The sequence below is a fragment of the Lucilia cuprina genome, chromosome 2 (assembly GCF_022045245.1).
Source record: "Lucilia cuprina isolate Lc7/37 chromosome 2, ASM2204524v1, whole genome shotgun sequence".
Taxonomy (NCBI): Eukaryota; Metazoa; Arthropoda; class Insecta; order Diptera; family Calliphoridae; genus Lucilia; species Lucilia cuprina.
The window spans coordinates 70,084,018-70,156,106 of NC_060950.1; positions in this window are offsets into that span (position 1 = coordinate 70,084,018).

The window sequence follows — 72,089 nt, forward strand, 5'->3', positions numbered from 1 at the left end:
GGTGTAATTGAAATCACGGGGAAAAGAAGTGATATCAGTAGCTATAGTCTCGCGGAACTATAAACTAGTAATGTTGATCATCACCAGTTTATAGTCCCGAGTTTTTTTAGAATGATTTGATATGGAGTCGAACCAGAGAACATCATGATCTAGCAGCAAGGGAACAGAAGCCCATAGAGCAGGATTTCAGACAATGTCTTGGGTCAGTTAATGGATAGGTGGCTTAAACCAAAATTATGTTGATAATGTTGGGTAAAGGATAAGTTCGGTGCTGTCCCAATATTTGTATTTTTGCGAATTTTTCCTTCAAATAAATATATTAATTTATAGCAAAATGTACATTTGTGATTGTTTCTTTAAGGAAATACGAAATTATTTATTAGAGCAATGTCAAATGGATGTTAAAATATAAGCCAACAAAACAACAACAAATCAGGAAAGCTCAAAAAATTTAAGCCTTTTATCTGTTTTTAGAATATATGTATATGTGTGAGTAAAAATACCCTGCAGTTTTATAGAAAAAAAAACGTACAAAACAAGACATAATACTTTTCATTGTTTACCAGTGACTTTTTAACTCTTTCGTTGAAAGTATTTGATATTTCATTCAACACTTCAGGGATGAAAATATGTATTTTGTTTATTTGTTTGTGTTAGTTTAGCCGAAGATTTTTGTCCTTAGGGTTTATTTTTATTTCATTTAGTTGTGGTCCTGTTTGCGTGTGACACTTAAGTCATTTTTATTAAGAGCAACACTTGTACAAATTGATTTCTAGATTAAATCTTTATATTAGTACTAAAACTTTTGTAGGATTCTTTGGGATTTTTTTGGGGGTAGATTTTCAGGTTTCATACATTTAAGATTGTTTTGTTTAGAAATCCTTTTTACTGGTACTTTTTTATAAAGATTTAAAATGAATTTTTTCGTATATTAAGCATTTTATTGATTTCTCACTGAATTTTTCATATGTTCACTGTCCATTCAATTAAACTTTTTAACCAAAAGATTAAAAAGCGTTTTACAACCTCTTCAATATTTTAAATCCATTTGTTGTAATATTTTTAGTTAAAAATTGTGGCGATTGTTTAAATTTAGACACATATGCGTCGTACTTCTTAACAGCAATAACTTGTTATATAGTCTAGACACCTCTATGTCTATACACCCACTTGTGTTCCTTTTTTTGTCTCCAGGGTATGTAGGTTAAATATGTATGTATTGCGAAATACTACTACATATGTATTCTATTCAGACATAGAAAAAAAATAAAATATAATATTCATATCTAATACTGTCTTTAACATTTCTAGTGAAGTACAAAATTTTAAGGTCATCTGATATCGACGAAATTTGAATTCAATACTAGTTTGGTACTAGTTTAAAATACTGCTCATTAAGTTTTCAGATTCAAGCGATTTAAAATAAGTGTTAATTCCTTAGATTTAAGTTAATTTAAGACCACTTTAAGTCAATTATGATTATTCGTTTTCTTTTCAATTTTTAATCGGCCCTTTTACAACACAATTATTTAATTCGTTGTCCTGACTATGTCCCCATCTTTATGACATACATATGTTTGTTTATTTGTGCCAATATAAGTTAACGAATGTGTGTGTTCGCTATAGAATTTTAGTTATTTAGCCTGTGTCTTCCTTTGGCACGTCAACATGTATGACACACAGTATTGTTGAAGTGTAAGTAATACTGACACGCTTGTTCGCGTCCATTGGGGAAAATAACAATTTTCCAGGCATAACGTGTATGGCATAACAATAAGATAACTTACAGAAAGACACAATGTAATGCAGAGTATGATGAAAACACATCCCTGCAGTATAAAAGATCACTTTCAACTATCTAAGTTGTAATTGACTTAAGTTTTAATTGACTCCCAAATAGCTTACCTGTGATATGTTTAATCTAAAATAAAACTAAAAGTACTACAATCTATAATACTTGGAGAAACTTAACTCCTTGTTACATTACTTGTGATATGTTAAATCCATATCATTAAAATGCTTAAAAGGGAAGATCAACTCCTACAACTACAGGGACTTATGTTTAAGTGTATGACTCCCTCTATGTAACAACAATGCAATATGACAGCATGTAAGAATGTGTGTATAGTTTCCATCTATTATTAGGTGCCAAAATGTTGTAAGTCTGTGGTTAAGGTTTGTTATTGTAAGAAATTAACAAAAAATACTTAAATAAATGTTAGTCTTAAGAGAAGGCCAAGTATAAAGTAAAGAAAAGAGGAAACGGAAGTAGATGTATGTAGCTGTTTTTAATAATTTTAAATGATGTTTATTTGCCTTTAATGAAAAATTAAAAATCTGTAAGTGTAAATACATAACGACGTATGAGTGATATTTAATTATAGCAAAACAAGTATACGTTTCAATTTACAATGTAATATAAAAGCATAAATTACAAATTTAAAAGTGTTTTTTCTTTTACATTTACTATAATGATAGAGTGCCAAAGACAACCTTATGTTTTTAATCATTACTAAATATTAGAAATTCGTTTCATGTTCACAAAAGATATGATATCTTTGCCCACTTTTTTCTTTGTGAATATTTATCCAACAAACACAATATTTATTTAGCAATTGAGTGGAAGTTGTCTTCATATGATGAATATTTGTTTGTTGGCAGGATGTTTGGTTGAATAATTCATTGCTATGATTGTATATAGGCAGACACATTATACAAACTACTTCAAAAGATGAAAGAAAGAAAAAAAGAAAGACAAAAAAACTTAAGAGAAAAACATGTGGAAATAATTTTCTTCCCAATTACACAAAACCTACATATGTTGAGTATTTAAAAATAGATTACGATTTTTGTGTTGGCATAATATGATTTAAACATTTCTTACTGTATTCCAAATCGATTGAAAATATCCCTTCTTTACTTTTTTTCCCTTATAAATAATGTTTATTAAATTGATTTTAATTTCAAAAACATGAAGCAAATGTTTAACTCAATCCTTTTTGTTTATAAAATATTATTTTAATAAAACCATTTCAATACAAATATGTATATAACCTTGAAGAAATCAATAGTTTATTTAAATGTCATCAATATCAAAACAAAAACAAACTTGGTAACTTATAAATAAAAGAAAAGTAGTTTGTAGAGTTATTTATTGCTTCTTAATACTTTACGGTGAGTATTTAAATAAAAAATAAAACAATTTAAACTATTACGTTTTATTTCCTACAACAGCATACGCAACTTGACACGCAACATACTTCAGTTAATATGAAAAAAAATATAAATAAAAATACAGACGGGCAAGTTTGCACCTGATGACAAACTACATTTGTGATAAAATAAAGTTCATTCTAATATATATTTCGTAGTCGACACCGATTATTAAAAAGAAAACAAAAATAAATAAAATATAAACCAAAAAGACAAATTTCGCTTAAGCTGCACAAGGAGTGATTATGCGTTATGTAAATAAGTCCAATGTATCCATGTGTTACAAACCTTAAGACAAACTTATTACACCCTCTTTTATAGCAGTAATGTACATTAGACGAAACAACTAATATTGAAAAGTTGAAGGTAATAAATTATAACAATTTATAAGTATTGTTACATCAATGATTGACAACGAATGAATACATACACCAAATTTTAAATCTACTAACACATATACATGCATATTATTACTAGGTAGAGTAGTGAAGTGTATCCTTTGAATTAACAATTCTATAAAAAGATAGAATATACACAAAATGTTTATACATTTTGTGTATATTCTCATAAATAATAAATTCTTTAGCGTAACAATAAACGTCATCAAGTTTCTTTTTTTTTTTGGTATAGAAAATAGTATTATATAATTGTATGGATACAATAAAATATGTGTGTATATGCTATTTATATATATGGGTTTTAACACATTCTTATAAATAAACTTTTACAGGAACTCTTCTTTCTTATAAAATTATATAGAAAAACATTTAAAACAACTAAAATAATAAAATTATTCGGATGACTGTAAGTACCAGTTTTTGGGTTAAACTCCATGACAATAGCTGGATTATTTTTGACGAATTTTATCGCTTGTTTATGAGTGAATTATAAATATCCAAGTAATTTTTTAAGCAAACTGGTGGGGGTCGTATGGTCAACTAAGCCCTGATCTTTAGATGATAGACAGTAAATAGAACGAAATATAGAGGAACTTAACTAACTTTTAAAATGATGTAGAATTCTTTAATAGTCTAGATTATACAGATGGACAAAATTTGACCAATTTCAGTAGGTTTATAGAAAACACGTGACCTTTGCTAAGATTGTTTACACACTGACGTTTAGATCGAAGACATTCCGATTCGAGGGGGCTATGACACCCCAATATTGTTGTGTAATGCATACAACAACACAATAACATACACTTCTAATGATTAAGTAATTGTTTTCATTATATTTTCATTTGATTGACAGTCGAGTAATTTCAATAATTTAAAACAATTTATTTGTAATCAACTGTCATTATCTAGTGGTAGACAATTTTTATAATAAAGGTAAATATTGATTACTTAATAATTAGGAAATTAAGTGAAAAAAATGTAACCTTCAATTCTATGTTTTTATTCTTATTGTGTTATTTGTAGAAGTTGGTCAGGGTAATTATACCCTACACCACTTTGGTGGGGAGGGTTTGTGCTGATGTTTGCTACTTACAATAATATTTGTCTTGTTACCACTTTAAAGTATACTAATCGGTTAAGAATAATTTTCTGAGTCGATTTAGCTATGTCCGTCCGTCCATATAAACCTTTTTAATCAATTTACAGGTCGCAATTATGAAGATAATTCAATGAAATTTGGTACATGATATGCTATTGTCCCAGGAACGAAGCCTATTGAAAATAATTAAGATCAGACCATATTTCACCTAGGCCCCATATAACTAAACCGCGTGAATAGGGCTTGTAAACCTTGTAATCAAACTACAGGTCGCAATTATGAGGATAATTTGGCACATGTACTTCTAAAGTACGGGAGACGAAGCCTAATGAAAATGGTTAAGGTCGGTTCATTATTTTACCTAGCCCTATACAACCGAACTCGTCGAAAAGTGCTTTTCTGTATATTATTTTGTTTTATATACTCGTATCTTGACAAAAAGCTGCAAAACCAAGTTCTATAAAGCTTTATTATGAAAACTAGATTTTATTTTTGTAACAGGTGTAGGGTATTATATGGACGGTCTCGCCCGACATTAATTTCTTATTTGTTTTTGTTTCAGTTAATTAATTAATAGTGTTTTATAAACAACTTATGAGAGAATAATTGTGTTTGTTATAATTAAGTTAAACTAATTAAAAATGTTGTATAAAGGTGAAGGAAAAAGCAAATTGATAAAATCTCTCTAAACACTAACGTATTATAAACCGAGGGAAGGATACAATAAGACAGTCTTAACACTTTATGTATACAAAATTCTACAGACAATATTTTGATATGTCAAGACCCAAAGCTAAAGTTTAATTTTTAATTTTGATATTTGAGCTTTAGGAATTCAAAATTTGATTGTCAAGAAATAAATTCACAAATCCATAAGATAATTAATTTCAGCAAAAGACATCATTAAGCAAAAATTATTCTAAAATGACAAACTGCTTATCAACCATACTAAAAAATATAAAAAACTCTCTAGGGTAGCAAGATTATTTATTAAATATACCAGCTGCTAAATTAAGTCTTTATAGCTATATTAAAAGCCTGTATTTTCCACAAAAATATTTTAAGTCAAACCCACTTGTTATTAAAACATTGCCATTTAAAATTTAAATTGTAAATACTTTTTATTTTGCAAAAAAATACTATTACTTAATGTTTCTAAAAATTGCTAAATAAACATGTGGCACAAATAAATTCCTCCTAATAAATGTATGAGATAATATTAAACAAGTCTGCAGCTATTATATAAATATATAACATACATCTAATAAAATTCTTTAAAAAATATATATATTTAAAACACATGTGCTTGAGTGTTCCTTTTTTCACTCTAACCTAACGTAAAGAATTCTTGAGCAAAAACAAATTAAATTCATGCATTTATATAACAATAAAGGATACAATGAACTTGATAAATAATAAAACGTAAAAAAGTACACAGCCTGTAAAATTGTTCACATCCGAAAAAAATGGTAGACAAAGATTTAAATAAAGCCTACCTAGAGGTATTAATGTAAATATACATACATATTTGTAAAAAAAATACCAGGGTATAAAGAAATCAAGAGGCAAATACTGGTTGTTAGAAGAAAATAAATATTTTTGTAAAAAATTTATTTAACTACATATACAAAGAATGTTATAGCCCTGCAATTCATGGTGAATATCCCCTATATGATAGCAGAAATTTCATTGTCAATTTAGAGTCAACCACAGCTTAACCTGATTAAGCTGCTTCTGTTGAATTACCGTAAAGTATTAATAGAATATCTAGATAACATAGGGACACTAATTTCCACTGTGAACTAAAGAAAATGCCTTGAAATAAATAACAACCAAATAATTTGATATTTATGGCAAATATTACACGCTGACTCCTTGTAACACACATTGTTTTGTTTCACAAAAGAACCAGAGTTTAAACAAGAATCCAGCAGTTCAGTCAGACACTCCTGAACTTTTTAACATCAAATCAAAGTCAATCGTCATCCAGTAGATTACGAAAAGGCAAGCAAAAAGTTTAAGTTTGGTTTTTAAGTGTCTACGCTTTCTCTTACAAAAGGGAACATTAAATGACGATTATCTTCGCCCTCGATTAGAGCTAACCAGGTGATTAGACGTTAGTGGAAATCACTGTCCTTTTCGGATATATAGGCTCTTTGTCGAACTGCTGGGAAGTATCTCCCATACAAGTACATATGTAACAATGTCAGTGAATATGTAAATTTTTGCATGTAAGTTAATGTTTAAAGTTGTGCCTACCTTTGTGTAAACATTAATTTGCCAAAGGCTGCATTAATTATACAAAAAGGTACCATTAATGACTGTATTACAAACAACAAAAGATAACTTTATATATTTATATATCAATCAATGCAGGGTGTCTATAGCCAATAGGTAAATCAATAGCATAACCAACAAAAGTGATCATAATCTTGCCTTTAAGCTTTATTAGAAAACCTTTTTCTCTTCTTGGCAATCAACGTTTTCAAATACTTATAAATGTACATATTATTTTCTTGCAGTGGTAACATGTGTAAGAATTTATTTACATTAATTTGAAAAAATATATTTTATTTTAAATATAAAAGACTATTAAAGAAATAGGTGCTCCTATAATCTGGTATACTTAAGCATTCTGGTTGGCATGACATATCCATAAAAACATACTCAGACAGATTGAAATCAAATAAAAATTATGACGAAAATTCTGAACAAAATAAGATAAACTTAGGCAAATAGATATAAAATAATACTTTTTTATGTTATATCCAAAAATCAATCATTCAATTTAAAACTTTAAAATTTTTTTATTATGTATAACTATTTATCAAAAGTTTATGGAACAGTTATTTTCTGAATATCTGACTTTGATAAATTGTTATGAATAAGGTTCTTTGTATTTTATGAATTTTCATAGAATTTAAAAACAATCCTCCTATTTATTCTTTAATATTCTAAACGCTTTCAACATTTCATAACAATCTTTTGTAAAATTATTTTAAAATCTCCTATTTTAATGCATAACTACTATTACAGCTACAAATAGTAAACTGAATACAACTAATCTAACAGCTACAAATCGTACACTGAAATCTTTGTTAACAAAATATGAATTGTCCCCGAGATTATTTTTACTTCATCTTATGCCTTTGCAAAAGTAATTTTTATTATTAAATTCAGTTATTTACCCTAAAAGCGAACGAAAATGAATTGAACAAAAGCTGCCAACATAAATTTGACATAAATATTTACCTTTTACTAAACATAAGTTAAGCTTACTTTGTCGTTTACAAGGAATAACAAAAGAATTTAAAATAGAAGAAAATTTTTTATATAAAACCACTTAAGCCACTATAACTGCGTGACACCTTGAGGGAAGCTTTAAAATGTTAGTAACATTTTAAATTCTTTCTCTTGTCTAACTTCCTGATATTATAGAGATATAAAAGAATAATACAAATTTTATTTTTTTAGCTAAATTATCTTTTTGGGTTTTAAAGAAATTGCAAAATTTTATTTTTTTTCAATTTCTTTTAATATGCTGGAGTTGTATGTTAAAGATGTTAAATATGCATTTTAGTAACATTTTCATTATTCCCTTTTGGTATTTAAAGTTACAAGATGTTTGGCATTGCTTGTCGTTCTTCACTGCTTACTGCTATGTTCATAGGTAATCGTCTGGAGCCATCTGTGTAGCTGCATACCTTACTTTAAGACATACAAAAACTTTAAAACTTCTGCTGGCATTAAAGCCTTAAAGTCGTGCAAGGAAAAGAGTAGTATTTAATAGACAAGATCTAGAAAAATCAAAGGTATTGTTTGTTTGTGATGGTGTTTGCATGTTAAAAATGTGCAGCTGCGGCAGTTGAAACTAGAATTTTTCAATGAGAATTCATTGGAAAAATTAAATATTTCCAGTATACCAACCAACCAATCAACTAACTAACTAAGTAACTATCTAAGTAACTAACTAAGTAACTAACTAAGTAACTAACTAAGTAACTAACTAACTAAGTAACTAACTAAGTAACTAACTAAGTAACTAACTAAGTAACTAACTAAGTAACTAACTAAGTAACTAACTAACTAACTATCTATCTAACTAACTAACTAACTAACTAACTAACTAACTAACTAACTAACTAACTAACTAACTAACTTACTAACTTACTAACTAACTAACTAACTAACTAACTAACTAACTAACTAACTATCTATCTATCTATCTATCTATCTATCTATCTATCTATCTATCTATCTATCTATCTATCTATCTATCTATCTATCTATCTATCTATCTATCTATCTAACTAACTAACTAAGTAACAACCTCACCAACCAACTACCTAACTTAATAACTAACTAACCTTTTCATCACGAGGCATTATAGGCTTAATTAGCTTTATAACCACTCACATTCTAATTAAAATCAGTGTCAAAATTAAGGAATTTATCACGAAAATGCAGTAAACTTAATTTCTTTCCAAACTTTCCGTTAATTTTAATTTTTTTCCTCTATTTGCCTTGACTATTGGTCAATTAGTAAAGGAAGTAATTTTATGTATAATTTGCCTTGTTTTTCATTATTTCACATTTCCTTTCCTCTTTGTCTCTTTTTTTAGTTTTTCTTTACTCCACAATTTTTTTAGTAAGTATAAGAAATACAAAGACTTTATAAGGCTAATAAAAAGCAATAAAAACAATAAAAGGTATTCGTATAATGGTAAAACAAAGCAACAACAAAAAACTAATAAAAAGAAAAAACAAATACAATTAATGGATAAATTGAAAATGTCGACAAACAAAAACATAGGCAGTCAAACTGAAAAAATCAGTTGTCAGCATTTTTCATTAAAAGGTAGCGTAGGCTTACGATTTTCAATACGAAAATACTCTCTGTGCTGAACATTGCTCTAAACGCTTCGTGTGTGTGAGAGCAGGGGTGCGTATACTTAATTTATATCCACTTCATTAATATTTATACATTAACATTGTTTTTGTTTAGCTGACAGGCACTTGTGTGGTAATTTTAATTATACTCTTTTAAACATTTTCAATAGAGAATTTTATAATTTATAGCAGTTTCAGTTTGTACCACACAAATTCCAATACAAGTTTTTATACCAATTGGGTGGTGGGCAAATTTAGCTTTGCAGCTACATAAATTATTTTTTTAGTATTTGGTTTAAGTTTATTTTTGTTCTTTGTGTGCTTTTGTTTTATAGGACTCTGTTTTGGCCAGTTAGCATCAATGGCAATATATATGTTATTTGTCATGGTCATGGTGAAAGTGAATGTGTGACTTGATTTCATTGGTAATTGTTCATTCGGACTGAAAGACAGCCAAAAATAAGATTTTGATAAAATTTTGTTTCTTTTTCAATTTTTTCTTGGGCAATTTTTCTTTAGTTTGTTTTTGACTTAGCAATATTTTAATTGTTTAACTTTAATGGTGAGAAAGTAGTTGTAGCAAATAAAAATTGTGTTGATTTCTTAACGCTTTAAAAAGATTTTACATTAAGAGTTAATTATAATGTTAAAATGTTCATTATTGTTAAAAGCTGAAGAGATTTTTAAATAAAAAGAATTTCAGAACTACAAAAACTACTTATCTAACATTATTTTTTAATTTAAAATAAATAATTGAATATTAACTTTTATAAGAAGTTTATTTTACCCAAAAATAAGTGCCCCACTTTTGGGTAAAAAAAAACTGGAAAAATAAGAAAATGATTTATAAAAGATGTGATGTTTTTTAAATTATTATTATGAAAAGTTATATATTTACTACAAGATTAGCATAGATATTTATATGCTTATTCATGTTCCACATTTTGTAAATCAAGGAAAAAATAAGATAAACCTGAAACTACTTAAATTACTGTATACAATGACATTTTTTTGTAATTTTAATACAAGAATAGATCTTTGTAGCATGAAGTCAATATAACAAAACATACTTTTACTCTACTTATTACAAACTATGTAATGTAATTTTAAATCTAGTTATGTATATAACATTATATAATAAGATGATAAACAAAATTTTCCTTTTAAATACAAAATAAACTTAATAAAAGAGGAAAATATGAGTTTATGTACTAAAATGCATATGTAAGGTATTTGAAAAGTTCTTGCAAGTAAATTTGTTTTTGAGATAAATTTTTCTAAGAGGTTATTCAGAATTTCTTACTTTCGATAAAGCGGCAAGTATTCCACCGAATTAAGTTAAAAATGTCATGAAACGACTTTTGTGGTTAGTGGTTAATGTTCTATTCTTACCGGAGATTTGATTTCCAACCGAGGCTTTGGTAAGGGGGAATACAACAAGCCCGATAAAGGACTACATGTATTTCTAACTAACTAACTAACTAACTAACTAACTAACTAACTAACTAACAAATACTTTTCTATCCGACTTGTTATAAACTAGTCCATTCCATTTAAAATTTTGCTGAATCATTTTTATAAAAATTCTGAGAAGTGACCTTTTATTTTCTTATTTAATTCCCACAATTCTTTTGATTTGATTTAATTTTCTCCACATTGACCTTTATATTGTTAAATATACATATGTTAGTTTTTAATTTAACTTTTATGTTCTTGTACTACTTTGGTTTTTATACAAAAATACTATAGAATATTTTTTGTACTATTTTAGTATTTATTATTCATATACCTGAGTATTTACGATGAAGATATTTTATTTACTTATACCAACACTCAAGAAAAATATTCTCGAAAAAGTTAACAAAAGGTTTAAACGAATTTTTTATACCCTTCTTTAGTTCTGTTACACACACTAAACGTTTTTAAAAAATATGAGTTTTCTCCAAAGTCTTCAAAAGACATTAAGGCATAAAGTGTTTTAATATTTGGATCATGAAAGTATCTAAGGATTTCAGGAACTTATTTTCAATAAACGGGCATAATTAATTTCTATGAGGGCTTTGATTCGTCCTTAAATTAAATTGTTTAATTTACAAACGGAATGACAGCTTTATATATTCTCTTTTCACGAAATCGAAGCTTATAAAAATAAATATTCTTTCTCATCATACAACCTATGAACGTATATATGTAAGATTTTCAAAACTTTGTTGAGATTTATTTATGTAAAAAACAAAAAAATTCACATAACAGTGAGGGTCAGTTAGTTACATTTATAAAAAAAATTTTAAGTTAGTAAATATATTATATTAAGTATTGCCCCTCACTGTTTGCTATGGCTGGAACAACATCGTTCTTTCATAAACTGCTTCGAAAAAAAACAACAATTATTTTCATTTTACCTCCCTAAATGAATAAACAAGTCGTGAATAACTAAATTGGTTAAATGTATAAAAAAACTCAAATGTTGTTAGAATATATATGTAAGTGTATGTGACCACTTTATAACCAATGAAGCAATGATTTAACAGACAACTAAACAACATCACTTGACCACATTTATTTTAGTTCGGTACACAGACAACATATCCATATACATATATCTTCTGCAGGCATATCCTTTCAATGTTTAGTTATAAATGCTAGAGCAATCATGCACAAATGAATTTAGTCTGCGCTCTCTGTGCTGTGTTATAAACAAAGTTTTCTATATATGAGATTTTATCATCACTTGAAGTTTTTTTCCTTCTGGGTTTTTTTCTCAATTACATGTTGTATTGTTGTTTATTTTTGTTATTTTTTATTCGTACATATCATTGCATTTATATTCGCATTTTTTCTTCATAGCAACATACACAAACCACACATTGCAGATATTGCAAATAGTAGAAAACTGCCAAAGAAGACAGAATACAAATATCGTACAATGCGAGATGTTATGCAACAGCATGCAGTCTCTCGAATTGTGGGCGATGAGGTAAGTCCGTTATATATTATATAGATATTGGAATGTTGGATAGCAATGCGAAAGTATGTACTATGTATTATCAGATAACTTTGTAAAGGATAAAATCTTTATTTGATGTCTTTGAATACACATAAATAAAGATAGAAACCAGTAAATACATTTTTTTATTGTTATACCCTACACTTTTCTAAATTTAGAGTTATGTGAAATAATGAAGATGTTAGCAAATTGCATAAAGGGTTATTCATTGAAAATAATATAAAGCCTAATTACCTAAGTCATTATTGCATCTATTCTATAGACTCTGGTTTGAATCGAACCTACGACCCGAAAGAAAACTCTGAAAGTATCAAAGCTATTATTATATATTCAAGCCTGGCTATGTACATGTATGGCCATATTATACGATGATAATGTTTATGGTACTGTCATAGACCAGGATTTTTTATATATATTTGAAATTTGTTCATTGTATATGAATAAAGTTCTATATTGTTTATTTAGCAAACAATTTTAGTTTTCAAGAATTGTCATCCTCTTAATACATAAGTATGAGTTATACAATATATTCAAGAATTTAGTAAAGAATATTTTGTTAAATAAACTTAACTTTTCGACCACCAAGTACCTCAAACATTTATCCATAATAGGTTAGTATTTCAAAAAAATATTTCATTCATTCTTTTTAGTTTATTCTCATGTAATGCTCATATTATGCACATAATGTACAGACAAATGTTGTTTTATCCTGTTTAAGAAATAATATAATTTTGTTTGTCTCAATTGGGCTTAATATTCAAAAACAAATTATTACCTATGAGAATGAGTTGAAAACTAGAAAGAATGACCTATTTCTAAGGATTTTTTAACGTTCATGTTATTATTTACTTATAATGTCATAATTTTAATCTTTGCAAACAAAAATCGTTATAATTTTAACGAAAAAAATTCTCTTTGAAAAGTTAGCAAAAAAATAACAAAAACATTACAACGTACCTTACTGTAAAAAGTTTGTGAAAGTAAATACTATGTTCGTACTTTGTTTAGTTTTAAATTACAAAAAAACATAGCTAAAAGTTAACCACAACTGTGTGTCAACTTTCTTAACAAAACTGTAAACATGAACTGTAAATGACACCTGATGGTTAAAGATATTAAAACATCATTATAAGGACATCATTACCTCTGTGATAATGAACTCAATTCTGTTTCATCGTGGCGTATACGTAATATTAAATATTATAATGGATAAACATATTACTCATACGTAGATATTTGGGGTTCAAATTTTTAAGATTTCTTATTTCTAGTTTCTCATGTACATTAGCATAGAGACAAGTAGAATAAATTAATCGATTTTTATTAGTTTCAGACAATAAATTTGTTTTACATCTGTTCTTTCTTGATATAGCTTAGGTAGACGGACGGACATTGTTTAAACAACTCAAATGTGATTTTGATCTTTTGTTCCTATAACTTGCATATATGAATTCCATTGATTTAAAAATTTTATGTATAAAAAATGTAGTTTATAGTTCTATGAGTTAGTTTAACTTGTATGATTAAATTTATCATGTTTGAGATCCGTTTCCGCTTTAGAACAAAGGAAATAATTCGCTATAAAAGTGAAAGTGTAATGTAATTTTTATCACATAGTTTGTTAATTAAAAATGCATATTTAATGTAATTACTACAAAATTCTTTTTAGAATTTCATTTTATTTAGATTTCTTTTTAAATTGCACAGTTGTACTTTGTTTATTATATAAAGAGAAACTTTTTTTACCTAATTAGTTATTCTATGCATTTTTGTAATAAGTTTCCTGGAAGTGAATACCAAATGTATTTGTTTTTTTTTTTAATTTTACAATTTAATTAATTAATAAAAAGTCAAACATAAAATGTTGCAGCTTTTACTGACATTTCATTTATTATTATTATTTTTTTTTTTTTTTTGTAATATAAAAACAAATATTTGTAAAGTCATTTCATATATTGATTTTAGTTGTTTGCCATTGGAATTTTCTAACATGTTGCTAGCATTTTAAAATTAATTTTAAATTTATAAAATAAAATCAGATCGGAATTAAAATTATTAAAAATATTGGATATTAAGCAATTTTAGGTGGAAATGGAAGCGATTACCAATAAGTGTCCTTTTCGGCCAAGGGCTCCCTATATTCTCAAGTGCTTTACATGACTACTGGATCAGCTTTTGTGACAAACATCGGCCCATTGTGTATCTTACACGCCGGTGGCAATTTGCGAATATGGAGTTTCCAGACCGGTTAACTTTGTAAAAGTACTTGAGCTATCTAAGCTCTAATAGATGCGCAACCGATAGACTCTGTTCAGCCAGGACAAGGCCTACGGCAATTGGGTAAACGTAGTTCCCTGTGGTTCTCTGGTCCGACTCTTTGTTCAGTCATTCCAAGGAATGACCGAGGAGTAAATTGATATCACCATTTTATAGTCCCGACAGACTAGAAGTACTAGTTTGTTAGAAATACGATTGATCACATCCTTTGAAGTAGATGATATTGTCACATCTAAAACAAATATTAACCTAATAGGCACCTATGATGTTTATAGAATATGTCATATCACTTTGATATTTCATCATGTTAGATTTCCTTTAATCAACCTAAATCATTATTTGCTTAAAGCTTATTAACAAACTCTTACAAATCTACTAGATATTTACATTTTATTGCCACATTTTAATTAACCTACTGCAATTGCCACATTTTGTGTGCTGTTGAACGAATATCAACAATTAGCCATAAACAAAATTTAGTTGTAACCCATCACTAAGCCGAGCACCAATGTCATATTCATGCTTTTATTTCATTATTAGTATTATTGGACTATTAGGCAGATGATGATGATGAGTACACTATAACAATATATATTTGAAATGCATACAAATTGAAAATATACATTTTACAGCAAATTTATACAAAAAAATGCTTTAATTTAATAGTTACGCATTGCTCATATGTACCCTAACATTTTAATATGAAACATTATGGATGTGATAATCTAATATGAATTTTAGCCTTTATGTAAGTTAACATATTGGTATTCATTTGTTCATAAACTTTATATTAAAGGTCTGATTTGCTAAGTATGAAAATTTAAAAATTTTAAAGAAATATGAGATAGGTCCTTTTAATATTAACGTGTGAATTTTGTATGATTTGTGCTATTTACTGCTGCATTGAATTTGTCCTCACCGTTACCGTGAACTTCCGTTTCCGTATATTTTTGCTGTTAGAATAGAATAACAACAACTAAATTATAAACATCATTTACAGCAGATGATGCTTTAAATGTAAAAAATAACAAATAGCTACAGCTGCAGTTTTATATTGCTACTATTAGTACAATGTAATTTCAGAACTATAACTTAATTAAACATTCTCTGTAAGATATCGTCAATTCAGTGTCCCTGAGTATTACAAGGAGGAAGTCAGTAGTAATTCTTACATCTCGAGTTTTCATTTCGATGTATTAGAGAGTAGTTATTTAACACTCCAGCGGTCTATAAAGGGTTCATTGTCTTTCTTAGCGGTACTGATTGACAGTTAAATCTGTAGATTGTTACAGTTATTCCGCAACTGCAGGGCTGTATGTGGTTGCTGCTAATGATGTGGCATTGTTGTTAGTTTTTAGCGTATTAAAGCTTAACTTTTAGATAATCCCAAATCGTATTTATTATGTATTCATATATGCAAGTATATATTTACAATAAATTTGCATTCACACATACATATAAAAATGAGTTTGAGTATGCACAAATACAAGCAAATTATAAAGGGTAGTCCAAAATCTACGCCAAACCGTATGATATTAAGAAATTATTCAGAATTAAACATAGAACCCAGAAAAGATCTTGTAAACATAATAACGTAAAATAGTGTTGACAAGTTACATTTTTGAATTTTGAACTCATGAGCTTTATGGGACACGGACACCAAGATCGTTTTTTCAGTTGTTTGTACAATCTCCTTTTATTTCATGTTATTTTTTGGAAACCTACAAAAATAAACACCTTATTTAGTTTTATTTACAAATATTTTATTTAGTTTAGACTTCAATAATTTCAAATCTGAAAAAAACTAATACATTTCATTAAATCAACGTTGTAACTGAATTATTTATGTTGATAAATACTAAAAATCTCTTCATAATTAAGTTTAAATCAACAAAAAAATCTATAAATTTTTGATGATTTATTTAAAAACTATTACAACATCAATTTGAATTTCTATGTTATTTACCACGAACGTTAGAAATTTATACAATTTTCTACGTTTATCATAGAAATACTATATATATATTAATAAATATTTGGTATTTAAAATATGAAATACACTCAAATTAAACACACAAAAGCTTTAATAATAAATAAATTTAAAATTTAATGAAAAATTGTTTAAAAGTTAAAGTTTTTATAGTTTCGTTACCATGCAAATTGTGCACATTTAACCCTTGCAATACCAAACATCATTTAATAAGTAGACAAACACAGCCAAACGTTTACAGGTCCTTCTATTTTGAGCATATTTTAATTATATTCATATTTAAAAAAATATAGAACGAAGGTTAAAATTCTCAGTTTTACAGAATCTTAAAAAAAAAATTTTTCCAAAATTTTTTAAAATCTAAATTTTTTCTATGTAAAGTATTTAACTTTTCGATATACTGTGGAGCTTTCTAAGAACCCATTTATTTTCTAAAAATATACACCCACTGTGCTATTGTCTTATTTGTATTGTTTAAAAATTTATAGAAAGGTAAAAAGTTACACCAGACTAAGCAATTTACATCAATTGTTGTATTTAAAAGAAAATAAAATAAAGTAAACTTTTTTATGTTTTGTTTCTAAATATGTGGCATTTCTCCACAACAGAAATGACAATAATGATATAAGTAGTTTCTATTTGTTCTTCGTAAAGGGAAAAAGTAAACAAAAGCACTTTCACAGACTTGTAGACTTGCCCAATTAATCGGGGTTTAAAATAAGGCAGAACTGGAAAAACAAAATCCCAGAAGCTTTTTGGTTGTCACCACCATATTATATTACATTTAACAATTAAATTATTAAAAATTCTTTCTAGACAAAACTATTTTTAACAGCCTGCCTAATGTGCATACACCCCATTCATTACTGCAGACAAAAATTTACACACATACATATGTACTTATATCAAAATTCAAACAATACATTTACAACTTTTACTCTTGCAGCAACAGACAACTTCAAACAAAAACCCCTGAAAACTATTAACTCGTTACTGTTTATATGATTTTCTTTCAACATGAAAACAAATTGACCACAATTTGTGTAAAATTTATGATTAATTAAGGAGCACTTTTAAAGTCTGGCTTCCTTTTTTTTTTTTTTTTTTGTTATAAAAACTCATACAAATTTTATGATCCATAGTTTATTTGCAACAATAATGATGCAATTGCCTGGGATTGTTTAATGTTGTAAAAAAATTGAATTTTATGACTCCTTTTAATAACATACAATTCGTTTGCAGAATAACACAAATAGAAAAAATATATACAATTTTAAATGGACGGTAGTATATTCAACATTAATTTATTAAACTTCTTTCAAAGACTTAAGAATTTAAGAGCACCAATTAATAACAAATTATGCAACACATGGTTGTCTCTTGTTGCAGCATTAAAGGCATTGTGAGTCCATCCAAAATGATTTTAAAGTCCTTTTTAGAAAGGCAACTATATAAGGATAAATCGCATTGTATGAAAGATTGTGCTGTAACCTACATACTTATGGCAAAACTTGTAGAATAAAGCAAAATGGCAGCATATGAGTAAGTTGTTGATGATCTAGCCACAGATTTCAATCAATAAATACTAAATGTCATTGAAATTTGCATATTTCAATGGAAATACTAGCGATATTTATATACACAAACACTTCAACGAAAACCTGTGAAAAGGTGTCCAAAATCCATGATAATTTTTCTGCCACAAAGTCAAAATTTTGATGCTAGTTAAACTGTTTTGGTATCCATATCTACATACATATCTACATACATATCTACATACATATCTACATACATATCTACATACATATCTACACCTATTTTCCAGCAATTCTCACTTATTTTTCAGCAGTTCAATGTACTGATGCTGAAGATTGCAAGTTGCATATTGTTTGTATGAGCAAAACAAAACTGTTGCTGTGAAAAGTGTTTCGAAAATTTTAAAACTTTTCGTTATTTAGAAGTGAGATTAATCACTTGAGCAACAATGGCCAAAAGGTGTTCCATTAACCCTTAGTCACTCAAGGTGGCAAAAAACTTCCTCGGAAAAAAAGAAAAAGAATTTAAATGTTTAAAAAAAAACTTAAAGACTACTAAAGTTATATAAGATTTTCAGTACTAAAATTCCTTAATGCATCTTTAGAATACTCTTTAAAAAAGAAGAGATTTGTCCGGAAGTTAATGTGGGAAATCCCTGTTTTAAAGCTTATTCTGCATAAAACTAAAACGACAACATTAAAAAAAATAATAATTAAAAGTATACCAGTTTCGTTGCCAAAGGCATTTATTGCATTATTTACATTTAGGAATTACCACATGCCACAAAAAAATCTATTTCAAAACACGTACACACATTACAGACGGACAGACAGTCAATGTACGGACAGATGGACTTTTATTATTAGATATCATTTCAAATTTATTAATTCTTTATTTTGCTTATATTTTTATCTTTTTCAGTAATACGTATTTTTGTTATTAATGATTTTCACACAAAAAAACATTGATTACAATTGTTCTCATCAAGGATAATTGAGCATCATCATTCGCTGCCAAAGGATAAAGACTCCAAGTTTTTTGTTAGAAAAAAAAAAATCATGACATCATACTGGACAATAGCATGATGCTAACGGATACTTATGATGAGGTTTAAAATCTAAATGCAGAAATGTTTGAAATTTTGATAGAAATGCACGCGATGGAGTGAAATCAACATTTACTTAATCATTTTTATTCCAAATGACCAAACAACCGATAGACTATAAATTGACAATTGCTTGAGATTACCACCACATCAACGTATTCATATACATACATATGTATATGTAAAGCTGTTCTTTATCCGAATGCTGTAAACAATTATTGAATCAACATTTAAGTTAAGTTCTAATTATCTTTGCAAAAGTTTATATTGTTTTGAAATATATTTACAAAGAAATTATATAAACTCTATTAGAGATTGTCCCATATTTTTCAAAAAAATCTTGTTTTATTTAAAATTTAAAAAAATTGGTAAGTACAACAAGTTTATTAAAAAATTCTAAATCAAAGACAAAAAATATAAACCATTTAAAATCCCATTTTATTTTTATTTTTTTAAATAATCTCTTTTCAAAATACAAACCTTAACCCGCCGCCACTGTCTATAACATAGCTTTTATAACAGATTTAACATTTTTACAATCAATCTTCTCTGTTTAAAACCTGAAACTGACACTGATTGTATTAAATCTTTTCAACTTTTAAAGCAGTGTTCATATACCACCCCTCGTCAAGACAATGTAAATTTTTTTGATTTTTTATTAAATCTAGTATGACAGGCTGATAGCGATGGGGAAGGTGTTTGATATCAATCTATTGCTACACCCACTAACCATAAACCCCACCAAAAAATAACTAGTTAATGCATTTGATTAAAGTTAAACTACCGAACAAAAGCAGCCCTCAGCAATTTCTGCTGGATAATGTGATGACATTGATGAAAACCAGGTTTATACAGAAGAAAAAAAAAAAGATTTTTCTTTTGGCATTTTGCTAGATAACAAAAGGACGGAATATATTAATAAAGGTTACATTTTTTGTTTACAATTTTCTTGTTAACCTACAAAATGAAATAATTATCATAAATATGAAGAAAAATAAGACTAAAAGTTAATAATAATCTTTGTTATATGGATGAATCTAGACATCGTAAAAAAGGTTAGATTTATCAGTATTTTAAATAAAAAAATTAAAATATTTAAAATTAAATTAATTTAATTTTGCAAATTAATAAATACTAGGAAGACATTTTTTAAATCTAGAATTAATAACGAAATAACAACTAAAGTTTGAAATTTTAATTTTCTGTCCTTATAGATACAAGTATATAAGCTTAAAAAAGCTCTATTATATTGTGTTGGTAAGTAAGATTAACGTTAATAATAGCTAATGAAAATAAATATAAATACATCGTAAAATGTAGCGTAAATATCGTAGGCAACGGTAGTCTGTAGTCTAGTCTATAGACAAGTCTTTATAGTCTACTCTATAGTCTGGGCTATAGTCTACTCTATAGTCTAGTGTATAGTATAGTCTATAGTAGTCTAGTCTATAGTCTATAGTCTAGTCTAGTCTATAGTCTATAGTCTATAGTCTATAGTCTATAGTCTATAGTCTATAGTCTATAGTCTATAGTCTATAGTCTATAGTCTATAGTCTATAGTCTATAGTCTATAGTCTATAGTCTATAGTCTATAGTCTAGTCTATAGTCTAGTCTAGTCTATAGTCTATAGTCTATAGTCTATAGTCTATAGTCTATAGTCTATAGTCTATAGTCTATAGTCTATAGTCTATAGTCTATAGTCTATAGTCTATAGTCTATAGTCTATAGTCTATAGTCTATAGTCTATAGTCTATAGTCTAGTCTAGTCTAGTCTATAGTCTAGTCTATAGTCTAGTCTAGTCTAGTCTATAGTCTAGTCTAGTCTATAGTCTAGTCTAGTATATAGTCTAGTCTATAGTCTAGTCTTTAGTCTAGTCTATAGTCTATAGTCTAGTCTATAGTCTAGTCTATAGTCTAGTCTATAGTCTAGTCTATAGTCTAGTCTATAGTCTAGTCTATAGACTAGTCTATAGTCTAGTCTATAGTCTAGTCTATAGTCTAGTCTATAGTCTAGTCTATAGTCTAGTCTATAGTCTAGTCTATAGTCTAGTCTATAGACAAGTCTTTATAGTCTAATCTATAGTCTGGGCTATAGTCTGGGCTATAGTCTAGTGTGTAGTATAGTCTATAGTATAGTCTATAGTATAGTCTATAGTCTAGTCTATAGTCTAGTCTATAGTCTATAGTTTAGTCTATAGTCTAGTCTATAGTCTAGCCTATGGTCTAGTCTATAGTCTAGTATATAGTCTAGTCTATAGTCTAGTCTATAGTCTAGTCTATAGTCTAGTCTATAGTCTAGTCTAGTCTATAGTCTAGTCTATAGTCTAGTCTATAGTCTAGTCTATAGTCTAGTCTATAGTCTAGTCTATAGTCTAGTCTATAGTCTGGTCTATAGTCTAGTCTATAGTCTAGTCTATAGTCTGGTCTATAGTCTAGTCTATAGTCTAGTCTATAGTCTGGTCTATAGTCTAGTCTATAGTCTAGTCTATAGTCTAGTCTATAGTCTAGTCTATAGTCTAGTCTATAGTCTAGTCTATAGTCTAGTCTATAGTCTAGTCTATAGTCTAGTCTATAGTCTAGTCTATAGTCTAGTCTATAGTCTAGTCTATAGTCTAGTCTATAGTCTAGTCTATAGTCTCTAGTCTTTAGTCTAGTCTATAGTCTAGTCTATAGTCTAGTCTATAGTCTAGTCTATAGTCTAGTCTATAGTCTAGTCTATAGTCTAAGTCTATAGTCTAGTCTATAGTCTAGTCTATAGTCTAGTCTATAGTCTAGTCTATAGTCTAGTCTATAGTCTAGTCTATAGTCTAGTCTATAGTCTAGTCTATAGTCTAGTCTATAGTCTAGTCTATATTCTAGTCTATAGTCTAGTCTATAGTCTAGTCTATAGTCTAGTCTATAGTCTAGTCTATAGTCTAGTCTATAGTCTAGTCTATGGTCTAGTCTATAGTCTAGTCTATAGTTTAGTCTATAGTCTAGTCTAGTCTATAGTCTATAGTTTAGTCTATGGTATAGTCTATAGTCTAGTCTATAGTCTAGTCTATAGTCTAGTCTATAGTCTAGTCTATAGTCTAGTCTATAGTCTAGTCTATAGTCTAGTCTATAGTCTAGTCTATAGTCTAGTCTATAGTCTAGTCTATAGTCTAGTCTATAGTCTAGTCTATAGTCTAGTCTGTAGTCTAGTCTATAGTCTAGTCTATAGTCTAGTCTATAGTCTAATCTATAGTCTAGTCTATAGTCTAGTCTATAGTCTAGTCTATAGTCTAGTCTATAGTATAGTCTATAGTATAGTCTATAGTCTAGTCTATAGTCTAGTCTATAGTCTAGTCTAGAGTCTAGTCTATAGTCTAGTCTATAGTCTAGTCTATAGTCTAGTCTATAGTCTAGTCTATAGTCTAGTCTATAGTCTAGTCTATAGTCTAGTCTATAGTCTAGTCTATAGTCTAGTCTATAGTCTAGTCTATAGTCTAGTCTATAGTCTAGTCTATAGTCTAGTCTATATTCTAGTATATAGTCTAGTCTATAGTCTAGTCTATAGTCTAGTCTATAGTCTAGTCTATAGTCTAGTCTATAGTCTAGTCTATAGTCTAGTCTATAGTCTAGTCTATAGTCTAGTCTATAGTCTAGTCTATAGTCTAGTCTATAGTCTAGTCTATAGTCTATTTTATAGTCTAGTCTATAATCTAGGCTATTCTAGAGTTTATTTAATAATCTAGTCTAGCCTACAGTCTAGTCTATTGTCGACATGTTTAGTATTGTAATAAAAATCTGTCTTGTTTTACAAATTTCTTCATCAGATATTCCTGCTCACATAAAGTATATTAGTTTTTTTCTTCCAGGCTATAAATATTTACATTAATGCAAATTGCAATGTTTAAATAATATAGAACATAAACAGCAACAACTTCAGAGACTGGTAAAGGTTATAACTGAAAAGCCTCCAGCATATTACACTGATGACGAAGTCATATCCATAAACTGGCACGCAATATAAACAAATGGTAAATGTATTTGTGAAATTACAGAGGTAAAGAAAGCAGTAAGAATTTTCGAAAATTTAGTATAGACTATAAAAATATGTAAGAGTATAATAATATGTATGAAAAGGAAACTACATACAATTTCTGTTTCCATGCATTGTAATTGCTACATTTCCTAATGGTCTAGTGATAAAATCAAGTTAACAGTGCGGTTGTGTTTAGGTAAATGTGGGCTGGTAATTTTGCTGTACGTACTTACATAAATAATGCAGAATATAGAGAGCCTTTTTTTAGTAATTTCTTAAGCCTAAAGCGAAAATAGTACAAAATTTAACACTTATTCGACAATGCTTTAAAATACTTAGAAAATTTTGTTCATACTTTTTAAAGACAAATATGTAATCTTTTATATTCATTTGATTAAATGGTATAGATCTGAGCAATGATCTGTGGTCGAAAGATTGATAAAACCATCTTGATTTTCTTAGTAAAATTTGCTTAAAGAATTTACTCTAAATTTTAAAGTATTTGACATATTCATAAACATGTATTATAGAACAAATTGTGTATGAAAATTTGATTTATAAACTTTTATTAAAAGTTTTCATTTCAATTATCTCTTTTACTTAGTCTTAAAATGCCTAATATTATATTAAAGCTCTTTGCATTAACTTTAATAAACTACTTAATTTAAGTTTAATCCAATCGATTTTGCTTAGAAGCTTTTTACTCTCTTTACTAATTCGCCGCACTTGCAATTTAACCATTTCATTCATTTCCTTTTATTCACACAGTCAGTTTCGTTTTTTTCTTCGCCGTGTGTGGTCGTTCTTAGAAAGTGAGAAATTATAATTCGTTTAAATTTATTAAAAATGCTTAAAAAGCGGTTAAAACAACTTAAAATTGTGTACAAAAGTTTAGTCGTTAATAAAAGTTAATAAATTAAACAAAAAATTGTTTAAATTGTTTGAAATATATCAATTAATTGTAAATGCATTTTAAGCCTTATGCGGCGAACTTGTTTTGTGTGTATACTAGTGAAAAAATTTGCTAATAGCTTTGGCCTAACGATGACGTCATTGCATAGCAGAGTAGTATGGATGCTGCTGTTAGTTGGCTGCAGTCAAGACACACACCACTCTGCTCTGCCTTCAGTGGCTGCGAATATTTGTTTGCTGTGTTGGCATGTATGTGTGAGTGTGTGCTGTTTATTTTGTGTGTTTGCTTTAGTGTTGTTGTTTCTGTTAAATTCAAATGCAGTAGTAATGTTAAGTAAGCATTTTTATGTTTTGTTTATTTTTATGTTAAGCTAAAATTTTAAAAGAGAAAATTAAAAAGAAGAGAATTTAACAGAAATCTGTTATTTAAGAGAAAAGTTAAAATAAAATCGTGTATTTGATAACATATTTTAAAGGAAATTAATATTTAAATGAAAAATATTGTAAATGAAAATTATTATAGTTTGCCGGTTAAAATTGTGAGCAGCATCGTTTCAAGGTAAGCCAATGAATTACTTTAAATTAAAGATTGGTTTACTTTATATTTTACAAATATTTAAAAACTAGTAAAATCTTTAAATAGCAATTGTTTAATATTTAGTCAGAACTTTTACAAAAAAGGTCTTTGAAGTAATTTTAGATTTTTAGCCCGATCGTTTACCTTTTTATTTACCAAGAACTTGACAATTTTTAATTAATTAGTCTACGTACTATTCTATTTACAAGTTTTTTTACTAATTAAAAGCCAATAGACTAGTAATTTAACTAATCTGTTGGCTATTCTATTGACTATTCTTTTGAAAAAGGACTGATCTAACGTGAGTAAAGTCCTTGTTTATCAACATTCTTGTTATTTATATTTAAAAGTTGTCATAATAAAATAAAAAAATATTTTTATACCATTTTTTCTCAAATCCCTATTTGGTCAAACTTTTGAAAAATAATATCGCTTGTCGATGCTTCCTATCTATAATCTAAATTTCAAGAAATCAATCCAGCTCTTTAGGCTTTTGAGACCAACATCTTACGATCGGATAGGACTACTTACTAATGTTCGATGGGTTAGTAGTTCAGACACAATTTTTCAACAAGCTCAGCTAAGAACTCTCTGAGTTACATTGAGCAAAATATTGACATTTTTACAACAGGCATGTGCAATTTTATTTAAATCTTTTTTTTTTCCCCCAATGTTGATCTTATAAATTTCAGGAATAGTTCTATAAACAAATTGTTTTATATTTAAGTTCCTATAATATTGATTATTTAAAGAAACCATTTTTAAAAGGCTTTTTAAATTTTAATGTTATAAAATTCTTAATATTTTCGTTAATATTTTTAAACCTCCTCTGGTTGTGATAAATAAAATGAGTGGTCTGATGAAGTTAAAAACTAATGATGGTTTTGTGAATACATTAAACTACATACAATAAAGTTCATGTTCTTGCATAATTTTATTAAGTTTGACAGACATAAACTTTTAAGCGTACAATAAAGTTTTGTTAAATATTTGTTTTAAAGCAAGAGAGTATATGTGTATATGTATATATTACTAGGGTATTCGAGAAAAAAGGATTATAAGTTTTAATCAGTTAAATTGATAATTTTTTCAAATAAATTTTTGATATATTTATTGTTTTATGGAAATTTTATCATTTTCATCTACATACTTATGTGAATAATTAATTTAAACTATAACTAATCGATTAATCCGAAACCCCTTAATCGATTGAAAACTCTACTGTAGAATATTTCGCAACAAAATTGTTTAGTGACAGAAACGTGCAGTATTTGCAAAATTATATGCTTTAACGGAAATCCGTTGAAATTTGTACATTAATTTGTTTTCTCTGCTACGCGCTATCTTTTGGTCTAAAGTCAGTGTAGAACAAATAAGGATACAACGACAAAAACCGCAGCTCAAAGTAGCATTAATTTTATAAGGAATTTCTGGGGGAACAACAACAACAACAAACATGTTGTAGTTTGTAACAGGAAACCAATAACAACAAAACTAAAATATTATCCTGTTACGGTGGTTCGAGAAAAACGCATTAGTTGGACAGAAAATGTTTTCAATTGCATTACAACGCAATGTGGTATTTGGCTATAAAGGTTTTTGTTATGTTATTTTGTAAGGATAACAATTTTCAAAATATTCCAAAAGCACGCATTTTTTGTATTAGATACAGTCAGATGACATGGATTTATAAAGCGAATGCAACAAATCCTTGCTTTTATTAAAATTCCAATTGTGTATTGGATCGTAACATATTAAGCTTAAAATATTGTTGTTATCAAAAAATTATGGATATATTAGCAATAAATACATATATAACTTTAAGAAAAGAATGTACTAAAAGTTAAATTAAGTTTTTTTACTTAAATTAAAAACAAACTTTTTCTCTTTAGTGAAAACATATTAACGTGTCAGGCCTTAAAGTCTACTTCAGTTCATAGACCTTTAATTAATTTTATTGCCAAAAATTTTCATTGCTGACATGTTTTTTGTTATATTGTATAGAAATTAGCACTAATCTTATGTAATAAATAATGTCATGTGCAAAAAAAAAAAAAAAAATACAAAACCTTAATAAAAAACATCTATAGAAATTATATCTTCTAAGACGACTAAATGTCTGTGATAAAGATTTTTATGTCATTGTATTTATTGTTGTATATTTTACCACATACTCTACAATTTTTGTAGTTTTCTCTTTTGAGCCAATATTTTTGCAAATGCTTTTTTTTTTGCAAAATTCATTTGCTTTTCTCTATGTTAACTCAGCCAAAATGGAGTCTTTTATAGTTTAACTTGTAAATTACAAATGTTCTTAAGCATGTGTAAATACTATATAGATTTGTATTCATATTTTTCATATGAAAAGATATTTAGAATAAATGAAATATAACTGTAAATATAACTATAAATACATATATGTATAAACTCAATGATCTCAGACTGCTGCTTACCAACTGCATTACCCATGAATGATTTCTTAATTACTTACAACATCCATAGCTTTGTAAGTATTAAAACCATGTAATTCATTTTTAATTACAAATATTTTAATTTTATTCAAAGATTAAGATTTGCTATAGTCTTCTGCATTACTTCCATCATATATGAACCATTCTAATGTACTGTATTTTTGAATTGATTCAATAAACGATTCATTTGAGATTTACGCTACATATACAACACTGCAGTTTTAGTGATTATTTCTTTTATATGCTTCATTCACTCACTATGGCGACAATGACTACGACAAACTTGTCTTATTTTTTGGCAACTATACAAAAGTCATACAATTCTAATATAATTCTATAGAAATTGTTAGGATTTCTGCCGCCAATGTGGTTGTTTAAGCTTTTACATATACATATATTTGTTCCAAAGAAAAATTACATAAACTTATTATAAAGTTATAGGATGAGTTCGTATAAATTTTTTATATTTATTTTAATGGAAATGTTTTAAATTAATTATGGATTTTTTATAAGATTTTGAATAGGCTAGACTATAGTCTAATATACACTAGAGTAAAGACTTGACTATAGACTAGAGTCTAGACTAGACTATAGACTAGACTATAGACTAGACTATAGACTAGACTATAGACTAGACTATAGACTAGACTATAGACTAGACTATAGACTAGACTATAGACTAGACTATAGACTAGACTATAGACTAGACTATAGACTAGACTATAGACTAGGCTATAGACTAGACTAGATGGAAACCGAGATTTAAGAAAAAGTCAGAGTTATCATAGATGGTGATCACAGTAATAAGTAGCCAATCAATGATCTAACTAAATACTGTATGACCAAAATTTCTAGAATAGACCACCTCAAACAAAATTTCTCTTCTGATAATAGTATATCCTGGCTTTTGTTCTTTTCAAAATAATAAAGACAAATTTATAACTAAGCAATAAATACTTCTCTTTAGAAATGTTAGTTGTTCTTTAATTGTTGAATATTTTAACAAATAATATTAATATTTGCATATTGCACAACATCATCATTATATTCATATTCATCATTGCCTTTGTCACTATAAACTTCCTTCTTAACTTTTCTAACTTTGTTTTCTTCCCCTTTTGTCATTGATGTTCGTTTACAGACACTTGTTCCTCAAATGCATTGTCTTCAGAAAAAATATTAAAATATATTTTGTTTTGCTTAATAACTGTATGAGAAAGTCTTTGCCTGTATTGTCATATCGTTAGAATACAATTAAGTTTTGTGTGCTTGTTTATTATTATTATTCTTTATTTAATTTTTGTATTTTTTTTTTTCTGGAGAAAATAAATTCAATTCAAAATTGTCTTGTTCGTAATTGAAAGGGAAGTTTTCAATTGTCTAGTTAAGATAGTTTCCTCTAGACTAAAATTTAAATTAATCTATACAAACTGAGTTTGAAATAAATTTTTTATGAAAACTTTCAAAACAAGAAAGTTATTGTAGAAATTTAAAAAAAAAATGGAAAAATCTACTTTTTTGAATTTAGAATTTTTTAATATGTACTTATGTACTTTGAAAAAGTAATTTGTTTTACAATTTTTTTAAACACCAACAATGTATAAATACATTTCAACGTTTTTTTTATAAATTACATATGTTTTTATTATGGTATTTATTGTATTTTTTGATTAATAATTCATAATTAAATTGGCAGCTATTAAACAATTTATAATATTTAGTAAATAGCAAAAAATAAAACACATTTAAATATTAAACATAAATATTGTTGGTGTAGATATTTTTTTAAATTAATTGTTATGAATAGCAAAAAATATACTTTTAAACGAACATATGTAACTAAAATATAAACAAAACAAAGCTATTTGTCAGTAGAAAAAAAAACTAAAGGAATGACTATACAATATATATAAATAGTTTTTATTAGATGATATTATTAAGAAATATTCGTACTATTCTGCTTAAATGTTTATGCTTTTCTTAAAAGGATTCGATTAATTCCTGCTGACAGAGTGTAAAAATTGTGTTCTAAAGCAGATATAAGCAAAGAGTTCTTCAATTCTTAATTTACTCATTTCATTGTCGATGTCTGCTTTAATGCTTAATTTATTAAAAATTTTAATAATTTTTAACCTTTGACCCTATCAACATTAACAACAGTGCTGGCAGTAGGGTCATATTTTTTAATTTTTTATATTTAAATTGTTTTCTTTGCAACTTTTTTTGCAATTGCAGACAAATATTTTATTTGTATCAAAAATATGAGCTTTATTTTTCAATTTCTTTGTACGAATAGTTATTTTCTTCATCATAATTCTATTAAATAAAGTTTTTTAGTTTCTTTTTTGTTTCCCCTGACCATTACAAGTACAATGTTTAAAAAATACAAGTAGCAAGTATGTAAGAAAATGATAAGAAAACTTTTTAAGAAAGATTGAAAAAGTAAATAAGCAACTTATCAATAAAACAAGTTTACTAACCCTGTTAACAAAAGAAATCCCGCAGTTCAATCGAATTTCCTGAATCAATTTGTTTGCAAATCATTTTATGGTTTTGTAAAAAAAAAATACAAATATACTTGGGGAAAGCTAAGCAAGTTAAGAAGAAAGACCTTTAAAGTGAACATTATATACAGTTGATGGGAAAAGTAAAAAGTATAGTAAATTTTACATTAAAGTATTTTTTGGTTGTGACAAAATTGATGTAGTTCTATAGTGTTTAATAGTTTTTTACACATTTATCTAGAATTGTCTGAAAATTTTTTAGTCGCACTGTGCTTAGCTTTGTTTTGAAGAAACTAAACACAAAAACTTAAATAGTTAACACTAAGAGAAGAGAACTTCACCTCTAAGATAACCCTTTAAATTGAGATATATTTTTTACATACCACTTCAACAAAAGGTCAGGAAATATGTACATACATAGGTATTTTGTATAGTGTGACCAACTAAGCCGAAATCACAACATCTTTAAAATGGCCAATGGCTTCTTTTAAAGTCATTCAGAAGTAATGAAAATTCATCCATCGTAAGCCAATCGTATCGAATCATAGTGTGTCATTTTGATTCTAAATAATTTCCTAAAATGTATCAGAAAAGTAACAAAGAGTTTTTCATCTTATGTCTGTTTAAATAAAGTTTTTTTTTTTCTAAATTTTGTGTTTTTTTTTTTTTTTTGCTTTATAAACAATTTACATATATTACTTGTTCTATGTTATTATTAGAGAAGGGTAAAGAAAACACACAAAAAAAACTTATTTATTTTAAACATATCTTGCAAAAATGATAAGTAGCTTTAGAGCAAACATCATTATAAATAACAAAATTTACACAGCACAACCCCACCGTTCCCTAGAGATTATTGACGATTTATCAGTTTTTGTTTGTTGCAAGTAATAACTATATTATGACTACTTTTTTCAACCCAAAAACAAATATTTATAAAACTTATAAATTTAACACATAATTTATATTTGCAAAAAATATTTTAATAAATAGCAAAAAGGGAAAGGACTTAAAAAAAAAAAATTGATTTAACCGAAAATGTTAAATTTTGTTTTTTATATATTTTTTATATATTTATCAATGTTTATGACTTTGTTACAACAACTATTATTTATTTATCTTTAATAAATAAAAATAACATGATGTTAAAACACACATTAAGTTGCAAAAACACGAAACTAATGCCTTATAATAAAGTATTTTCGAAAATTTAATACTCTACTAGCTTTAGTTTGTTATTTATTTGTTAGACTTTACTAAATAAATATTAGTATGTGTAACTAAATATTCGTTGCTTCTTTAAGCACTTAATTTTTTTGTTATAGCTGAGGTTTGAAGCTATAAAGGCTTAAGTTGATTTATGTTGCAACATGTTCATAATACAATCAGATCTCTTAAATTGTCTTCAAAAATATTAATTAAAAAATTAAGCTATTTTTCCCATATGTATATTTTTTGTATGATAACATAGGCTGACAAAATTTTAAAATAACGTTGTTTTACCGCTGTTTAAACGTCTCAAAATGGTCCAAATATATCTCAAATCGGAGATGTGAAGACAACATTGATACCATTAACATATTCAGCGCATCTCAATCCTGAGCAATTTGCGTAAATTATAATTTTCGACTTAGCCTATTATGGCTTATAATCAAAGATTTTTTTGGTAAAAACGAAAAGTAAACATTCTTTTTTTATTTGCTGTCCAACAAAATACAAATATAATACAAAAAAATAAATAAATAAAAAAACTATGAAATGGACCATGAAGTTTTTTAGATTTTGAAATTGTTTATTGTATTTTATTTTATCTTTCTGCCTTAAACATATCATATAAAATATTTACACAAAAAAGTCAAGTGTAGCAATATTAAAACTATGAAATTAAATTGATTTTATGAAAAAAATGTCCACCAATTTAAGTCTTTATTCTATTGCATTTTAGAAAACATTTAAAAAAAATGCCTTAACGCAGAACTAGATATTGTAAAGGTTTTAAAACCTAGTTCAGATTTCAGAAACGTTTATTGAAAATACACCTAAGCGAAACTAGGGATACAGCTTAATTATCACTCTCTGCTGAAGCCTGTTCTAGCACCAACTCAAGATCATAGTGGTAACTTTAAAACAGTGTTGCTCAAACACATACTACCATAGACTATCATAGTTTTATTTGTGTTAGTAAAGCAGCAGAGAAGAGAATTCTATTCAAATTAAAAGTATACTAATAAAATGACTACAAACTATAAAGTATATGCTAATTGTCAAATATTATGGATTTTGACAGGCAGCGTATATCAAAGTCTATATATAAAAAACTATCAACTATTCTCTCATGTTCTCTTACATTAATTCGGCTTTCTGAAAATTTTGTTGTTGTATTTTTGTGTGTATTATAAAACGCCGCGCACAGACCTTACTTCGACAAGTACTGATCAGCAACTGAATTGATTTTATTTTTCAGGTTGAGAGCAAACCAAGTGATATTACTCATTTTAAAAAGAAGAATTAAACCTATAGTGTATGTGTATAAATTTAGCGTTAGCAGAATTTTCTTAAACTGTATTGCTTTAAAACTGTATTGCTTTAAAACTGTATTGTTTAATCCGCACAAAATCATGTATTTGTCCAACTACAAGAAGTAATACATAGTCTTTCCTGAATTGTTGTTTCAACTTACTTCTCCGCTGCTGTTAGGTTTTCCAATTCTCTCTTAATAAAATTCACCATCAATCCACTTATTCAACTAAAATACCAATTTACCTTATCTATATCTAACACTTATCCAAAAACCACATGACAAACATGTACGAATGTTAAATAGGACTAGACCGATCGTATTATAGTCTACACAAGTGTATATATTAAAAATTTGAATTGTTTAAGTTGTTTTTTTACATTAATTTCGAAATATTTACAAAATTTGGAAAGGGTAAATATGACATTTTGGGGTAGGGGGATTTAAGTTATTTATGCAAAATTTCATTGTACTAGTAAGCGAATTATTGTTCTTCAAGTCATATTCTGAAGGGAAATTTGTTAGATCAATAAACCCTTTTCCAGAAGTACAATTTTACAGAGTTTAACAATTTTCAATAGATTCAAATGTCATCCAAAAATATTCAAAATTGTAACATGAAAATTGATTTTTTTATTTTCTGTGAAAGTGATGTTTATTCAAGCGAAGAAAATCCAATTTTTTTGTACTGAAATTTTTTGAATTAAACCCATTTTATTTTGGAGTTGATTGATAAATGCGTGTAATTTATTTATGTTAATATTATTTAAGTCAAATTAAAAAAACAAAAAAAAAAAACATAAATATTACTTCCTAAGAATGACTTCAGATGTAGTGAATTTGGAATCAAATAAAAGAACATCATTCAGGCCTAGTACATGGCGTAAATTCTGCTTCTTTTTAACTTCTTTCGAAGTTCTGGGGGAGCAACGGAGTTAGGTTAATACATTTAGGAAGTGATTCTGGTACCGATTGGTTATAAGGTGTAGGACCATTATTTTTTAGTGTTGCAAACATAATCACACACACACCTAATAAGCTCTCCACTATAGAAGTGTATGGTTTTTTTACCCAACACCTCTAAGGAATAAAATAAAATACCAATAAGAAAAAATCCAAGTGGATTAGATGCACATCTTGTTCAAAGTCTTTAGATAAGTAACATATTTCAATTCCAATAAATACTTTTCTTTTCGTATATTTAAACATTAAGTAGACCATTATTATGTTGACACCTTTAATGGATTAAAAAAAGTGGATACCCTGTAAAAGTTGGCGGCATTAAGCCTCAATAAGTAATCAATGTGTCGCGACTAATGCGAGTTTTATTGGATTTATTGTTTATTTACTAAAGCAATTTTATTTTGTTTTACTCTTACTCACCCTCAAATTGGTTTTTTAACTTTGTGGGTAAAAGTAATTGGATCTGTACATCTTTATCTAAGGAGTGAGATCGAAAAATTCTTAACACACGTTTTTCATTACATTTTTCAACCAAAGTATTATTTGATTTTTTTTTTGATCAAGTTACCTTTGAAAAACATGTCAGTTATTATGTGTAATGTCAATTATATTAATTTTTTTGTTAATCTGATTAAAATGAGTGACCAGAAAAAAGTGCATACTGAAATTATTAAATATTTTCAATTAAACCCAACTTGGTCTTACAAAAAGTTGGCCAAGCATACAAAGGTCTGCCGTCAAACTGTTTCCAATGTTATTAAACAGTACCGGGAGAACTTGTCAGTTGATAGAAAACCTGGTTCAGGTAGAAGGAATGGTCCACATGATGTTTCTAAAGCCAAAAATAGAACGCATTTTTAAAAGAGCTCCCAACACATCAGGTAGGAAAGCAGCTCGGTTAGCTCAGTGCTCGGACTATTTGGTACGAAAAGTTAAAGCTAATGCAGGTTTAAAAACATACAAGGCTCAAAAAGTTCCTGACAGGAACGCTGCTAAAAATTTAGAGGCCAAAAACAGAGCACGGAAATTAAAGTCAAGTTTTATAAAAAAATATTCTTGCTGCATAATGGATGACGAAACGTATGTTCTGGCAGATTTTTCGCAACTTCCAGGTCAAAAGTTTTATGTTGCTGATGCTCGAGGGAATGTTAAAGAAAAGTTTAGGACTCAAAAGCAGACAAAATTTCCCAGAAAGTTCTTGGTATGGCAAGCAATATGCAGTTGCGGCAAAAGAAGCCAATCATATGTTACAACGGGCTCTATAAATACCGAAATTTACATCAAGGAATGTTTACAAAAAAGGCTGCTTCCATTCATAAGACTTCATAATGTGTCCACTTATTTTTGGCCTGACTTGGCATCCTGTCACTATGGTAAACAAGCCCTTGAGTGGTACAAGAACAATAATGTGGTATTTGTACCAAGAGAGGCAAATCCTCCAAACTGCCTGGAGCTAAGGCCAGTGGAGAGATATTGGGCTCTTGTTAAAAGAGAATTGAAGAGTACAAAAAAGGTGTCCAAAAGTGTGGTAGATTTTAAACGGAGATGGACTACATGTTCGAGCAATGTGACAGGAAGCACTATAAAAACGTTAATGGAAGGGTTTCCGAAAAGGGTTCAAAATTTCATCACTAGTGATTAAAACTATAAAAATATTTTTTTTTTTGTAAATTGTAATAATAATTTGAATCAAATAAAAAAAAAAAATAAAGCTGTAAGTTTAGTGGTTTCTTTTTTATAAACATATATGTATGTTAAGAATTTTTCGATCTCACTCCTTATAACAGCAAAGTGTTTGTCCAAATGTTATTAAAAGCCTAAATAATAAAGTGTTAAATACTTATTTGGCTGAAACAAAAACCTTGTTTATGGCCACACATTTTTATTTATCTTACTAATACTTCCTTTTCTTTTAAATTAAATGTATTTATATGTTAATATCAAATATCCTTTGTTATTAAATGGTTTATTTTTTGTTACAATAAACTTTCTTTTTAACAAAAATATTTCAAATATTTTGTTTTTTTTTTAATAAGAAATTTAAGATAAATCCAATAAGGTTAAGCAACATGACATAGACTATAGCTACTTAACAGACTGCAAGGCAAAAAAAAAAAAAAAAAACAGACATGGCTGGCTACTGCAATGACATATAAGAATACGATATAGTGTTTATGTCAAAAATGACCTGAATTAATACTAATTGACACCTGGTTGACACTTAAATGGAACGAGAAATGTACAATAAATGATTTTGTTAAGCCTAGCAATCTCGTTGAGAGAAACCAAGAAATTTTCGTTCTTTTTCTTTTATTTTTCTGTATTAAAAGTCATCTCTGTTGTAAGCTAAGGCAAAAGTAACTGACATATTGAAATATATATTTAAATATTCAACGAGTACAATATGAAAATTTGTTAGTATTTTTATTGTTAGCTTACACTATATAGAAATGCATGTCTAACTATTTACATTGCAATGCAAAAAAATCTCTTAACTATAGTAAAAACATTTTTATTCTATTTCTATTTTATATAGTTTATACATTGTTTTTGTTTGCAGAGTTGATACTTGAAAATTATTTAACAAAAGTGTTAAGTAAACAAACCTACATAAATGCAGGCAGGCTTTACAAACAACACTGTCAATGACTGTTTAACTACATACATAGATAGATATATACATGTATGTATATACATATATTTGTACTTACTCTAAACAAGTCTAGTGCATTTAAAGTTTAAGAATTTAGGTTATTTCCGAGTAATGCTTAATTGAAAACAAAAACTATAGTAAGCTTAAAACATTCTTTAACATTTAACACGTGCCACAGTCACACTTTTAGGTTAGACCTTCTTACCCAGTAAACATTTCGTAAAGTCATTCAATTAAGAGCAGAAAATTATAAATTCTAACTTAAGACTTCACTAATACCAGGCTTGGGTGGTAATTATAACATAAAGTAATTCATTAATAGCTCAAATAAAAATGTATAAATGATCACTAACAAATAACAATTATTTGTTATTCTTATTGAAGTTTTTAAATTACAATTTCTTTTAATATGTAATTGAACAATAAACAATTATTTGCAATTAAATATTTTCCAATTACAATTACTTTCAATGTAGAACAATTAAAAGTAATTGTAATTGGCAAAACTACAATTAATGCTAAAAGTATAGTTCATACTTTAACCACTATATACATTATCTGAACATTGGGTATAACTTTGCTTATTTGCTCACACTTATACAAGCACCACCTTAATTGCTTCTATTCCCCATTTACATAGTTCCCTTACTACTACATTTACCCCGCAGTGCAGAGAATAACTTACACTTAGAAAGTTGTTTATAGGCAAAGAGCTCTCTCCTTAGCTTCCTTATTCTATTGTTAACGCAAATGCGGATGATTTCAAATATATATTATAAAAACACAATTAGAGAGTCCATCATAAATTCTCTACAAAAGCTGTTTTTATACACTGAAATTGAGTGATTTTAGACCATTTAAAACTGTCGGGTCCAAATAAATTTTAAGCAATTTGAATACAAATATATATATTTCTATGAGTAGTTGAAGTTAGAATGGATATAATGATGCTTTAGTTGTTTATATATAGAAAAACTAAACATTGCACTCGTTTTGCTCTCTAAAACAGAATGTTCGTTCCTTTACTCGTTCGTATTTTACAAACATTACAAGCTCTAACATACTATAAAATGCATATTTACTGTGCATGTAATGTAAGCGCCACTGTAAAAGGCCAGTTAAGATGCAAAATGTTCAAACATTTGTTGCACAATTCCCAAAGTTAATTTTACTGGCAATTGCTAAATTGTGCTCTTGTAGGTTTCTTTTTGCAACATTTCCTAGATGGTAGCAATCTTTTACAAATAGGCAGTCTAGAGCCATTTTTACATTTAACCAGTAGTTTTTCTTTAGAAATTTTCTTAGAATATTTTTTGCGAAGTACTTACTCTGACAAGTTTTAAAATAAATATTTGCATATATTTAGTTTTACTATATTTATAGTTAAAGTAATATATAAATATGTATTATGAATGCAAAAAGAATGTAAGCACAACAACGATAGTAAATGTCTTAAGTAAATATCCGTTAGTTCCTGGGGTTACTTCTGTTTACAAATCTGAGCGACTTTTCCCTTAACATAGTGTCTTAAGTTACTTCTGGAGGATCAAAAACTACTCATATAGAATAACTACGAATTTCTGTTTAATTATATAGACTATATAAGGACTTAAGGTCCTAGGCTAATTCAGCCAAGGACCTTAAGTTTTTATAATACTGCTGGGTAGTTTGAAATACAAAAACATGAATACAAAACAATTTCCTTTTTCAAATTATGCCTTTACTACTACTCTTACAAATCTAATTCATGAATGATAAATATTGTACTGTTCTGTGTCTGTATTCTAAAACGAGTTATTAAGAATGATGTCTTATGAAGGGCTTTAAATATTTGGACCCTTGTGTATTTTGCCTTAAAGTACTTTATTGCAAAACAAATCTCTTAGAGGAAACTGTATCGTATTAGTTAAAATATTCGCTTTAAACGAATTACGTATCACAGTATGTTTTATATAATCGAATTTAAGTTATTGTATGTTGCTTTTCATTTTGTCATAAGCAAGTTAAAGTGATATGGTATGTATTTTGCCCACCACTGCTCCTCTCAGTGGCTAACAGTTTGATTCGATATTTTAAGTTCTATTCGTTCTATTCGTTGGGTTGTATGTGTTTGTGCTCATGTTTGCAACACCTAAGAATACTAATAGGCTTAGAAACACTTTCTGAAAGTTGTATATACATCAAATCCGAGGAAATACACCTCGGGCCTGTTGTGCGCTGACTGTCTGTCTGAGTGTGTCTGTCTTCTTGTTTGTCTCTCTAAGTAAAACTTTTGCTCATGCTACGGACTGCAATTTTTAAGAAAATATTATGAAATTTAATACATATTCCATTTTGACCAAAAAATTCATAAATATGGGTTCATGATTATGTGAAATGTTCTAGTATGTATACAAAAATCTGCAAAATTAGTTTTGTAAAGATCTAAATGATTCTCTCAGTTTTCGTGATGAGCGAACTCCATTTAACTATAGGCACAATAAAAGGTCTCTTTCAGAAAACAACTGAATCAGGTTTTCAACATACCTTCTGGTGTAGGGTATTATATGATCGTTCATGCTCTACTTTACATTATTATTAGTTTTCTGTCGATTTTAATCACACATTAATCTATTTGTGTAATTAGAATGCAATTGTTCTTTGTAGTAAATAGTCACAGACTTTCTATAACCAGCAAATATAATCTTTTTACAATTAAGGGCGAATTACTTAATTTAGTTCAAGGTTTTGGTATATATTAAATGATCTTTTAAGTGATCAAATTGTCATTAAATATCAACTACAAATTATTTTTTTATTAGTGAATCTAATTTTTATAACTTCGGTCAACAAGCAATTTTTGGGAAATTACTATAAATTTATTATATTGACATAAATGGGTTTTTTCTTTCAATCTGTAGGATCGGTTAAGTAATTAACGTTAGACCCTAAAAAAATCACTAATATAGAGTAATATGTAAAGAACTAGGACAATTATAATTTATCACTTATTTAAGCTTTTGAAAATGTTCTTACGATGACAAATTGTCTTAATTTTGTTATATTTTCATTAAAACTTAAAATTTTGAATAAATCCATACACACAACAGCATCAGCACAACAGCGAACGTTCACAGCCAAAGAAAAGTAGCAACGACTAAAACACTTTTGTTGCTTTATTTCTTACAGCAGTTAAAGCCCGCTGTGAGTGGATTTTGATAATGGGCAGCGATTAGTTTTAATGACACATTCGTTAGAGACAGTTTACTAAATGTGAATGGTTAGATTGTGTATCTAACTATGTATCTGCAGTAGGTCAGTCAGTGAATGAAGAATTTTCTAAATGTATGTATTACTAGAGCGTTTGTTGCCTAAAGATACATATTTGCATTTCAATATTTTATGTGTGTGGTAGAGATACAAAACTTGTATGTATGTATTATGTTTTGTCTATCTTTTGAGTCACCTTAGATAAACAATAATACGTATGATGGTGATTTAGACGGAGGCTGTTTCTTTGCCATGGAGTTGACAGACAACAGCATGAGACAAACGCATTTAAATGTTAATATTTTTTTATGGTTCATTTCAGTAAGCTTTTCGAAAAACAAAAGTAATTTATGTGAACTTTAAGAAGAAATACAAGCTAAAGGAACAAATTGTGTTTAGTTTTCGAGTCTTCACTTCAAATCCAACAATCACCAGCAATTATGAAATATTACACGTTTTAATACTTAATGACTTATTTAATACATACAACTTAGTAGGGACAAATAAGTTCGTTTGTGGTCTTTGGTTTTTTTCAGCTAATTTACATAGAAAAGTCATTTATGTGTTATTTATAATGATCTCAGACCTTTTTGTAAGAAAAAAAAAATATGTATTTAAAAACCACGACCTTATGGGAAATGTGCTCCAATTATTTGTGCAGCTTAGAAAGTTAACACATAAATATGGGTATCAGCAGTGAGTGGAACTTATGAAAAGTTGTTAGTATTGTATTATTTTGACTTAAGTTAAGTTTTACAAAATTTTTCCAATTTCTAGGTTGTTTTTATTTTTTTAACGATTTTTAATATCTAAATATTTTAATACTTAAACATTAACACTAATTTTATTGTTATATTATTGTGTGGATATTTGTATGTGATTTTAAATATTTTGTTTAATTTTTAAAGCTACTTTATTTGATCATAGCAAATATTTAATAAAAAACTAATAAATAATAATTTCAAGCTACATTTTTAATAGATAAACAGTTGATAATCTTATAAATATTATAACGATTTCGTTTAGTTTTTTTTTTTTTATAAGTTAGTTTATTTGTTTGTTATGATTATTTAATTTCAAATGTCATTATTTTTGTTTGTAGTTTATTTGTTTGTTATGATTATTTATGTCATGTTTGTGTTTGTAGTTGATAATAATTGTTTTTGTTGCTGTTTAAGTTTTTATATTTATATATTTATGTCTTTTATTTTCATAAATGTTAACATTTTTTTTGTTTTATTTCATCTCAATCGCTTCAATGTTTTTGTGGTTTTCAAACCCAAACAAAAAAGAAACATTAAAAAGTTTTGTTTTTCTTTTGAAGCTTTAAAGCACCTCACGTGCAACACCTGACTTTGTTTGAGTAATCCTTATGAAAACAAAAACTGAAATCCTTCAAAAACAAACCAATATAAAACAACAAGAACAACATAATTTAAAAGACAAACTGGTATGATTTCTTTCAGCAGCAACAATTTTACATATTGGATTATTTTTAATACCGTTGTGTTGTCGTTGTAATGCCCTTAAGTTCTACTGGTTTCTACTGTTGTCTGTTTTATTTCCTTTACAGCTTAAAAGTTTAGAAAATATACTTTTTTTTAAATGGTCCCTCTTGTCAATATCATACAATTTGTTTTATTGTTGTCATTATGATGAGCAAAATATTACCAAAATTATTAAGATTAATTTTTTAATATTTTTAATGTTCAAGTTAAAAATCTAATGTATATTTTTAAAAACATTTAAAGATTTTTGAATTTTGTCCCTTTATTAAGTAGTAAAAATATTTGACTATAAAAATGTCGTAAAAAATTAAATAATTTTGTAACAAATATCTTTAATAACAACATTATTTTATTCATTGTTTTTAGTATTATCTTTTAATTGTTTTTTTTTAACAACTTTTCTTATATTTTTTTATGTACATTATCGATTTTCTTTATCTGCATTTGATAGCTAAAGAATACTTATTTAATTTCCTTTTATACATATTATTTTTAGACAATTTGAATTTGAATAATGTATTTCTGTATACATTGTAATTATAACTTCAAGTGTGGCCAAAAATCACAGTAACAAATGTCATTGAAATGACAGCAATAGGATACTATTGAGACCACTATAGATAGTACATGCATACATACATCTATACTTGTGTGATAAAGAGATTTAAACATAAAAACATTTTCACGATCTTTACTATTCGAAGTTGCCACAGACAAACACTCTGCTGGAGATGTTATATGGCGCTTCTCTGCAACATTCCTGCAAAATTATTAAAACTTTGCAAATGTATAAGTTTCTAGTACATTTGCTTTTTATTTTAGAAAATTGTTTTCTCATCTAGATGCTTCACATGAAAAAGTACTGCCTACTTTATGTTTAAAGTGCAAACAACAATTTGAATTTATATTTTTTTATCGGTTTCTTTGTTTAACTTTATAATTTAATATGTTTGTTTGAATTTCTTTTCAAAATTTCTTGCAACTTCTTTCAGCTCCTCAACATCATGGTAAAACAGACGTTTGCACGTTTTCGAGGTAATAAAAAATTATGAAGTCCCTAAGGTACGTGTAGTAGTTTTAAATATTCACATACCGAACAGAACAGGAGCGGGCTAAAGGAATAAGTAACACACTAAACATTTCATATCGGGAAGTAAAAATCTTGAACTTCCAACCCGATTAATTGTTACTCATACGTTTTGAATATCATACACAAAAGTTTTTAATTCCCTTCAAAATTCTTTTCAGAAAACCACAGCTCTGCATTTATGTGCAAACATTTAAGTTTAGCAAATTTTATTGTTTATATTTTCTTCCTCTTTTTAGCAATTGAATTTTTATAGTTTTTGTAGTTATATACGTAGTTCCTACTATAGACTCCTAAAAATTATATTCATCTCTTAAATAATTCACTTTTAACGGCTTCACCTAAATATTGCATAGAAACTGTTATGTTGGCATATAGGCCTGCCTGCTTGACTGAGCTACAAACAAAATTTTCATGCATCGTGTTGTAACAATAAAAAAAAAAATAATGCAAAAATTGTTGACTTGTGTCTACTGATGCATATTTGAGGAGATCTTAACGTTATTGAATCTGAAGACAAATATGTTAAGGAAAAAAAAACCTTCATCTAAACATGCTTATAAATTATAAATTCGTACATGGCTTACATATACATGTATGGGTACAATTACTTAGCAGTTAGACGGTAAAGTTTACAACTATCTACTTAACCTACCACTTAGGGTTATTCCTTGCCATATGCTAATCAGAAAACCATCTATCTATGTTAATATATGCTTGTCCTAGAAAGAAGTTAACAGTAATTCCTTAGGTTACATAGAGACAGCCAAAAAGCTAGTTTAAAGGAGGCAATGCATGGTAATGATCATTTTTAATTTCCTTTTTTAAGTGTTCACTCTCTCGATTACTTGGGGACTGTAAAGTAACGACTGCCTCAGCTATCGCTTACAAAGAAGTGACTGTCAAAACACTCGTTAATAAAAAGTTCATTAAAAGCCAATCAGATAGTTAGACGCAAGAAGTCGAAGTGTATTACGTGAACACCTGCCGCGTTGGCTTTAGTTCACCTCATCGTTCTGTCCACGTCCACGTGCTTTGCTCAAGTTATCGAGCTTCCTAATCTCCAAACGTTGCTGCCTCGTTGCTAAACTTACGTGATTAAAAATCTACACAACACCATCCCGCTTCACACTTGGCATCTAATCATTTTCAAAGGTTAGTGTCATATACACTGGTCAGTGGAGTATCCTTTGTCTCGACAACAATACCGAACTTATCCATAATTATAGACATTAGTCTGACGTTCTTGTCCCGCAAATTCTGGTTTAAACACAGCCAACATGTTCAAAAGGACCTCTTCAATAACCGCTAGGAAACAAAGTCCAAAATTCTACCCTGTGGTCTACTAACTCCCGAAGTATCGAATTATAAAGCCATCTGGTTTAACCCCAAAAAAGGCCGAGAATACATTTGACCAGGTAATGGTAAGACCTCTTTTCCCCAGGGATGCAATAACATTAATATGAGGAATGATTAATATAAAATAACACCTGAGGGAGATTTCCGAGAAAATTTCACTTGTGGAAGTCAAACCCTGTTTTTATGTATATTATCTCAGGCATGTTCTTTTATAAGGTGAATTACATACTTCACTGAAATTGATTTAACCCATAACTATTTTCTATGAATAAATAAAAGCCAAACTGAATATTTGTATAAAAACCAGGACACCAAAGCCACAAACCATTTATGCAACCAACAACTAGTTCCATTGCAATTACTTGCAATGGTATTACTATTTAGAGTTAAATATTTAAGTGTAGAAATGGTAATGTGATATTCGTCATCTTTGTTATAGATATATAATTTAAGGAAATTTCTTTAGAAAGGGTTTTCTAAAAAGAGCGGTTAAAGAAAGGGAGGATATTTTTTCATTAAAGTCCAGAGCCAATTTTAAGTTATACACCTGATGACAGTAAAATCAACTTCAGAAATTGCTAGAAAAAACCAATAAGTCATTCTTATTTGAAAACCCTTTACTCCTCAAACTATTTCACAAAAGAGGAAGTGAACATTTTTGGGTTTCGCCATTAAATGGGAGCCAGCATGTGCGGCATGAAGAAAAGAGGGTAACTAAGTATCTGGCAAGCAAATGTTTAAAAGGTAATTTGCAAATACAGTTACTAATTGAAATTGTGGTTTTATGATGAGTTTGGCAAAAATGTGGTAAAAATACTAAATATAAAATTCAAATGCAGTTGGCTTTATATTGGTAGTAAAGTAAAACACTTTGCTTGTTTTTATATCCTTTATTATTTATACATAATTTGGCCTCAATTTCTACAAAAAAAGAAAAAAAAAAACAATTAAAACATTTTCTTCAAGTTAAACAAATTTTTATAAAAGGCTTAAAGATAAATTAAAATAAAAAAAACATCCTTAAGCTCTAATAAACAATTTTTGCTATTATTTTATCTAGTGGGTGGATTTTTATGTACATACATTTGTTTTTAATCTAATTTATGAATTTCATTAAGTTTTTTTTTCAAATATGCTATTGTTACTATATTTTACTTTATTTACTTTCATTTTTTATATCTCTAACGCTACAAACTTAATTACCGTTAAAATATAAAATATACTTGTTGTGTTTTTAAACGGAAATTAAACGAATACAATGGTACTTAGAGAAACATACATATACGCTGCTATCCTTTTAGAGTTGTAAAGTGTATTCCCGACATTTCAAAAGGTTTCATTGTAGCTTTTTTCAACAAGAATTCTTGGTTCGCATTCTGTTATTTGTGCATAAAACAAAACGACTTTCTAACTCCCTATTTGTAAGAACTTATTTAAGTGGTTATTTGTAAGCGAGTTTATTAACTATTTACCTCTACTGTTATCACTGTATTAAATTTATTTATTAAAATGCTTATTAATAAGCAGTGTAAAGCGGCTTTTCTTTAACTCATTGCATTTCAATGTGAGTTTTTTTTTTTAAATTTTGGATCATTTTTATATAATTAATGTCGTAGAGTGTGAATTATTAATTTATTTGTTTACTTACATAGCTGAACCATTGTTTTACATTATTAATACCTTTAGAAGAATTTTCTTGACCAGGATACCCACCCCGAACTGCAAGGATATGTTTGAACTCTAAAAAATATGTGTACGTTTAGATATTTTTCTTACTGTATAAACTCGTGAAATACATATGAAACCCATGTAATTTAATAAGTCCCATATATTTTCAAATTTAGCAAAACGACAACTGTGAGGTTTTTTATAATATTAGCTTATGTTTTTTGTCACATTTAATAAATACCTAAAAACTCTATCTATCTTTAGACAAAATATACTTAAACACTCTAATGTACATAAAGGACCTGTTAGACTAGAAACTACTTACACAGTATCAAAACATACAAACATATATTTTCTTAAATAATTTCTTAAAAACAATAACGCAAATGAAACATTTCGCTTTTTTAGATACAGTAAAACCCAGTTAATAATAACTCAATTGTGAAAATCCGGAAGAGCAAGGTGATTTTTGTTAAACACCATTGTAAACTAAAATTCTATTTTTAAAATAAGCTTAAAGTCATTTTCGGCAAGACGTTGTTATCAAGAGTTTACTGTATTAATATGTTGAGAAAAAAACACACGCAATATTATTATGTGTGTAACATTTAAATTGAAAATAAAGTGTTAAAATGTGCAAATTAGATTGTGGCCTAGTGAGAAAATCATACACTTTTACATTCCCACTTTTAACGTTAAAAATTTTTAAAAAATATTTACAAATACATACTTACATATGTACGTGTATTTGCCGAACATTTTTTATATTCCTCGAATACATTTCATTCTCAAAACATCTCATCACTTTTTCATGACAGTTTCTTAAGGTTTCTTCGTGGAAATATTCAGTGTTTACAACATTTTAACGCTGTTTAGTATTTGTAAATGTCTTAACATTTATACAATTTACATTCGTTATAGATACCCAGCAAAAACTATGGGTTGTACTTACATAACCACTTTTGTGAAGTTGTGAGTAAGTCAGCGAACTAACGACCTTGAAGCGCAGGTTCACAAAACTAGTTGTTGACCCCTTTGTAAGTACTTATTTAAGCTGTGATTTGTAAGCGAGTAATTCTTGCTACTAGTGTCATCACCAAAATAACGAGTTTAAATGCTATTGAAATAAGTATTTAAAAGCGTATTTTTTAGCTTTATAATTCAGGACTTTCAAGGCAAGTTTTTGCTGGGTACATATGCTCATTTACTTTTCCACTCCTTTATGCCACTTTTGTCTTCGTTTACATTCTTATGAATTAATTAACACTTCAAGTGTATGGAATTATTCGGTTTATTCATTTGACAAGTTATTGTAGAAGCGGGGCAGGTCTTAAAATGCTCATCATCTTCTAGTTTCTGTCATGATTTCCTATATATTATTTGTTCTGCTTTAAATTTTTAAATACTTTTGTGGCAGTCCTCGCCGTAATACGCCTAATAATATCTTTCTTTAGTATCCTGGTATTATATATTAGTAAGATACCAAGATACACATGTATATGTGTTTATATGTATATGTGTATAAAACCATACCTAAATGAATTGTGGTATTTGATTTTTATACCCTTCCCACTATAGTTGTGTATGTGCTGATGTTAAAGTATATCAATCGGCTCAGAATTACTTTTTCATTCGATTCCGAGATAATTTGATAAAATTTTGGGTCAAGGACGAGCGTTATTCACAAACAAAATTTTTATTTTATAAACGGTTTATAAAATAGATTTTGTATGGAAATTTTGTTTTATAAACCTTTTATAAAATACAAATTTTGTTTGTGAATAAGGATGTAAAAAAGTAGACAGATATTTACCCCTTTTAACCATTTGAGCCCTTTCGTATAAAATCTCTTTTTTATATATTTTAACATACTGGTGCAGGATATCATATTGCATGTCCGGTTCAGCATGTCCTTCTATGTTGGATTTAGGCTTAATCATTTACCCGCTAATTCATGGCATACAAAATAGGAACACAAATGCTTTGCATTAACAAAATTTTAACATCCATTTGGTCTTGATCTAACTAATTTTCTCCCCTTTTAGTTTTAACGTACATTTAACCGAGAGTCTGACAGACGGACAAGTGAAAAAACTAATGATATTTAAACATAGTAAAAAATTATAATGTGAACACAATATTAAAGTAATTATTTTAAATATTAAAGCTGCTTCAATCAAAACAACTTTTGACATATTTTGAAATTTTATATAATTTGCTTATTTTAATGACGGCTATCAGTTACAGTCTTTAATTTACACTTTTGACCAATAATAATTTATGTAAGGTTTTGCTGAAATAAAGTAAAAGACAAAATTATGTTCATCTGCAAAACGTGAAGTTATTAATACAAGATAAATTTCATACAAATTTAATTTAAGAAAAAAATTATTTAAAACTTTTCCAAGAAATACATTGCGGTACTAAAAATAAATGTTTCTTATTAAAAGTTATTATATAAACAGTAAAATCTACCAATACCTAACTAAATAAATGCATAACTAGACGTATATATTGACAGATTAGAAACAGAGTGGGTGTAGAGGTTTGGGTAACATGTTTCTTGAAAATTATCTGTGAAATATTAATAACTTTAACAAGTAACTAACTGACTGTGCTATTGGTGGCAGTGATGATGATGGTGGTGGTAATGATTTTTTTCGTTTCACAAATTACCACATTCTTTTTAACTATAATATTTCAAAAATAATCTCTTTAAGAGTTTGTGTATGTGTGCGTCAAAATTGATCGTTAACTACAAATTGCGTTTAAATTTTGCAAAAGCCTGAATGTAATGAAATTGTTTCTTTTTAAAACATGACCACACCAACTCAAAACATAAAATCTACATAATTTTTTTTTACAACGTTTTAGTAATTTAACTGAAAAAGGAACAAAGTAAAAAATAACAACAACATCTTGTTTGTAATATTAACAGATACACGCTTTGGAGTAGGTTCAATGAAGTCTGCGGGTTTGGGACCAACAGATTTATTCAACATCAATTTAGTTGTAAACAATTCATACATAATTATAACTTTGTTCAACCAAGCAGAAAAACACTTTTATGCCTAAGGCTGGCACTTTGTAATCATTTGGTTTTTTATTATTATTTTTTTGTTGTTCGTTTTTTACAAAAAAAAAAAAAAAAATTGGTAGGTTGAGGAATTCATAAGAAAAAATTTAAAAAAAAAATTATAGTTAGTCGAAACCGATTAAATTATATGCTACAACAGGAAAGTTAAGGTGACAAAATATTTAATTTTTAAAAATTTTTGTTAAAATTACATCACATACTAATTTTTTGATAAATAGTTTCCTTTAACCTATAAAATGCTAAAGCATAATATATTCCTTTAATATGTTATCGTGTTAAGGTTCATGTACCCATCCCATAGTGTCATGATCCTTGATATGTACGAATAATAACAGCGTATACCATATCCAAAATATAAATCTTCATAAATCATGATTAATTCTTAGTATTTTTTTAACTATATATGAATAATATTTTGTCTGATCTATTGATGTTTTTCGTAAACGCCTCAAAAACAAATAAAAACACCCATACAAACAGATACAGCGACCCTGCAGTTTGTGGTATGAGTCTCTTGTTAACAAACTACAAATTCCTACCTAGAAGAGTTGGTCATTAAAATCTTCACATGCAACAATTACATTTGATTTTCATTAGAAATAAATAATTGATTCTTTCATTGGTTACATTAACACACTTTTGATTGCTTAAAGACACCAAAACCTTAAAAAATGACTTTCCGGTAGTTTACTTGGAGGCACTAAATGGACTGAAGAACCTGTCTTAAAATACTAACAGAAGTTTAGACTTACATTTTATTCTTTATAAATTTTAGTAAACTAACCAGTTTTAAAATGCATAAACATACTACAATTAGAACTGCCGGGTTGTACAGAAAACTACACTTTATGATAAACTAAGTAAAAACACCCAAAACCAACATCCATTCATATTTTAGTTTAATTTTCATTGATGTTGTTGTTCCTTTTCCATTTACTTTTATTTGTTGTTGTCTTTTTAAAGGAGATACAAAAATACGCCTCGAAACAATTAAAGAATCATTATGATTCTTTAAATATATAAATAAATAATAAATAATAAATAATATATAAATAAATAAGATGATTTAAGTTTATGTGAATAAAATTGTGTGTGAGGTCTACTTTACTATTATGTTGTGCCAGATCAAATGTATATAATTCTGAAGTGCTTTTCGAGGGAGTGTTATCATTTGGTTAGAGGGTCAATTTATAATGACCTTTTTGTTGTTATAGTTTTTACAACTCGTTTGTTAATAAGTCTTATTATTACTATTTTATTTGGTTTAAGGAAGTCATTGTGCTCTTTGTTATGTTAATTTATTTATAAGAGTTGTCTGGAGGGAAAGACAACAGGCCTAAAATAATAATTACAAGTATGAATAATTTAAAGGTTTCGTTAATAATTTGATTAATAAGACTACAGAAACGAAAGAAATTATATTCTATTGCAATGTTTCTAGTTGACCACCCATGTATTACGAAAACATCGAATATTCTTCTCCCTCAATAATGAATATTTTGAAAATAACTCCTTAATTTGTGTTACTTCCTTTGACGTGAAAGTGTTTTATATAGACAGACGGACAGAGAACTAAACAGTTGAAATTAATATAATTTGAACTAGAACTGAACTAGAACTGAACTAGAACTGAACTAGAACTGAACTAGAACTGAACTAGAACTGAACTAGAACTGAACTAGAACTGAACTAGAACTGAACTAGAACTGAACTAGAACTGAACTAGAACTGAACTAGAACTGAACTAGAACTGAACTAGAACTGAACTAGAACTGAACTAGAACTGAACTAGAACTGAACTAGAACTGAACTGAACTAGCACTGAACTAGAACTGAACTAGAACTGATCTAGAACTAAACTAGAATTGAACTAGAACTGAACTAGAACTTAATCTTGTATTCTACTTTACAGTACAGTATAATACAGATGGTATATAATAGTCATTAAAAAATATGTTGTTATTCCAGTTAAAATTGCTTGAAATCAATATTGAATTTTAATCCTTTAAATCAATTTAGCAGTAAAAGTTTTTAAACAATGAAAGTAAACCACCAAGTAAAGAAAAATATTAACTATAAATCTATAGTTAAATATAATAAAATAATTTTCCCAGAAATAATATGAGAATATAATATCATTCTACCCCAATTTTATAACTTTGCAAGAAAAAAGAAAAAAAACACACACACACACAGTTAAAAGAAATTAAAAGTTTTGTTATCTGTTTCTTAACAGCCATAGACAATTGATTATGGAAATTAATTTTTCAGTTTTTTTTACAATATACGTTTTTTTCTCAAAAAAGTATGCATAGAATTTTTGTATTTGCTTTAAAGCGTTTTTCTATTATTCTATTCAACAATCATATGATTGATTGTAAAAACGTGCTACTCCCACTACTTCCATCTATATAGAAATATCTGGAGAGATGTAGAAAAGTTGTTGCTGCTGCTGCCAGAAGTAATACAATGCATTCATTCTAATAATCAATCATTTTCAATTGCAAACATTTTTGCTCACTTTTTCTCATATCCTGTTGAATTTGGTAATTGTGGTGTTTTTTTACAAATTTATTTGACTGTGAATGTTGTTACGGAAAAAATGCATCAATCTCGATTTGAGTTTCATGGTTACAAAAACATTCAATCAAAACAACTGATAACAGTATGAATTGATGACAAATTGTTGTAAATATAATTTTTCTTTTTATTCTATATTGTATCTTCAAATTTTCCGAATATTTTTATGAAATTAATACGATTTGTCTAGACTTGCAGTACTAAATTTTTTAAAATTGGCTCAAAATTTCAGTCGTTACCCAGCAAACTCTGGGTAACGACTTGCTCTTACATAACCACATACCTTTCAGTGACTACTACTTACGGTCGGCATTACTTTTAAGTACTCTAATAACATCAGCGTGTAAATATAGTGAGTTAAAATGATAGTGAGTAAGTAGTGAAAAGCGGCTTTTTGAGCTTTTTAACTCATTACTTTTCAATTAAAGTTTTTGCTATGTTCCTACATATCTTCTCTACAAATTGATTTTTCACAAAACTATTTCCTCACAAAGTATTTCCTCACTGAATGTAGAAATTTGATTGATATTGACATTTTTGTAACAGTTTATTCATCTACGCATATGTCTGTTTATTATTTATTCTTGGATGGAAGTCACGCAAAGATTTTTTACGCCTTTTTAACACGTTTAAACCAAATTTGGAATTGCTTTTGAAAGCAATAAGCAACTTAGCAGGTACTTAGTTTATTGAAAACTGAAAAAGAAAACATTACAACACATGCTAAGGTGACTAAGTATACATGATATTGTTGACAATCTAACCACAAGTACTTTTATACGTTAATATAAAAAAGCTAAAATTCCATTTAAATATTAAATGTGGTAATATTGTGATTTTAATTTTATATCCTTAACGCATCTAAGGACTTGAAAAAAATATAATTTCCGGTATTATCATTGTTATTATTGTTGTGTGGTGTTAATTTTCTGAAAATTTATAAAGCAAAAAAGTTAAATAAAACACCTTCCTCATTAACTTTGTTGTATTAATGAAGCTCATTTTCTAACGTTTGTTGTTTATCATAAACAACATCAACGACATTTGCAAAAAAAAAAAATAATAATAATAAAAAACATAAACCTACAGCAATATCAGCAACAAAATGCTAAACATTTTTGTTGCACTTAAAACTGAGCACAGCAAACCATTAGAAATGTGTGGAAACCTAATTTTTACCCTTGGTAAATGCAGTTTAAAACCCCAAATCTGAAATTTGATTACACTTTTAAAAACATCCCTATCATTTGTATTTTCTTTAAATTATTTGAAAAATATATTCTCTTTGTGCATACCGCTGATGTAAAGGAAAATATAGTTGTTGCTGTTTCATAAAACTCGTATATTAAAAATGCTGTTTTCTTGTTGTTGTCGGAAAATTAAATTGTGTGTATTTAAGAGAGCAGATTATAACTCAGTAGAACCAACTAGCTGTTGAGAATATAAATGAGAAACAAATGACACTCTCCTATCTATCTACACATCTATCTATCTATCTATCTATCTATCTATCTATCTATCTATCTATCTATCTATCTATCTATCTATCTTTCTATCTATCTATCTATCTATCTATCTATCTATCTATCTATCTATCTATCTATCTATCTATCTATCTATCTATCTATCTATCTATCTATCTATCTATCTATCTATCTATCTATCTATCTATCTATCTATCTATCTATCTATCTATCTATCTATCTATCTATCTATCTGTCTATATATTTATATGTCTTTCTGAATTTTTTATTTCATTTTCAAACGTCTTTAAAATTTCCATAAAAAGTTGGTCCCATTTTGCTGCCTGTATTATGTCGTGTTTTAAGCCCTATGATTTCTGTAAACATAACTCACGCTCTAAATATGGCAGTTTTTTATTCATTCAAAGGCTTTAGGAGCACCAGCATGTACATATGATTATAAAAAACATATAAGAAAGTTATAATACACAATAATACACAATAATACACAATAATACACTACTTTAGGTAATGTGGAACCAGTTTGTGACATAAAGTTATTTCGATAGGTTTTTATTAAGTTTTTCTTCGATTGATAGAAAAGGACATATATTTAGGTTCACATCAGAAAGAGCTTATATTTTATTGAAGCAGATTTTTAAAGTGTAACAAACATTTGAATTAACTCGTAAGACCCTTTCCCCAACTAAAATGGTGTAAATTTAAAAAAAATGTTTATATTCTTATTTTTGTTATTGTTTACTTTAGCTTGGCAATGTGCCTCTTACATAAGGAAGGGGTGGCGGCAGGTTGGTAGGAATAATAAGGAAAAAAAGGATGTTTGTATATGTTTGGCTGCTGATGAATTTAAGTTGCCATACAGGCTGGCATCCACAGGCTGCATGACTTGCTAGTCTGTCTATTTTGTTTGACTGGTACTGCCTGGATTTACTGCTGATGATGATACATACATGCACATGTACATGTGATATAATGTTGTGTTTGTTGTCTTTGCTAAATTACACATTTTCTATATAAACAACTTACATATTTTTATACACATATGTAGGTTGGTATATATACATATGTGTTTATATGTATGTATGTGTTTGTATATATGTACCTGAACCATAAAATATTACGATATGATTATGAGATCAGTTGGCATACAAAAGCATGGTTATAACAACAGCTAAATGAAACAAAAATACAACAACTTTATATTACCAAATACCTAGACACATACACATAAAACGTTAAAATCTTCTGATTATATCGTTTTCTAAAGGCTTAAAGGGTGGCAAGCAGACAGTTAGTGTTAGAGTACTAGTTTGTATGAATGTGTTTGCCGTGTCGCAAAACATATCTACATATATATGTATGTATGTGTTTTTCTATCTTTTTTTCATTTAGAATTTTCATGAGCTTTCTTTTTCTTCTTGTTCATTTTTGGTAAAATATGTTGTGTATTTTTTTTTGTTTATTAAATAAATATGTGGCAACAACATTTATAATTTTGCAACATGATTTTTAATGATGATACGTAGGTTGTTTTAGAATGAATGCGATTTTTTGGAAAGTTATAAGTAAAATTAATAATAAGGAAATCAAAAGATAATATTAACAAAGCGTTTAATAAAGATAAAGGAAAAGACTAATTAGGTCACCGTGTTCAGTGTTACTTTTAACTGGAACAGGATGAATCTGTAAAATAGGCTTTTACGTTGATAAAAACTATAAGTACTTATAGAGAATATATTCTAAACTATATGAGAATTACATGGTTGCATTTAACTTTTCAAACGCATTAAGAAGAGCACATTAAAATTAAATGAACATAAAACTTTTTAGACACTCCTCGCATTTCCGCATCATTATATTAGCAGTTTCACGAAGACGAAGATACAAACAAAATTAAAATGAATTTCCTGCTAGCAGGCTTATTTTGTCTAAGACATTTCTTTTTTGTATTTTTGGCAGTTAAGAACTCATAAAAAGTATAATTTAAGTTTGTTAAGGAATATGAAAAGAGTCTTTTTTTGGTAAATATAACAAAAAAAATTTTGCTACAAACAAAATTGTCATTATGTTTATAATTTTCATTATAATTTTCTTTCTTCAAGATTTTGTATATATATTTTTACAATTATATAAAGACAAGCGTTATTAAAGAGACAAACACTTGTTAGTTATGCAAAAGGTAACATTTAAAGGAGTTAATGATTACTGGTAGTTTAGCATGGAGTCAATTGTATCTTAAGTGAGAGCACTTTATTACTTTGGGATTAGTTGAGTAGATATCAATGAAAAACATTCATTGTTATGTAAAAATTACTAACACAGTAGCATTTCATGTCATCAAGCAATTGCTTACCACAATCGCTTACAAGTAATTAAATAAATCAGTATATAGTTTTTATACTTTTACCGAGAAGCTGACTAATGAGTTAGTTATTGCTAAGTCGTTACTAGACTACTTCTGTGTAATCAGGACAATATGTTATAGTAGTTGAGAAGTATGTTAATACGTAAGTGGTAAGATTTACAAGGTGTTAGTAAAAACATGCTTGTCATTTAGCTTAAAGTAGAAATTTATAATCATTATTAATATAAAGACAACTAATTTACTTTAATTCATACAAAAATACCCAACTAAAACATTCATTACCATTATCAATCGCTTACAAGTAATTAGAGAAATTAGTGGATATGAAGCATTGAAAAAACCGTATACAACTTCTCTATATTCACGGAGTATTTGACTAATGCATTAGAAAGTATTTTATGACTTATTATTAAAAATACATTATTAAGTATTTCTTATGTAATCAGGACGATATGAAGTAGTTTAAATCTAGTTTTTGCTGGGTACATACATATTTATAAATGGGTTCATCTTCACGGTATGTTTTATTTAAGAAAACTAAATAAATAGAAAGAAATGTCTTCCTCCATTCAAACTATTCCATTTTAATTTAGTAAATAGTGGCTTCTTATTTTAACATTTTCTTTTCTAACATTTCTATTTTACTACTCTACGACTTAAAATTTATTGCATGCACTCGATTCGTCATCATTATTTTTTGATTTATGAGCAAAATACTTGAACTCATATTTAAAATGTTATTGAATATCATGACTATTGCTAAATAAAAGTGGACTAGATGCTGAGGCTGCTGCTGCTCATGATGATGATGCTGTGGCTGATGACGATGAATTACTGCAGTCGAAAGTAAAGTAAGGACATATTGATGGTCAAATATTATGAGAAAAAGAAAACACTGTAATGGTTGATTTCAATGGATTGAGTGGTTACATAAGTTTAACTTAAACTTAAGTAAAAGCAATCAATAAAATAATTTTTTTCCTTTTTTTTTTTGGTTTAACACAAATTAATGATTTCTATAAATGACCATAAAATTGAATTTTTTTATAATAAAACCAAAAAAATTGCAATTAAAATAATAAGGAAAAATTGTACGAAAACAAACCAAGATTTTAGGAAAAAATCATAAAAATTAGTTGAAATTAAAGTTTTTCATAATTGTAGTTAAGAGTAGTTTATAACTTGTGGATGAAGATATATGTGTTCATATATTTATTTCAGGTTTATTACTTATATTTTTCATACAATATTCCTCAAATTTTCAAATCATTTATTTTTTTAATTAAGAACTAAACTCAACAAATAAAGAAAATTTTTACATGAACACAATCTCCTTTTTGTTATAATTTGTTAATTTCAACTGCATAAATTTCATAATTTTGTTTTATAACCACAGTTTTGTTGCCCTGCAAATCTAGGGGACTGTTTTAAATTATCATTTGTATTTGCATTGGTTACAGAATTTGAAATTCTTGTTATTATTAGAATTCTATTGTGTGTGTGAAAATTAAAGATTAATAATATAATGAAGCTTTAGTTTACTTAGGGACACTAAACTGGCAATTAACTACACTTTACATTACCAGTGATATGTTAAGTAATTAGTTGCATTAAAAAACTACACAAAAATACTTAGTTGTTAAAAATTACTGTTAAAAATGATTTAATATAAGGTTTAAAAACTGCTGGACAAATTGAGTTGAAAATTTAATGTGACCATTGCTGTATATTGCAAATGGCAATTGTAGTATTTCGTTGCATGTATTCATTTGTTCATAAACATATGTATATATGTATATACATTTACACGTTAAGGTAGACGACGTATGTACAAATGTCTTGAAAATCAGAAAATTTTTATTTTGGTTTAAGTTGGATACAAACAATTGCCTTAAATGTAGGGTGCCCACAATAACTTTCAACACATAAATGTAACTAAATATTAATAAAATATTTATACTCATTTTTTTGAAATGAGTTTTGCAACTAATTTCATGCCTTTTTACTATTTCCTTCAAAAACCTATATAAATCTTTAAATAAAGAAAAAATGTCCATCCTTCCTGGGGACATCCTAATTCACACTCAAAGACACAAACCCTTTCATTCGCAAGCAAACATACTGTTCTTTTTATACATATATTGTATATGAGAGCTACAATATTAAGTCATAATTCATATGTTACACATTACCACCCATTTTTTGTGGCAATATAGAGACAACATCAGCCAGCCCATAGTGAATATTTATGAACACGTATGTATATATGTATGTATGTCTGCCTGTATCACCACATTAAGAAGCAAATGTCTGTAAGAGGTTGAGCTAGTAAATGGCAGAATTTTACTTATGCTTGTCTTGATTGTTTATTATTATACCCTACACAACTAAAGATGAGTTTATATATTGGGTTTTGTTTTGATGCTTTATCTGCCCATCCATGTAATTCATGTTTTATTGAGGCTACAGATTTAATGATAAATTATATTGCTGTAAATTTAATAGTAAATACGATAGCATCCTTTTTAGTCGAACTCAATCGACCATCCTTTTTCTCTTATTGTTGTTTTTGCAGTTGAAGAAATACCACTTTCGTTTTGTTCTTTTTGCAAAAAGTAAATAAAAGCCAAGAATTATAGCCTGACATGAAGAAATTGTGGCTCCATTATAGTTGTAAATAATTTCACCATTATAAAACCCAAAAACTGAATTAAAGTCCATATTTTATATACCTTGCTCACCCTTGTTTGATTGTTTTAAGGTCATAATGGGCTAAAAGGCTAAAGTGTAGTTATGCTGTTAATTAAAATAATAAAACAATAAACTAAAAATGGTTTTACTATCACTCTAGTATGAACATATGTAAATATTGTATTTTAATTCGTCGACATCATATTGATATCCTGATTTTATCGATATTTTTTATATTTTTGTCTCGTATATCTGATCATTGTCTTACGTGACATATTCCTTTTGGTTTAAAGAATCATTTTACAGTTTCACTTTGTTGATATTATTATGACATCAAAACGATAGCTATGTTTAAATCACTTGTATAGTGACATTTTATATTTCCTCTAGTTCTCCTTACAGCTTTTAAATTTTATTCCATTTATAGTCGATACTAAGAAGACATTGTACATGTTGCATGTTTTAAATGATCCCTCTCGTTTCATTTTCCATGTAATGACATTTTTGCTATTTTTTATCTGACTTTTCTGTATAAAGAACTATTGTCTATTAGGTTTCAAGTTTCAACTAAGTACATGCTCAGATATATAGTTCTAGTTCAGTTCTAGTTCTGTTCTAGTTCAGTTCTAGTTCAGTTCTAGTTCAGTTCTAGTTCAGTTCTAGTTCAGTTCTAGTTCAGTTCTAGTTCAGTTCTAGTTCAGTTCTAGTTCAGTTCTAGTTCAGTTCTAGTTCAGTTCTAGTTCAGTTCTAGTTCAGTTCTAGTTCAGTTCTAGTTCAGTTCTAGTTCAGTTCTAGTTCAGTTCTAGTTCAGTTTTAGTTCAGTTCTAGTTCAGTTCTAGACATACTCAAATTAAATTGTTTTTTGTCTTGGTTTGTTGTAATGAAATAAACGACAATTAAAATATATAAATAAAATATTTTCCTTTTGAACTAAATGTTGTGCTTTGGGCTGTGTGACCAACCTCTTTACAATTGAAGATTTCAATTATTGTGTGTTTACTTTAGTCTTGTCTAAAATACGAGTACATTATGCAGATATTTTATATATATATACATACAGTACTGTACAGAACAAAAAAAAACAAAATATGTTAATTTTAATTTGTAAAAAAAAATTTGTATTAAATTTATTTCAGTTTTCTAGCAAAATTAAACAAACAAAGTTTGGAATGTAAACTAAAATCGTACCTTCTCTTTTGTACACTACAGTTTAAAGTATAAATCTCTTTGAGAGGACAAACATGTAATTTTCTTCAATTCATTAAAATATTTGTTAAGAAAAGTAATTCTAAAATTCTATATGAAATGTTAAGAAATAATATAATTATGTTAAATTTTGGCAAGAAGTAAAGGGTGCTTCATCTCATCATGAATTTTAAATATTGAATAGCATATGTTCGGTGTGTGAAAATATGTGTAATTAATTACTTTACAATATAACAAATTGATTTTCGTGTTCATTTTTGCCACATACAAGTTCATGACTTGTGTCACAACAGTTTTGCAAAACAAGCACATTTCTACACAAACCAAGGAGTTAATATCAAATAGCAATATGTCCTTCTATACAGAGATACATATATCAACTGCTTAAATGTGTCATCCATCTAGCTAGAGGACTACGAAGAGAACGAGCTGGGAAACGGCTAACTTAGATAAGGAATATTATACACAAGGCATAACAACAATGATGAATATGCTGATAATGATGTTGTTGATGCTGATTATGAGCATTAGAATGTTGAGCAGTACGGTGATGGGACAACATGACTTTGGATGAATGTGCTCAACTGAAAGGCATATTTGTCAAAATGCCAACATTAAAATGGCAGACAATCACTCCACTCGAAACTAATGTACTTTTGCTGGAACATACATAAGTATAGCAAAAGAGAAGATAGGGGGTTGGAAACACATTTTATTATTATTTTAAATGGACTAACTCTGTTTCAATTTAGAACTACTTACTACTTAGTAAGTAGTTCTCGCTTGTCATGTGATCTTTTGAAGGAATGGATTCTTCTTCAATGATTTAATGTTTGAATTTTCTCTACCCTTTTTCTACAAATGTTATTTGTTATTATTTGAGTCCATGACGTTAACTGTTAATTGTTTTACTTGCTATTTTCATAGTTATTACTAAAACATTTGTCTCGTTTTACAACAGTTTTTTTGTTTTGTTATTTTTTAGTCACTGTTACCAAAATTTGCATTATTACCCAACAAAAACTTGCATTTTTTGCACAATAACATTTTAAGTCATTGATTAAACACGGGAATGACATATTTCACTCGCCTACAAATAGTGAGTTATGTAAGTACTTACAACAGTTAAGAAATTATTTTTTTTTTTTTTTTTTAGAAGAAGCAATTACTTACGAGAATACGTCCACAAAGTTTTTCAAGACTAAAGGATACGTACATAATCTATAATTTGCAAGTAATTAAAAGACGCCTTCTAACTATTGCTGGCGGTATGTAGCAGCCATTATAAAGTAAGTTGTTGAGTAAGTAGCATGTTTATCTGAGAGTAAAAAGCAATTTAACGAGAAACGCGAAGAATATTTGTCAGAATATGTAAATGATTCTTACATGATTTCGCGACTTCATTTTTGCTTTCCAGACTAAATATTAAACGAAAAAAATTGTTTAATAAAATTTACATGTGTCTACATATAAAATATAATTGAAGCGACTAAAAACGTTGTCATCACCAACATCATATCAAACTTTTTAAAATGGAAGACGAATGGGATGAAAGAGTTTTGCTTATGAATACATTGTCAATATTGATTGATTATATTTCTAGCAAATATTCAAAATTGAATATTTACAAATTCATTAGGCATTTAATGCGAAATTAAAAGTATTTTTAATGTAGATTTTAGAATGTATTTTAAGTAAAAATTAAATTAATAGATTTGCATATATTATTTTTTTATATATATTGTTAGCAATATTTTCTTAACTTTTAATATTTTTCCCTATTATTTTCAAGCTGATGCCTAAAGTTTTTTCCAACAAATTCAATGCATTTCCACAACAACTATTTTAGGGAAGTTTTCTTTTATACTTGCAAAAGAGTGTTTTTTCAAGGTTTTGAAAAAAAATTGAAAATGATTAGTAATGGACAGTTCCAATAATATGATTTAGAACTTGTTGTACACTAGAAAATCAGGTCTATCGTTAAAATCTATTTCAAAATTGTTCAATGTCTTGCAAATTGTCCTCATAAAAATGTGTATCTAACGAAAAATCACCCTTTTACTAGCTTGATATTACCACATTTACATTTGTCTAGTTCAAGTAGTATTTTCAGGTACCGGAAATAATATGAATTTCTATGTGATTGTTCTGCATGCATCCTTCTTCCTACCTTCAAATTCTAGATTAACTCATGCATATCATACTACTTGCAATTGTTGACTCCCATACGTTGCATTCCTCCAGCTAAAAAGAAAAGTACTCGATAAAAGTTTGTTGTTTAAATTGTTTTACGAACGTTGTTGAATATTAAAACTATATTCTCAAGAGTGTTATGTAACTTATTAGTACATACACAGGTACTTATATTAACATAAATATTTAAACATTTTTATAGAAGTACAATTTGTTGTAACATAAAATTTGTTTGGAAAAAAACGTTTTTTATTTTTAATTTAGATGGCGTGAAATATTTACTTATTTTAAAAATAATATAAATATCCTTTTATTTGAAAACTTCAAAAGTTATTCACATTTCACAATTTAAATATTCAACATAATTTTATGGTTTAATTTGAGGGGTGCCAATAAAATATCAACCCATTTAGGTCACTAAGAATCTATTTTTTCTCTCTTAGTTTCTATAGTAGAAGTTTATAGTTATGTTATTGCTAGCAAGGTAACCCCAATCAATGTTTCTATTTTACACACACAAACACATTTTTTAATTGCCCAATTTTAACAAGTATCCTAGTGATTGAAGGACAAATTTATAAATGTACAAATTGTCATGTCCTTAAATAAAATATTTCTACATACATACATGTGTACATATGTATACACATACATATATGCATAAATGCCAAAGTTGGACAATAGACTGGTATCGGGAGATCAAAGGAATACATTCCATATAGTACTCCACTGAATCTATAGAGTTTTCTACCCTTCTGTCACTGATTCGTTTCTGCGACCTCTTCAGTAAAAAGATATTTTGATACAATTTTTTTAATTTTAAATTGTTTTAAAAATCCTCATATGATTTTCCATCCCTGTAAAATGTATCAACATAGAGACCAATATAAATATACAGACTTACTTTCCTTCCTTTTACTTTTGCTATATGAATTGTATTTAAATATAATAGTCTCTTGGTAAAGTTGTTGTCATTCATACACCTTTGAAAAGGACATGTATGAACAACACTTACATACATACTGAATGCGTGTGTACTTACACATCGTCCATCTTAGCTAAGGTAGAATTGTATTAATTTTACCAATAATTTCGTAACATCTAGGATTTCTCTTTGGAGAATCCATATTATTATGTTTATGTGTTTTTAGATTCTTAATATATTCCTGAACATGTGTCTAGATCAAAAATATCTTTCTTTGGCAATTACCTAGAAGTAGAATAATACATATTAAATTTTAATCAATAGAAATTAATTGTAAATTCATTAACTTCTATGAATTATTTTACATATCTCGAAAGGTTAAACTTTGTTTGAATAAAATGTATATATGTATGTGTATGATGTTTATTACACACACTTGAATAGATCGGAGTCTATTGTTATAGCGAATAGATATTTATTAGTTGCATCAGATTATCTATGGTAGTCGTTATCCATAATCACCAGAGTCCGTGTGTATAAATTTATTTTTATGTACCTTAAAACGACTGTTTGTTAAAGGAAATTTACTTACTCCTAGTGCTGACCACTAATCTATATCAATAGAGTTTTTCTTTTGGAAAAAAGTCTAAAGGTGTTCACAGAAGTTTTTGTACAAGTTTGAAGTTTCTAATTTGTAGCCTTAAGTAAGACCTATTGAAACGAATCTTAATTAAGCTTTTCTCTGTTTCTCTATTTCTCTGTCGTCTGTATTCTGTGGCTGGATATGCGAATGGAAATAAATGAATTTTGGACGACAAGTGTGTAGAATTGTGGTCAATACGTGTTTGAAAACTAATTACACTTGTTGCTAATTATTGTACCAAAACCTAGATATTCATTTGTTCATCCAACCATGAATGAACAAAACTCTCGGTTATTGGGGTAAGTATGTATGTATGTATGTATATATGTAGGTGTATAAAAGTTATAAGATACAAATGTACATACATCTTTTTTCACACGTAAAATGTGCGTGTGTTTGTGGCATGGTTAAATGCAGCATTAATTCAATTGTAAAACTTTCTGATTACTTTATCTAAGTAACTTAAATTGTTACACTTTTATGCAGAGATTAAAACAAAGATTTTATGCCATAGAAGTATTTTACGAATATAACGACAACTAAGACATACATATACTACTTACTAGTTTGTAAGAAAGACAACTTACATTACTCACTCTAACAAGTGTTTTAGTATACTTATAAGTTTTGCTTACAACTAGCTACTTTCAAGATACTTGCACAAAATGTTTATATTTGTATGTACTTAGTAGTGACATAAAATTTGTTTAATCTTTCTCCTATAAGTCTGTGCTGCAAGTTTATGTTAGTAGCAGCAGTGTTAGTAGTTGTATTTTATCATTTACAAAGGATTTATCTGGTAATTGACAAGCTCTAAACTTTTAATGTACAATGAAAAAAATTTAATTTTTCAAAACAACCACATTTTGTGTTCGGTATCTTTCAAATGCCTTAACCGAGTGGTTTGTAAAACAAAAAGTATCCATAACGTTTATCAAACTTCTTTAATGCTTGTCAATTACAGGTAAGTTTTAGAGTTTTTTTAGAATAATTATGAAATGTAATTTAATTAAAACAATTATACAAATAAAAATAATTGTTTATTTTGGACAGGTGGGAAATAGTTAAATTGCGAGGGGAAATGGAGATAATTAAGCAAGGCAACATTTATGTAGATCAGAGAATAAATCATAAAGATGTTTTGAATTCGAAACTAAGCAGCATTCTATTGATTGAACTATAGATTAGTCTATTGTCTAAGCAATAGACCAGTCAGGAGTCTAAAATATTGTCCACTGTCTGAAATTCCCTTTTAAAGTTTGAACTATAGAATAGTCTTTATACTAAACTTAAATATAAACCAATCTAAATTGTTTACTAATCTAAAGTCTTTGCCTTAGACCAGTCTATAGTCTATTGCCTAAACTATATAGCAGTCTATATTCAGAAGTATAGACAAGTCAATAGTTTAATCTATAATCTAGATTCTAGTCTAAATTCTTAAATCTGAACTATTGACAAGTCTATAGTCGAAAATAGAGACCAGTCTATAGTCTAAAGTGGGGACTAGTCTACAGTATGCGCTATAGTTTGAACTACAGACTGCACAACAGCCTATATTCCAAACTATAGGTCAGCCTGATGTCCGAACTAAAGGCCTATAGTCTTTTCTATAGTCTGAACTGTAAACTAATCTATAATCTGAACAAGAGACTAATCTATAGTTTATGCTATAGTATCGTTAATAGGCTAAACTATAGGCCAGTCTATTGCCTGAACTATAGACCAGTGTATAGTGTGAACTATAGACCAGTCTATAGTGTGAACTGTAGATCACTCTATAGTGTGAACTATAGACCAGTCTATTGTGTGAACTATAGACCAAATCTGTAGTCTAAACAAAAGACCAGTCTATAACCTCTTAAGACTGAAAATTGTCTGATTCCGATCTGATTCCTTTAAATCTCTTCTTCCTAATATGTTATTACATTTATTTATCATATGAGTTTGAATTTCATAGTTTATGCTCTAATCATTCGATATTTTCCTAAAGGCATTCGATTCATTTTCCTAAAGGCAAAAATTTTATTTCCTATTTATATGCAGCAGCAAAAAAAAAAAAAAAATCAAAGAAAGGCGGAAGGAAGCTCATGGTTTTAGGGTATTTTTTTTTTTTTTTGCTATTCGATTTTTATCGTTTCATTGTTCTGTGAATATGAGCGGGAAAATTTCATGGTATAAGTATTATTATCAACATCATCATCATTTATATAAGGCTACAAATGCAGACATGTGTGTATTATTTGTTGTATATAAATATCTAGTCCCGCTTATAATGATTTTTGTTATTATTAATATGTATTTTCTTTTCATTATTCCACAGTTGTAAAATGTTATGTATAGCATAAATAAGACAACTTACATATTTTATTCGTATATACAAGTTCAATTATGACACGTATACGCCTACTGCTATACAACCATGGGTAATGGATATATTTGTATACCGACAACTACACGCTTAAACCTACATGCATTTGTTAAGGCGGAAACTTACATATTCATAATATACCTTAAGGTTAAACTCGTGCTCAAAGAAAATGTTAAATATATTTTATATACAAAATAAGAATAATTTAAAACAATGATTTTTTGCTCTCTTCCGAAATTTGCTTTAAAATAGTACTAGGCGAAGAGTTCTCTTATGTGCTGTCAATTAAATTTCTATTTAAGCTCATAATCGAAAAATATATATATTTTAGATTAATTCGTTATTCAAACCTATTTGACGTCATGATTCTTTGTTTTCCTGTCTATTAAACATGTTCTTGTTATTTCAGAACTTGTTGTTGTGTTGGTGGGCTTATCAATTATTTACGACTACAATAAATTCATCAGAATGTATTTGAAAATATGTCCTTGTATAACAATACCATTCTTAACGTTATGATTATACAAACATATTGACAATGAAAACATTTTGTAAGCAATCGATTCTAACAATGTAATTCAAAGGAAAACTGAAAATCCTCTTCTAAAGTCTACAAAAGTATTTTTCACTACATTTTAACAGAAAATCATAAAAATGAATGAAAAAAGAAGAAATATTTAAGATGTGAATCAATAGAAGATTTAAGTCATAATCATAAAATATTATACAACAATCATATGATATACTAAATACTACAACTGTTTGTAGGATTGTTTAGAAAATTATGACAAAAAGTTAACAATGTAATAAAGCATTCATGCAAAAAATAAATATTGATTATCTGTTAGATAGAGACATAGTCTAAAACAAAAAACAATATTGTCTAACATTTCTGGAAAATTATTTTTATTAACAACATTAAGGAATGAAAAGAAATAATTTAAAAACTCAATGTTAAAGTTTAAGCGAAAAAAATTTAATGTTTACACATACTCTTCTTTAAGGAAATAACGATAAATAAGTATATTTATCGTTATTATCCTTTTATCATATTTCTAAAGATTTTTTTTATATTCGTAAAAGAGTCATTCGACTGCTGTCAAAAATTGCCCATTCATATGTAGTTAAATGATGCAATGAATGTTGACATTTCATTTGAGCTTTTTCTTTGACTTTTTATTATCCTTTTACTATTTTATGGCATACTTTACTTTTTGACTTTATTCCTTTTCTAACATTTTATTGAGTAATTTTATCACATTTTAGGTTTGTTTTGTCCTTTCTGTTGCTTCTTTAATAAACATAAGTTTTTTATGGTCCTTGTTTTACATGGTAGATTGTAGATGGTTATATGTATAATATTTAATATATGTTGCTCTTTTTTTTGGAATATGCTAGCCTATTGATTCAAATGAATCAGTTTAAAGATCTATTAAAATATGTATAAAAGATGATTCCAAAAAGTTGATCTTAGATATCATCGTGAGATATTTCTAAATCAGCTATAAATAAAAGTAAAAATTATACCACTATAGTCTTGTATGATATTGATCCAACATCCACTGTTAAATATAGAAACACCTTATGAATCAATTTTGGTTTATCTGTTCGTTCGTCTGTCCGTCTGCATGTACTTGTAAAGCTGGTGCGTACGCTACAGGCCGCAATTTTGGAGATAGTTTAATAAAATTTAATACATACTCCTCTTTCGAAACTAAATCTAAATTGTGGATCGATCTTTGTAAAATTTAACTGGTTACAAAGTTTCTAATGTCAAATTTCATTGCTTTACTCTTATTTCTAAAGCAGTAATGGCCGTTAAAAACGGATCCTCATAAAATTTCGTAAAGAGAATTTGGTTTATATGAGAAATGGATTTAAAAACAAGAGAGATCACGAGAGTGTTTTTTGTCGATATATTTTATTGAGAGCGTTTCGATTATGTTAGTAAAAGTTTGTGTTTGTTTAAAAATCAATGAGGCGATATGGATAAATTTCTGTCCGCAACCAAGAACACTGACGTATTAAAGTAAACTTAAATGAACTTTTATTCTCAATTTTCTCAAAAGCACATAACAGCAAAGATCTCTCACGTATACAGATGTATGTCCATACGTAACTTCACTCATAAAAAATATTAAAAAAAATTTCTCTCTTGATAACTTATTCATCGTTGTCGTATTGAATGAATTCCTCTGTGCATTTTAAAGATCAATTGACTCAAAAATATATAAATATAGTAGCTTCACATTTGAGGAAATACTTGTGTAATTCACTTTCGGATACATAGCATTGTTGTATGTCAAAATTTGTATATTGTTTTTAGAACGCAAATCGGTGGGCATCTGTGGGCTTGACATTTGCTCTCCAAGTTAACTAAATAAAATTTTACAAAAGATGTAATTAAAGTGCGGAACTATTTTTCAAATTTAGAAATTTATTTAATTGTGTTTTTCATATACTCATAGAAGAAGTAAAGAATTGGTTCTCTTATGAGAACAAAATTTTAAAACTCTTCACATTTTAGTTAACATAACAAAAAATTTATTTCTAACTGGAAATAAGGATTAGTGAGAGTTGTTTAATAATATTGGAAAATATTTTAAATAACATGAGTCTGTATCGGTCTAAATAGTCCGCCTACAGTTATTGTAATGAAAAAGCATATTTGTGTTCATTTGTTTGTAATTCATAAGAGTTGTAATCCAGAAATCAAATATGTATTTTTATGTTGTGAAATTATGTTATTTTTTTATGGCATTTACGTTTACAGATTTGTTTGCTTATTGGTGTGTACATGAACGTACATACATACATATATTTGTATTTCGATTCTCGTCCTTTTTGTGTCTGTTTATTTGTTTTTGTACTTTTTTTTTTGTTATATTCATATAAATTTGATTGTTTCGTATATGGTGTATAATACTCCCACATCTCTTACAATACTCTTGTATGTATAGGATTTTAGATGTGGTCCTTTATGGGAAATTTTTATTTGTTTTTTTATTTTTGTGGCATAATCCTTGGCGGTGACATCAAAAATGACCATGAATTGTTTGGTGAGGCTAAAAGAAGAAAATAAAAAAATTGGAAAAATCCATACAATTATATTAGTGGTTGTAGCAAATATAATAAAATAAGTAAGAAGCAATTTGTTGATTGTATGGCTTTTTTTTTCTTCTTATGCCCTTTAGACATAAGTAAATTTTTATATATAAATAAAAGTGTGTTTATAATTCTATCAATGTATTGCTGAACAAATTTAATAATATTATTTAAAATCCTTAGAGATTTAAAAGCAGCAAAAGAAGTTTGATTTTCATATTCTTAAGTAAAACTCTTATTTTTCTCCGTAACCAAGACTCATAAAGGATTTATGAAACTAAGTTCTGCTTTTTTTTGAAAACAAATTAAGAGCACTTTAATTTATGCTGTCTGTTTAATGAGGTTCTTTTTTGAATATTTTTTGAATTTTTCTTTTTTATTTTCTGTTTCTTTGAGATTTGTTCTTTTATGGCTTCATTTTAATATTGAATTGAATATTTTTTGTGCGTGTGTGCAAATGCATTGTACACATGACCGAACCGTCTTCTCTAATTGTTTCCTTTTATTATGCAAAGTTTTTAATGTAATCACTGCGTTCTGCTAATATTTGAATTGTAAAACAATTTAATTTCCAACTAATTCTTATGCACTAAGATTTCATCGCTATAGAAGTGAACTTTACTAAAGTCAACTTCAGTTAAAAGAAATTTCTTTTAAGTTTAATAACTAGTGGCAGAGTTTAGTGGTAGAACAAAGCAAGTTTGTGTTTTTTGGTTTTAAACAAACCTGCAGTTTAGAAGGGGTTAATGTTTTCTATTTGAGAAAAACATTCGTATGATAAACACGGTTGTCAGAAGTAATCTACTGCACGATCAGTTAACCATTAAATTCTGGAAAAAGTAAAAGCAACTCTAACTGCAGGGTGTTTTTGCAACCATATAGCACAACTATTCAATTACTTTATATAAATTTCAATCTATGGATTTTCAAAAAGATAGTTAGAATGATTATAATAAGCTTAAACTCAATAACAAATATCGAAGTTTGTACCAACTTGTTAAAACCTGCGAACAAACGAACTAACTAACTAACTAACTAACTAACTAACTAACTAACTAACTAACTAACTAACTAACTAACTAACTAACTAACTAACTAACTATCTAACTATCTAACTTACTAACTAACTAACTAACTAACTAACTAACTAACTAACTAACTAACTAACTAACTAAATAACTAACTTACACCTTCTTCTTTGAAAATTCCAACTTTTATGTTTATGAAAGATTTTGTCAATATTACCATAATTTTTATTTGTTGCAGCAAAGTGTTTAGTTTAATATATTTTGGGTTTATCTTTGGGTTAAACTGACATTTTGACATCAATTATCACACTCTCTTAAAAAGACCATGATTCAACACAATTGCTTAAACAAAAATACTTATAAAAACTAACCACATCACAAACACATATACAAACTATTATAAGGTAACACCCCAGCCCTAGTGCTTTTGTATATGACCAAAAAAAAAAAAAGGATATATCTCAAACCTTAAAACAAACATAATAATTTTGACATCAATGTAGAACATCCTTTTGTTTCTTCTAAGGCTATTGCTTCTTAGAAATTTTCTTTTGTTGTCCATAAACTACCACAATCAAACAATGAAGGACGCAAAACAAAAAATTTATGTAACTTTTCAAAAATGTTGAATGATTGAAAGATATTTTTAAGTATTTGTTGTTATTGTGAATAGTACTTTTTGTTGCCAATAAGCTTAGTTTCATTTGCACTATGAATAATATATGACATGGGTTAAGGGTCAATTGTCAATTGAAAATGTTGTCAAAAAGCAATATTTTCAATTGAAAAAATTTTCCTCATTTCTGCTTTTCACTTATTCTGAGTGACCTCGCTTCAAATACATTGTGTATAGATATACAATGTGCGTTTGTGTATGTTAGGAATTGAAAGAGTTGTGGTAACAAATTACACACACACAATATAGAAATTTATTTGGTAAATTTTTAAAAACTCAAAGAAATTGCAAAAAATTTGCACAAATGCCAAGTGTGCATTCATACTCAACTTGTTGTTTTGTTATAAAAAGAAAATGAGAAGAGAGATAAAATTTACAATCATTTTTTTTAAATATCGGTTACAAATATGCAATATATACCAAATAATCCAGTAGTTCTAAACACAAATTTAAAATTTCAATTACATGATAATAATTTCATAATATGAGACTTGAGAATGAACTATTTGTTAACATGACGACAATAATTTCACAATTTTTATATAAAATGGTTTTTGCTAAATATCATAATTTTGATAATTAAGAGTAAATAACACTTGATAATTTCACTTTTTGAAATAACTCCCAAAATTACCGGGCATATTTTTTTGTACCACTTTCGTTACTAGTATAAGTATTTACATATTTGCGCTTCTATTGAAATTTCTCATTGAGTATTTCTGTTTATATGGCAGATATTTGTTATAAAAGCAAAACTACTTTTACAATAGCAACCATAACTTCTTTGGTAATCGTACACTGAAAGAAAAATTAGAAAAATAAAATATAATTATGAATGATACTATTGCCAGTCCAGTGTGACTTTTTGATGACTCATCAGCTCATAATAAAGTACTTATATATTTGATTATATTTTAGTCATTATATGAGCACTTAAAAGTAATGTAGAGGGTACGCAGTAAATTACAAAATTGATTATTAAAAAATTGACCAATATAACAAAGTTGTAATTTTGTTCAATTGTTTACCAAATTTCTAATTGCAACATATTTTCTTTAAGTGTTTAATTTTTTAAATCACCTAGTTGTGTTAAATTTGATTGATTTTTTCATAAATTCTTGCAGTAATCTTAAATATTGAAGATGAATTACCTTGTTTATTTTTGAAATTGGAAATTTTACTGGAACAAATCTAGTTCATGATAAATTAAAAACGAAAGCATGCAAAACTTTTACTCTCACTTTTTTGTTTGAAATGTGGAAAAAAACAACTATAAATAATTAGCAAAATTAATTTCATGATTTTCATATTGAATCACATACTGTGGGTGGCCATTTTATCATACACAAATACATTTGTAACAAATAAGTAAATTGAAATTGAAATTAAAATTTCTCGTTTTCTTTGACGATATGCCAAGAAAAAAAATTTAATTTAGAAAAGTATACGAATTTTGAAAATTTTTCCAAGCAACATAGTTTAACCTAAATTCTTGATGTTGCATAGTAAAAATTTCTGCAAATTTGCTTATGGCTATATGATGATATTAAGAAATGTATGTTTAAAATAATAAAAGTAAAAAAACTTTGAAAAATGACAATTGCTTATTTGTCATGGTAAACGTATATGAAGTCAGTTACTGCCAAACATATATTGAAACATTGTTAAATTCCCTTTAAGTGAGGCTTTTAAGATATAAACTATCTTATGCATACGTATCTTGCATACTGATCATTATAATGTACTTGGTAACAAATCACATATAACTAACATTAGTACAACTACACAAATGTTTATTGATCCTTGCTTCAGCCAAATATGAGTTTGTAATGATTGTGTTCATTGTAACATGAGGGTGTTTAAATTGAAGTTGTAGTTATTAAAGTAAACTTGAAGGAAGTTTTACTTTGTTTTTTTTTTTTAACTTTTTTCTCATTGCTATTGAAGAAATTCATTCAACCATTTACAACAAATAAACAAGTTTCTTGTTGCTCTTTACATTTCATTCAATAATACCCTATACCACATATCACATCCCATATCTATCTATCTATCTATCTATCTATCTATCTATCTATCTATCTATCTATCTATCTATCTATCTATCTATCTATCTATCTATCTATCTATCTATCTATCTATCTATCTATCTATCTATCTATCTATCTATCTATCTATCTATCTATCTATCTATCTATCTATCTATCTATCTATCTATCTATCTATCTATCTATCTATCTATCTATCTATCTATCTATAAATCTATCTATCTATCTATCTATCTATCTATCTATCTATCTATCTATCTATCTATCTATCTATCTATCTATCTATCTATCTATCTATCTATCTATCTTTCTTTCTATCTATCTATCTATCTATCTATCTATCTATCTATCTATCTATCTATCTATCTATCTATCTATCTATCTATCTATCTATCTATCTATCTATCTATCTATCTATCTATCTATCTATCTATCTATCTATCTATCTATCTATCTATCTATCTATCGACTTGTAACTTGTTCATAAAAATATTCCTATATGACTTTTCATTAGCAGTTTTAGACATGATGTGTTTTCCTACACAGATAATAATGAGTGTATTGGGTGTAATATTAGGTGGGTAAGTGTGTTTATGTTATTACATGTGTGTCTGTGTGGCAGTTTGATAAAAGCTGTAGAAAGTTTTTCAATTAAATTTGTGTGCAAATAAAACAAAATTCGT